General features: G+C 40.7%; 2 protein-coding genes, 2 pseudogenes and 3 gene segments (V, D, J or C); 2 read left to right on the top strand and 5 right to left on the bottom strand.

Moving 5' to 3' along the window:
• Window positions 1-2,041: 2,041 nt before the first annotated feature.
• LOC147303285 (uncharacterized) lies at window positions 2,042-11,725 on the bottom strand. Its single transcript, XM_086280662.1, has 6 exons — window positions 11,463-11,725; window positions 9,861-9,983; window positions 7,749-7,919; window positions 7,341-7,507; window positions 6,945-7,060; window positions 2,042-3,564 (listed from the first exon to the last, which is right to left on the bottom strand). The coding sequence occupies exons 1-6, from the start codon at window positions 11,569-11,571 to the stop codon at window positions 3,384-3,386; spliced, it is 867 nt and encodes a 288-aa protein (XP_086136788.1). The 5' UTR covers window positions 11,572-11,725; the 3' UTR covers window positions 2,042-3,383.
• A 5,238-nt stretch (window positions 11,726-16,963) lies between these two features.
• LOC147303284 (E3 ubiquitin-protein ligase TRIM21-like) lies at window positions 16,964-21,228 on the bottom strand. Its single transcript, XM_086280550.1, has 2 exons — window positions 21,112-21,228; window positions 16,964-19,542 (listed from the first exon to the last, which is right to left on the bottom strand). Exon 2 carries the CDS (start codon window positions 19,531-19,533, stop codon window positions 17,896-17,898), a length of 1,638 nt encoding a protein of 545 aa, XP_086136676.1. The 5' UTR covers window positions 19,534-19,542; window positions 21,112-21,228; the 3' UTR covers window positions 16,964-17,895.
• An 8,812-nt stretch (window positions 21,229-30,040) lies between these two features.
• On the top strand, window positions 30,041-31,098 carry LOC147303283 (Ig kappa-b4 chain C region-like). The segment is given in 2 exon segments: window positions 30,041-30,066; window positions 30,689-31,098. A coding segment is annotated over 1 exon segment (255 nt).
• A 9,334-nt stretch (window positions 31,099-40,432) lies between these two features.
• On the top strand, window positions 40,433-40,876 carry LOC147303282 (Ig kappa-b4 chain C region pseudogene; annotated as a pseudogene).
• A 10,913-nt stretch (window positions 40,877-51,789) lies between these two features.
• LOC147303281 (immunoglobulin kappa variable 2-30 pseudogene) lies at window positions 51,790-52,336 on the bottom strand (annotated as a pseudogene).
• A 4,006-nt stretch (window positions 52,337-56,342) lies between these two features.
• Window positions 56,343-56,821, bottom strand: LOC147303280 (immunoglobulin kappa variable 6D-21-like). The segment is given in 2 exon segments: window positions 56,343-56,653; window positions 56,770-56,821. Coding segments are annotated over 2 exon segments (363 nt in total).
• Window positions 56,822-59,275: 2,454 nt separating this feature from the next.
• Window positions 59,276-59,854, bottom strand: LOC147303279 (immunoglobulin kappa variable 2-29-like). The segment is given in 2 exon segments: window positions 59,276-59,616; window positions 59,803-59,854. Coding segments are annotated over 2 exon segments (360 nt in total).
• Window positions 59,855-60,948: the final 1,094 nt, after the last annotated feature.

Genomic DNA, 60,948 nt, shown 5'->3' with positions numbered 1-60,948 from the left:
GTTTAAACACTTGGAAACTGTTTACAACTCTGCTCTGCAAATGTAGTCCAGTTACTTCACTCCAAGTTGCAACTCACATCCTATTGGTTAAATATCCAGGTAATCCATCCTCTATGGTCATAGGTGCGTGCTGAAATCAACAATGACGTTCGACGGCCTCCTCTAATGAGGACTTCTAGCTTAAGCTTCACCTCGGGCGGTGTCCTGTTTTAAGCAGTTGATGCAACAGGTTTAGGATCTGGTCTGATGATGTCACACAGCAACATCAGTGTTATGCAGCAGTGCTTGTTTTTTCTTAACAAGTCAAACAAAGTTTTAATGGCCTTTGTGAACCAACTATCAACACTAGGTGTCCTTAAGAAAGACAGGAAAGCCTTTCAGGAACAATATAATCAAGTATATTATATGCAATATGAAGAATACACTCGGCACTTAAGAAAATGTTTTTGTAAACTTTTTCAGATCTCTTTTAAATCCATTTAGACGTGACGCCTGAGACAAATCTACAGGGATGTGCTCACAGCTGGAGGTGAATTTGTAAATTGATTTGTAAATCTCCTTTTGTTCTTTCTCTGCCTGTGTAGAAAATAAAGTGTCAGTGTCTGATTTTTAATTCTCAGTTCTGAAGCCTGAATGTCATCACACTGACCATCTTATTTTGAGTCAAAACTACAAAATAATGCAGGGCTCAGTTATCAGAGGACATCAACATAGACGGTGCAGGTGCATTGCACAGAAACCTGCTAATTAGTGCAACATAACATAAAAATAACATTAAAATGAAATCTACAAATACAATAATCCATAAAAAATCCATAATATCTGTGAGCTCCTGAAGGCACCAACACCAGGGGTCCAGTCTAGTGAGTGGAAATAGGCCACACCCCCTAATAATGCAAACTTCCACACTCAACGAGTGAGTTATTAAAGAGGTAAATATAAAAAGTACAGTTGTTATGAATGGTGTGAGTAGTCATAGAGATGAAACAGACTGTAAATATGTTGATTCGTGCCACTGAGTGTCGTGCAGTGAACTTGTGCTGAAAATATGTGTGGTGTTTGAAATTATACAACTTGTATATTTTTTTATATTAAATATTATCTAACTGAAATCTGTTCCCTTCATTATAAAGCAAACCACGAGCTAGAATAAAACCCCACCAAAAACACCTCTTGTTAATCTGTCATGTGATCTGTTTATGCTCCAACATACTCGCCACATTGTGACCTCAAAACGAGCTCTCAGCTGTAAAGTGGACGACAGCCATGACGCACCGTTACCTACTTATATAACCTTACTTCCTGAAAAATAAAAAATCTGACTTATACTAACTTATACTAATACGTTCATAAACAGAAAAATTATGACTGTCATAGTGTTCAGTTTGGATGACTGTAGATGCTATTTGAGCTCTTTGTATAATAATTTTCATCAGTGATCTCTTGAAATCTTCCTGGTGTGATTTGCTGGTTGAACATTATTATAACAGTGTCAGTAAGGAGTCAGCGTGTTCCTCCAACCCAAGCTAATGAACCATGACAGAAAAGGGCTAATTGACTTCCTGAAAACTCCATGTGGTAACAAGCTCAGGAGCTGGAGTACAAGCGCAGGGCTCAGCAAACACTCTTCATTCAGGGCCACTTTAACAGGAAGCAGACGAGATGAGGGAATGTGGGTCTTTCAGCTCGGCAAGGATGGAATGAGGCGTTTGAGGCTTGTTTTTTGTACATGTAAATAATAATGATAATAATAATAATAATAATAAAAGAGCTGATATAGTGAAGAAGAAGTGAAATAAAAATGAATTAGAATAGATAACTAGATTTCTTTTTCATCATGATCTTATATATCTAAATTATATTTATACTCATTTTGTTGACCAGATAGAAAATAATAAATCACAATGAATTACTTTTCCCTCAGGGAACGACTCTAAAACTGATTTAATCTAAAAACACAATTTAAAACATTCAAACTGTTTTTAATTTCAGCAACTTTACAGGAAATTATTTCCTAGCAGGAAGAAATTACACACATAAGTTATTTTAAGTGACTTATTTTAATTTATTGTAATTTTAGTCCACAGACCCTTCTGTTGTTAACATCTTGACAGGCTGATTGTGGTAGCAGCGCCACCTGCAGGGCAACAACAGCAGTGCAGGGAGGAGACGTTACAAACAAGCCATCATGTTTCATGAAGAGAACAGATAGATTCATCGTTAACAGACTGCTCATGTCTGCTGCTGGATAGGTGCACGTTTTGTATTCACATGGCAGATATGAGTGACAGCAACAGCTTACACCCATGGAGAAAATACAGTCGTTATTTACGCCACGGGACAACAAACATTTTTACTTCTCAAAGCACATCTTCAAAGAGGGGAATGTTACACATGTGGCTACATCACGTATGGATCAAACATGACGTGTATTTTATGTACAGTATATACACACAGACATCTGACACATAACATATCTGATTCCAAATATAAAACAGACATTTAAAAGCATTTATCTTGATTCAACTTGAATCCCTGATTTAAGTCTGAAAGTGAATCATATAAAAATATATAAAAATATTTCTGCAGTTTAAGGCACAGAAACACTGAATAGAAGCTAGCGACAGGTCCAGAGGAGGGCGGCTGTTATTCCTGTTAATGCCACTGAGCACAGAGAGCCCAGTGTACGCTACTCCACTATGCTTTGAATAAAACACATTTTTTTAACTTCATACAGTTTCTTTAGTTTTTGTTATTATTTACTGCAGATGTTAAAATAAAAGTCCAGGGATTTTTAATGCTGTGATGTTATAAAGCTTACATTTAGAGTGAGATACATGCAACTAATCAATAATCAGCAATTTTTTTATGTATATAGTTCTACATAATGATTGTTTTAATTTAAGTATAAATGAATGCTGAAGGTTTTGTATTATTACCAAAGTAGAGTTATAATGTTTTAGTTTCTCGCACCACTTTTCAAAACCTAAACCAAAACCAAAACTATTTCATACATGATTAAGCTTTTGCAGAGACCCAGTTTCCTTGTGTTACCGTCTGTATGAGGGCACAGAGATACGCACGAGTCTGAAAGATCAGGGCCTCATCTGGACATGAACCTGGTTGTCAGTCCCTACTGCAGTCCTGACTGCTACACGGTACTTCAGGGACTTGACAGCACTGTAAATGTATTTTGACACTCCATCTCTGTTGCGTTCATGCTTGTGGACAGAGCAAACTATCCACACACACGTCACAAATAATGAGCAGTGAGCACAAATGGCACATGTTAATTAAATGCAAAAAGGTAAATAAGTGTTGATGACCTGACTACACTGTGACAGATAACCCAAGCAGCCAGTACAAAATACTAACTGGTTTTCTTAGTGTGGTATGGCAGTACTCGCGCCGGGGCCCATCTCTTTCTCACAGATGAAGGGTAAGTACATGCTGCAGGGGGCGTCGTACCAGCTCCGGATCGCCACGCGCTCCATCACACGTGTTTTCACGATGTAGCCGCAGTCTTCATCGATGTGGTTGTTGGGCTCACCCTCCTCCCAGAAACTACAGTACGGAGAGAGAAAGGGAGCGAAACACATCGACATGTATAAAAACCTTTAACATACATTCATGTTCACCCTGGATCTGATGGTTCACGTTAAACATGTCAAGAAGAAGAGCTAGGGCAGTTTTATTCCTATAGTGCAGTGTACTTTACAAAACCACCACTTCTAACTATAATCCTAAGATTATTTTTCAAACTGGACAGTTTGCTTTCAGCATCCACTGACAGCTTCTGCTCATCTCTTAGATTTGAGCAACTTTGGTCTAAATTCATGTTTAGTCTATTTTTACATTTTCCTCCCTCCTATTTTTGTTTCCCTGAACATGATCATCACACACGTGGAATTAAAATGCCACATTTTGAAGCTGGAGGTATCATCGTGCTGCTTACCCCAGAGATTATAGTTTGAGTCCTTCAGGAAACTTTTTTTTCTTCATGGGCTCATAATTGTAATATTGTTAATTAAAAAGAAAGAAAGACTTGTTGGACCCTTTGTCCTGGTGTAGCAGAGCAGCTGTGTTGAATCAAGGACACATCTAAGACCTGCAGGACACCGTGCTTCCTGTAACTACATTTAGCGCTATCTCTAGCAATTAAAAGGCGTGCTCTTTTGAGATCAGCTGACTGACTTGGCCATTGTAGAACGTCCCATTTCTTAGCCTCGAGAAGCTCTTGGGTCACTTTTGGCACATGCTTTGGGTCCTTTGTCTGAACCTGAGCAGAGACTGCAGCCCTGTACACTTTCATCCTACTATCAGCAGTCACGCCTCAATAATTACTAGAATTTGGTTCCAGTGGCAGCCATCTGTGGTCATGCAATAATGCTACTTCCACCATGTTTGACAGATGATGTGACATCATGAGTCGTTTCTCTTCTTATCCATACTTTTGTCCTTAAATCTTTCTGGTGCAAGCTCATCTTGGTTTCATCTGTCCAAAGATGTTTGTCCTTCTTCGCCTGCATGTCTGCACTTTAATTTAATTCAAAAAAATTTTATTCATACACCACCAAATCTCAATAATAGTTGTCTCGATGTGCTAATTGTTCAATCAATTGTTTTATTTTTAAACACTGTGGTAGTGTATAGTCATACTATACTACTAAAAGTGTGTCTTTGTGCAACAGAGTGTGGACCTAACTGCAGATTATTTTTCTTTGCATCTGTACTGAAATACAGTCTGGACAGTTTAAGGCAGAAACAATAAAACAAAACGTCAAATTATACAAAAATATCTTACATGAGTCAAAACGTCTACAGAAATAAAACCTAAAAAAATTTACCCTAAAGAGGAAGAAAAGGACAAAACAGGAATGTCAACAGGTTTGTCATCTACAAATAGAGGAAGAGAAATCAGGTGGCTCTTAGAAAATCTGTTGAGTTTGCACAAGTTGGGAAAATTTTACAGTGAGTCTGTGATGTGAAGCAGAAGTAACATCCAGAGCAAATGAAGCAACTCAGAGATATAATGCAACATTTTGCAATAACCAGGAGATGAAGAAAACCACACTTTGCATTTTCATGAAAAACAACCTTTGCTGCAAATCGGGCAGCCCTGACCTGCTCTCCCTCCAGCTGTTATCTGACATGTGGCGCTGCAGCACAACATTTAACTCTTTAGTGAGTCTGTCGCGCTTTTTGTTTCTCTATTGAACATCTTTACTTTCAATAAGCCAAAGGAACTCAGTCTAGAAAAGGGTCATGTCTAGTGACTTTGAGCACGAAGGCAAGACGAGGACAGCAGCAGTGCGTCACAGTGTGTCCAGTGTTCAGTGCATGCAGCGTTAGACTTGACCACTGGGATGTTGCTGGTCAGACTGGTAACCTCTGTCATATCAATGATAGAAATGATTCTGTCATTGTGCCCTTTAGTTTTCTTCTGTGGTCTTTCTGTGTTGCTGAGCCGACCACTACATTCATTCTTTTTAAGAATGTACCAGATTGTTGATTTGGCCACTCAGTCGTCAAATTAATCTTCAGTCTCTGAAATGTTAATGCTTTCGTTAAACCCTTAAAACTGAAACTGAAAGGCTGCATTTCCTGAAGTGTGATAAAACGAATCAAGTGAATATAAATTTGGTAAAAAGCAAAACATGAAAAATCAAAGACAGAAAAGTTCTTAAGATTCCACCTGAATAGGGCCAAATTTTCACACTGATTCATGCAATAGTTTAGGGTTCATAAGACCACAAATCGCTAACTCTGAATATCATTTTGTCCATGTCCCTGTTTTTATCTGCTGCCTGCACCAAATTTCTTCATTTGTCTTTTAGTTTAAATAAGCTTGGGAGCCACCACTGTGCAGAGTAAAAATCATGCGTGTGTTAAAGGTCAGTGTTCAGCTGCATGTTTGTTTTTTAAGTACACACTGTCTATTTACTCTACAAGATAATCAGTCACTCTTTACAAACAAAGAGCTCCAGGTTTTTCTCCTATTGAAGTCGACATACAGAAAACTAGACGCATATTTCAGAGCATCAGTGTCAAATAAATCTGTTGGCCTTGAATGATTGAATACCAGTTGTTCTTAGACTGCGGGGGCAGAGACAATAATAATAATAATAATAATAATAATAATAATAATAATAATAATAATAATAATAATAATAATAATAATAATAATAATAATATATGTAAGTATAACCTTTTGTTAATGATTAATTAGTCACTAATTAATCATAAATCAGCATTCAAAATCAATCAATCACAAGTGAGGTTACAGGTAAAATCATATTTGGATTTAACCTATAATGTGATATTTAGACTCCCCACATCCTAAATGGTGCCAATACAAACAAAGACAGTGAGTTTTAAAGATAAAAGATATAAAAGTTTTATCTGAAGATGAGTTCAGAAGTCCTGATATAAGTAGCCTGATATTCAGAAGCCTTATACGGTGTATCATTGCCTTTAGGAGGTCAGAGGTGTGGCATGATATTTTAAATCTTTATATGGGATTGTGCGTATGTTGGCAATACACACGGCACTTGTAAGAATTATAGTTTCTAAGTTAGAAGACTTCTTTTTAATTTTTGACCGATGGATCATTGAGTTAACCTCTTGAAGACACGCCTGCAAAGTTTTATCAGAATGCATTCAAAACTTTTACACACTGTTGTGTTTATTGTCGCTATAGTTGCGTTATTGTCCAAAGCAGGACCAAAAAAAAGAAACTGAACCAAAGGAAAAATGAATCTGCCGAACTGCTTTGCAATATTGCCCAATAAGTGAAGCAACTCATTTGGCACCAAACTTGTTTTGCATTCACTGTTCTGTTAGGACATTGCATCGTGTTGTAAGGCAATGCTAACATGACCACGTGTTAAGTTTTAGTCCTGAACAGGTTGGGAAGAAGGTAAGCAGAGAAACAAACGACCTACCCTCCGATCAGCGGAGTGCCGTCGACCCATTTCCACTCATCTTCTGTTTTTTCATCAGTTATTCCAAACCAGTAGGAGTTCCAGTGTCCTCTGGGAAGAAGATTCCAAAGAAATGTCTGAAAGGAAACATACAGAGGAAGCATTCACATTCAAGAAAGCATTAATCAGTAATGACTTTATACAGTAAAGGGCGTTTATAGAGTCAGCTCTTTCCTTGCTCTGTTTACAGGAACTTTACATAAGAAAATTCCACAAAAGCCCAAATGAGGCAGAAGTAATGTTTTCTTGTTGTCAAAGAAAAAAAGCCAGAAATCAGTGTATCCCTCCTTGGCACCACATGCATACAGCATGACTGCATCTTTAGTGGAAAACACAATGAAATTTATCAAACTGTACCTGCTCCTCAGGTGTGTGGATGATGGCCAGGTGAGCGCCTTTGCTCTCACAGAATGACTTGCTCTCTGGCCAATCCCGCGAGTTCCTGGAGATTAAGTAACAGCTGTTGTTAAAGAGGTGCCAGTCGTTGGGGCAGACGATAGGAGCCGACGTCACCACAGCAGGAGCTGATGAGACAAGAAAGAAGGAAATTGGTGCAACCAAAGATATTTACTTAACGGCTGGTAAATAGCTGATTCACTATGCTTGTTAGATGGGTTACAAAAAATGTAATCTTAAATTAAATCAGACTAAAGTCTTATTGATAGGATCCAGGCTGTATTTGACAGCTCATAGAGGAGACGATTCATTCTTGTGGCTTCACAAAGATGCATGAACGAAAACGATAAAGAAAAATGAGGAGTCTACCTTTAGTAGCCATCTTTGCAGCGAGCTTGGCCTGCAGCTCGTCCTTGTCTTTCTGCAGCTGTTGTTTCTCCTGCTGCAGCTTGGCGATGGACGCTGTCAGAGCTGACACATTTGCCTCCTGCGTCTGCTTCCCTAAGGATGCCTCACCACCACCCTGAGGTTTGTTTTTATCTGTTAGCAGTATGAAAGTAAGTTACATACAGTACTGTATGCTGAAGGATTACAATATACTGCCAAAAGTATTTGCTCATCTTCCTTTACACATGTATGAACTTGAGTGACATACCATTCTTAATCCATAGAGTTTAATATAACATGGGCCCAGAAAGCTTTCCACAAGGTTTAGGAGTGTTTATGGGAATTTTTGACCATTTTTCCAGAAGCACGTTTGTGAACTGAAGTTGGAGGCTTGGCTCCAGTGTCAGTGACTGACCATCCGTAAATGAATTAGAGACCCCGCTCTTACTCGTTGCAAAGTGTTCTATCGTGTTGAGGTCAAGACTCTCTGCAGGCCATTCATGTCTCATTCATGACTTTGTGGACCTTGTTTTGTGTTTAGTGTGCAGTGATGTTGGAACAGGAAGGAGCCATGGCCAAGCTGCTCCCCCAAAGTTGGGAGCATGTAATTGTCCTTAATGTTTTGGTATGCTGAAACATTAAGAGTTCACTTCACTGGAACTAAGGGGCCCGGCCAAATTCCTGAGAAACAACCCCACACCATAATCCCCACTGCTCTCAAATCCCAAACCCGAAATCTGTAGCTTCTGACTCTGCACCTCAGCATCCACTGATCGTGGCTGTAATCCACAATCACTTTCACTTTGTTGTAATAACACTAACAGCTGACTGTGAAATATTTAGTAGTGAATAAATTTCACAGCTGGACTTGTTGGTTCGGATCTGATCACAGTTTTAAGTCAGATAAATTTTCAGATCAGCAAAAAAAGAAAAGAAGACAAGAAAAATGTAACTCGTCATTTATTTATCTATGTATTTTTTTGGCCATTAAAAAACATTCAACTCAAGACTCATAAAAAACAAATTAAGGTGCAATATAGGGCAGTACGGGGCTTTGTATCTACCACTCCGCTGTGATATAATCAGCAGTAATTGTCACATAGCTTTATGTTGCCCTGCAGGTCCACCCATCTGTAGTTGGGCAACAGAAGATGCCTGGGACAGTTCAGCCATAACTTTGGACTTTTCCTACACATACATGCTCGGAACGATGTTGTCACTGAAGTGGACGCACGACAGGATTATGATAGCGTGGCTAAGCATGTTCATCATATGTTTAAACCCCTTGTTTTGCACAACGGAATACGGCCTTATGTCTGTAGCTAAACACCCCAAAAGCTTTTCTAACAGCTTTCACGGATCAACAGTGAGTCATTGCACCACTAATGCATCCTATGGTACGATGGAGGAGCTCCTGAGAGCGACCCATTCTTTCACAAATGTTGGCCAAGGAAGTGATCCAAATGATTCAATAGTTTGGATGGCTGAGTGAATACTTATACACCATATAGTGAATTTTCAGCCAACATACTGGAAAAATACCTGTTTGTGAGGCTGTACTACCAGCAATGCTAACATGGTTACAATGACATTATTAGCTTGGCGGTATAACGGATTCCATGTTCACCATGTAGAGTCTCAGCACGCTAGAATGTTGTGATTAGAAATAAAAACTCTTCCTGGAGTTATTTCTTTCACAGGAACTTAACAAAACACAATTTTGACCTGATGATTCCAGTAACTTAAAAATCAGTCGACCAAATCAGCCATGAGTCTGCATTCTTCCCACTGGCCAGCAGGGGATGACTCCTCCAGTTTCCAAAAATAAATTGGATGCATAAAAATCTAGAATAAAAAGCTACGTCTTTTTTGGTCTGTGACTTCAGAGCACAAACTCTACAATTTATGGTTTTAACCACGAGTTTCTACATGTGGTCAGAGGTTTACAAACACTCATCACAGGCATTCATTTTTCATTTTTTCATCGAATTTCTTTGAATGGTTGTTTTTCCAGTGATTGTACAACATACATCTTTAACGACTTAAAAAACAAGAATTGCGTGCAAAGGTTTTTCAGTATAGTTGTGTACTCACATTGTGCAGTGACAGCTATGATGGCGATCACGAGGACGGCGCACAGCGTTGCCAGGCAGATGGTGGCGAGGCGGTACAGCCTGGGACCACTCGGCCTGGGGAACATTTGCATCACAGGATGACCTGCAGGTGATGGGAAGAGAAAGACGGTTTATTAAAACCCCGCTTTAGCACAATTTAGAGAAGTTATTTTCACATATATGGATGATAGTTTCAGTTGATTCTGCAAGATTTAAAATAATCTTTAAACAGGAATTTATAGTAAGAACCTTTAAGAAAAAAAAAATATTTTTGTTCTGCAACACTGACAACAGTGACCTTTTTTTTAACCTGACATATAAAAGTATTCACACTTTTTGATGACTAAGTAGTGCGTGCAGTGGAGCGCTTTGTCCACAGAGGACTCTGCTCAGACTTGTAAATGTCAAACATGCTGGAACGCAATCCCGGCGATGCATTTGACATTTTTAATTATCTAACAAAGCATGATGCAGGTAGGAATTTATTATTTGTTTTTGAGTAAGTGAAAGACTTACAACTAATGTATATTCATCTATCTGAAAATTATAAATGTTAGTAAATAATAGATTTTAAACGTTCTACTTCATTATTTATCAATGATCACTTTTATATTAAAAATAAAAGCATTATGTCACCAGACAAAAAACACCATGTCCATAATATAAAAACACAAAAGCAAACAAAACCATCACAAAGGGCCTTAATATGCACACAAAAACATGAAAGCAAGCTATTCTAGTAGTTACCAAAAACCAAACTACAAGGAACACGTTACAAGAATAAAAGCTCATCTGAAAAAAGGAAATCCACAAACTGAATTGAAAACAAACAAATAAACATGAGAGCTTTGATTGGGCCCTTTGACACACAGTCTGCTAGTGACTGAGCTTAGCCTGCTGCTGCCATGGCTGCATTTTGAACTCATAATCAGTTTCTGCATGTTATTTTAATTAATTAAATTAATAAATAAAACTATATTTTGACTTCATAGTTTTAGTCTTTTATTCTTATTGCAGACTGACTCCAGTGTGTATAAAAGTTGGATTTAGTATCTAAAAGCTCAGGGCTGGTTCAAAGAAAACCACTAATGTTCCCACGGAAGGAGGAAGGAGGAGGCTCCGAGTATAAAACCCTATACTTGAGTACGTAAACCTTAAAGATTGAATTCACGTTTACACCATCATGTCTGTCTGTTATGTAACACAGAGTTTGGGACTTTGTAAAGCACTTTGATAATATATCTAAAAAATTTTCTGTTGATAAATGTTTTTTTCCTTTATCTTTTTATTATCCTTATAACATGATGCAAACAATTACCAGTGAAAGCCTGCAGAACTATGAAAATTAAATGACTGATACGAGAAAAACATCACTTTCATGTGAGAAGCTGCAAAGTGAATCCTGAAGATAAACATGTACAAAAGTTAAGGTAACAAATCTCAGTTTGACATTTTGCTGTCTCCATAGTGATAACACACCGTGTCTACAGGACAAAGTCAGTTATTTTAAAGCAAAGATAAACGAAACCGTCTGCATTCCTCCACAGAGGCACATCTGCAGGGTTAAAGTTTAACTGCTTACCACGGTGTTCCACATCTGGCCTGTGGGGTAAGTCGTCATGACAGGACTCGTCGTCTATTAGTTGGGAGTACATCCCCTCACAGTTCAGGGAGCTCCCGGTGGTCGACATTTCACCGCTGGAAGACAAATAGAATTAAAGAAAACTAAAGTTCTTGGTGGAGGGTGAGGCTCTGAGTCAAAGCTCCACCACAGCTGTGATTATAAACAGCTGGGATTAAACCAATGACTGTAGAAATGACTGCTTTCTACAATCATCGGGGGGGGGGGGGGATTCCGGTTATAACTTTCAAAATAAGACTTTTCGGTAACTCGAGTGATTACTGCTATGAAAATCCTTAAAAAGACGACAAAGAGACACCCTAACCCCCACAAAACAAAAAAATAACAATTCTTATAACTACAAAAACCAAAAATCACAGAGGAACTAAAAAAAAAACCCTGCTCAAATAACCAGCAAACAGACTGATAATAAAGCAACAATATGTACACAAAGGCTACGTTCACACCGCAGGTCTTAATGCTCAATTCCGATTTTTTGATCAAATCCGATTTTTTTGTCTGCTCGTTCACACTACAAATAAAATGCGACAGCAAACGCGCTCTAGTGTGAACGCTCTATTGTTTGACTGATGGCCCTTAATATAAAGACTTCGGACTTCACGTTTCCCAATTTTTGCTTTAAGTTATTTTGTTATTTCCATAATAATGTAGATAACCTAATAATTATCCTTATTGCTGTTTTAGAGAAGAGCGGTGCTTGCTGGCTACGTTCACACTGCAGGCAAAAGCGCATGAAATCCGATTTTTTTGACCCTATGCGACCCATATCCGATCATGCTATGACAGTGTGAACGGAACAAATCCGATATTTTCAAATCCGATCTGGGTCACTTTCGTATGTGGTACTGAATCCAATACATATCCGATGTTTCAGAAAGCGACTGCTGTTTGAACGCTCATGTCGCATTAAATCCGTCTTTTACGTCACTGACACAAGACAGACGCCAATTATCAGCGCCAGAGAAGCGCCCGATAAGACATCGCGAACGCTTGCTGGCTATCCAGTGAAACTGCTGGGAAGACAACGTTGGAGAAACGTTAACATTTTATTTGTACTGCATAATCTGCAGATTCTGACAGAAATCTGCAATGGCCAGTCAGAGGTTAAATTCGACCTCAAAAACATGTAAACAAACAATTAAGTCCACGAAACAAGAAGTGAAATAACTGAGAAAGACTAAAAAACAAATGTTCTTTAAATGAACCAAATAAACACTCTAAAGTCAAGAATAGAGTCACGACTACATTGCAGGACATTTGAGTGTCACCCACCCGGTTGTTCACCAAACCCTATTATGGCCTTCACACTCTTATTTTATAGCATTAAATTTGCTGACTTTTCTTAAAGTGGCCTAAATACAGACTCAAAAAGGGCATCTGGCATAAATCCAAACCAAATGTGCTGGAAGCTAAGACGACCTTTCAAAATAGTCTTTTGTCTTCACAATACTGTTTTATAAAAAAGAAAAAGAAAAAAGGAGCACATCTATATATATTTTCAAACTAAAAGAACCAAAAACATTTTTAATTCAAAGCCTAAACTTCACTTTCCATTAAAATGCAGTCTTTTTATTTAAAACGAAACATATTATTCTTCCCGTGTTCCCACAGTTTACATTTTCTCTGGTGTAAAAATAATATAATTCTAACAATATTTGAGGATTTTTTTTAAGGAACCATTTGCATGCTATAGCGGATCTTTACGTGACAGAGGGAGAGAGAAAGAGAGCCAGAGGCAACAATCAGAGACAACATCATCACATTAGAAAGGTATAGTAATCATCCACAACTATTTTCAGTTGCGGATGATAAAGGATTCATAAAGTTTATCCATGTAGTGAATCCTATGTATACAATTCCCAGCAGGAAAACACTCTCCCAAATAATCATCCCAGGCCCATATGACAGAGAATGTGCATCCTCTTTTTGTTTTGCATATTTTAATTTATATTTTATTTTGTTGTGGTTTGCATTGTTTTGTGTTGTTTCACTTTAAATTTCTTTAAAAGGAAAAAGCTGAAAATTCAAATAGTTAAAAGTTGAAATATAAATAGTTGGTTTTTGTATTTTATAATTTATTTATAACATTTTATGTGGAGTGAATAAATAAAGCATATTCACGTGGCCCCTAAAACACAATAGAAGTGCTCCAGGATCCTAGTGGCTACAAGCCAGGAAGTATAACAGGATTTGGTGTGTGGTAGTAACAGGTAAATGAACATATTTTTAAATTTATTTGAATATATATGAGTGTTTGTGTATAAAAATGCAAACAATACACATATGCTTTCAATTGTGTCATGTAAGTAATCTAGGTAACTGTCACGGTCCGGGGCAGCGGCCGTGTGGAAAGTGGAAGGAGGACCCAAAATGCAGCACTTATTCAGATGTGAGGGTGATTTATTGTTAATAACAAACACAAAGTGGAGATGGCAAACAGAACTAAGGACGAAACTAAACTGGGATAACTACACAGAGGAGTGGCAAACCTGAACATGAAGGGAGAACAGCAGGGAGAACACGCAGAGGATTACACCAGGTAGGAACACAGACGACGCGACGAGGAGCAGAGGAAATCACACGCTATAAATACACAAAGAGACACTGGGAAATCACACACAGATGGGGGAAACAGCTGGACCTGATTAACCTGACGAGACAGGGGAACACTAACACCAGGGACCACCAGAGGGAGCACAAACCCAGAACCCAGTGTCTAAAATCCCAAACACAAACCATCCCAAAACAGCCATGAATAATAATGAAAGTAATAACAATAAGTACATAAACATAAAGTCACTGAGTCATGGTCGCAGGACCATGACAGTAGCTCTGTACGTGCTTTGGAGTTTGTACTTGTTTCGGAGTTTGTATGTGCTTTGTCTCTAGGGGCCACCGTAGATATTTTTGTATAAACATTTATAAATAAAACCACTTTTGTTTACATTAGTAATTCCTTTTGTGCATAATTTTATATTGTTGTTGATAATAAATTAATTAAAGTGACAAAACAACCTGAAGAGCCGGTTGGGAGCTGAAAGAGCCGGTTCTCTTGTGTCAGAAGCATGTGGTGACGCGGGAAGAGTTTGGCTGCAGACGAATGGCAGAGTTTTCTGTTACAAATTTTACCTTTATGATTTATTTCCCTTGGAGATTTTTTTCTTGATCTTGTTCCACAATTTGAATCTATCAACATACATATTTACTCCTTATAGGATGACTGCAACTAAAATACCCTTAATTAAATTCGTTTAGTCTGTAATTTGATGACTTTTCCAAAAAGTGGCCCAAAATACACATGACAAAAATGTTTACAATTTTACATGGGTGCACAGACCTTTGTACACTGAGGCTGTTCCTGGTCTAGTTGGACTTGTATCAATAGAGATGGACTTTAGATCCACTGGTGTGGGTCAGATAAAACAGTATGGTGATTATAGGGATTCTTGAGACTGTAAACTAACTGGAAACTGTCTGTTTGTATATTTTATGGAACAATGTTAATGTTCAAAGCTGACCTTGACACTGTCACAAGAACTGTCACAAGAACAGAGACAGAAACCTGCTGGTCTTTGAAGGATCATGGTGGAATCTCCAAACAATGCGATAGTAAAACAGCACAGGGGTGATCATATCTGATGCACATAAAGGATAGTGACCATGTGAAGATGAAGGAGAGGATGCCTTGGCACAGACATGAAGCCTGACATGTGGTGGCATGGTGGACTGACAGCATGAAGCTTCCTGGTTCCTTTATAGGTGGAGTTTGCAAATGTACCACGTTACATTTCTCTTGCTTCCTCCCACAGTGCAAAGACATACACGTTAGGTTAATTTAATTCTAGAAAGGATGTGGATGTGAGGTAGATAAAGTGCTTTAGGTGCATAGGGTAAAGTCCTGTATTAATTTATCGCCTGTAAAAAATATAAAGTGTGACTTTGAGTGGTCAGTAAGAATAAAACATAAAAGTGAGTTTATTATATTACAGGTGGCAAAGGCCCAGCTCTAAACAGCACAGACAGATCCAGTCCTTAAATGCAACGCAGTAGTTTTAGAATAGAACAGAATTTAACTTTATTGTCATTGCACATGTCACAAGTACAAGGCAACAAAATGCAGTTTGCATCCATCCAGAAGTGCTTTAGCCATAATATAGATATATTACAAAATATATATTAGCAATAATATAGATATACAGCTATATTACATAACAGTATGTTATGGGTATGTTATAATGTAAACGGTATGAAGGTATGTTATGAATATGCTATAACTATAAGTATGTACAGGCTGTAGTGGGTGTACAAGCTATGTACAGGCTATGAACAGGATATAAGTAGGAAAACTACAGAGAAATATGAACTACACAAGTTATAAACAGTTGTAGAATGGTATATCGTATTGTTTTGCAGAAGCACTTCATTGAAACACAATTCTAATGCACTTTTACTTAAGTATTTGTACATTTTACTGTGTTATGCTTTGTTCTATATACTAATATATGAACCTGTCTCCATAGCCATGACCACACCCAGGTCATGGCTGCGTGTGTCAAAGTCATCTGGTCTTTCAGGTGATAGAGTTAACTGAGAGGAAGACAGCTGAGTATGGGAAGTTTGCAGGGGACCGTCTAAGCAGGAGCAGCTATTGCTACCCCACTGAGGTCCTGCTAAGGTTTTGCCGGGCAGACACTTCACACTTCAAGCTGTTGTGATTCAGGGGACTGCACAATAAGAAGTCCCCTAAATCAGGCGCATCAATATTGCAAAGAGGGCATCAAGTCTGCTGTGGATTAAAAGAGGCAACCCATGGATCACATAAGCTACCAAGACATGAGTTAAATATTCATCACTCAGGCTGGGGCATCTATGGCTTTATTTCCCATCAAATTGCAGCCACATTGAAAAAATTCTCTAATCATGGGCGAAGATATTACTGGACCAGAAGATGTCACCATTACACAGTTTACTCAACTTTCAAACCACCAAGTTTCTAATATGAGGCACTGCATGATATCAGGAGCTAGCCCAGATTGTAGCATCAGCATTCTTGGTGGTCAGACGTCATGACCTGCTGTGGTTATTTGAAGGTGATGAGATGACCTGCCACATCTGTTTGAGGTGATGTCACAGCCTGTGGAGCAGAGGTATAATGCCCTGTTTAGTTTTATCTCCATTGTACGGCTAAAAAAGGCAGCAAGTTTAAGCAGGTAACACTTTTTTAAAAATGTATTTTATTTTTGTTTAATTTGCTTTGACTTATTAAAAAGTTTAATAGTATCTTATGTTAGATTTTTCTAATCTAGACATGTACAAAATCATCCATCAATATATTTATGATACCATATGGTCAGTTTTCAAATGTATTAAATTAAAAAAAGCTAATACACACAAAAAAAGTATAAAATAGAGAGGGTCTAACTTGCATCATAGAGCAGAAAACTTATTTATTCATAGATAAAATGGTCAAATCTGAGTAGACAATCACAAATGAATGGGAAAATTACTATACACAGCTGTAAGCACTGAAAGAATATCAATCAATATGTACCAGCGAGATTAAGTGACAGTCTTTTTAATAAAATGCATTAAAAAATTACACATGCAAAAGTTTCTGGTTTGCAGAAAACAAATAAAAATTACATTTTCAACCACTCTTTGATATGGTGTACTGATTAGCTATTAAATCATTACCTCTAGCATCACTTTTAAACTCTATTAGACAATTTAAAATAAAATCTTGAAATTGGAAATTTCTAAACATCTCCTTCCATAATACATTTGAATAATAAGTGTTCTTGTCATGTTTGTACAACACATGATGGCGCTGTTTACTCACAGAAGAAAGATTTCTGCATTGAAACGAACTGAGTTGTTATAGTGATGGAGACTGTGCCATAAATAAGCAGTAGTTTTGTGCAGTATTTGTCACTATTATTTATATACAACAGTTATCTTTTCTTTACAAGAGGTTAAGAAAATATTAAACAGTAACAAATCAACACACAGTGTAAAGATATCTGACTTTCAGTGTTTGAAACAGTCCAGGCTCAAATATCAATTTCAAAAGACCAAAAAGTGTAATGTTTCATTTTGTTAACAGTTACAAGGTCACTGTTCATTTATTCTTAAATGAAGCTTTCTGAGATTCATTCTCTGATATTTTATAATCACTTAGTGGGAAAATTTCCTGATTCATTTTTTTTGCTTCTGTTTCCTTCAAATCCCACGAGAGTCAAACAAAAGCATAAATCAGAGGCCACAATATTCAGATTCTATAGAAAACATGGAAACTGTAGAGTATTTACACTAAACATGTTCATTGGTTCCCTTCAATAAAAATCAATCAGATCATCAAATAAAATCTGTTGATTTACTCGATTTGATTGACAGGACAGTTGATTAGAGGTGCTGAGTTTTCACCACCATCATTGAGACAGGGACTGAAGTATGGGTGGAGTTTCTGAATGAAGGAGCAGCTAGTAAAGGAGTAGATAAGAGTTGCAGTATCCACATCATAAAAAGAGACCAGACCCTCCTCATAATCCACAAACACCCCCACCTTCTCAGGACCAGACTGAAGACAGAGACGGACTGAAGGGCTAGCAAAAGCTCTGTACTCATTTCTATTCCTCAAGCCTAAACTCCAGAAACCATCCTGAGGAGTCAGCGTGATTTTTCCCTTCCTGTTGACCAACTCGCTGGCCACTCCTAAATCCCAGGCAGTCTTTCCTTTAACCTGAACCTCGAAATAAAATCTGCCTGATGATAAACTCTGCTTTCCTAAAACATTAGGACATGGAGAGAATCTCTGTGGGGTGTCTGGAAGATTCTTCCTCACATCACCACAATGCACCTGTTTTCCATCATCAGATAGGATGAGTCTCGAACTTGCTGTATCAGGATCAAGAGTCACATCCACTGCATACTGCTGGACCCTCTCCAGCTCAGCCTCAAGCAGCTTCTTCTTCATGCATTTCCTGAGTTTCTCCTCCAGCTGAGCCACAGCTCTAACCACAGTTCCCTCATATGAAGGTGGATGAACTCTGATCTCTGTCCAGTCCTTTGTGGGTAGAACAGTTTTCAGGGATGAGAAGCTTTGGAGGACGTGTAGGTGGTCTTCAGAGTGTGAGAGCTGCTCCATCTGAAAGCTTGTCTTCTTCAGCTCAGAGATTTCTTGTTCCAGGTCCTTGATGAAACCTTCAGCCTGTTTCTCTGTTGTCTTCTGTTTGCCTTCGATCTCCTTCGTGAGCTTCTTCATTCCTCTCTCAGCAGACTCCTGCAGAGCAGTGAACACCTGAAAACCTTCTGCTTTCTCTCTGTCTGCAGAATCTTTACTCATCTTTACTGACTTTTTGATCTCCTGAATCTTCAGTTGTCTCTTCTGGATCATCAGCTGAATTTTAGCCTCTGTCTTCCACAGCTCTGCCTTCTTTCCCTCATATTCTTCTCTCAGAGGAACAAACTCATGAGTCTTGTGTTTGAAAACAGAGCAGAGCGTGCAGACACATGTCTGGTCAGTCTTACAGAACAGCTCCAGAGGTTTATCGTGCTTCATACACATCCTGCCTTCCAGGTTCTCCAAGGGCTCTACCAGATGATGTCTTCTCAGACGTGAAGCTGTCAGATGAGGCTCCAGGTGCGCCTCACAATAGGAGGTCAGACACACCATGCAGGACTTCAGGGCCTTCAGTTTGCTTCCAGTGCAGACGTCACAGGGAACCTCTCCTGGTACGGCGGCTTGTTGCTCTGAGCTGGCAGACAAACTCTGCAGCAGATCATTCCTGCAGATTCTTTCTAAAACCTTCCTGGTCACCTCCACAGCTCCAGGAAGAGTGTAGGTGTGCACCATCAGGTCCACGGTGTCCCGTCTTTTTGCCGTCTGCAGTCGGCTCTTTTTGATAGTTGGTCGACTGGCAAGGACTTCTCCCTGCTGCAGGCGCCACTTAAAGCCTTCAAACTCATCGTCTGTTAAATCTTCCAGGGTGTTTAGGAGCTCCTCTGGTCTCATTATGGCTTTCTGATGAAGTCAGAAGAATATTTTAGCAAATATACATTTGGGAATATCTCCCGTACACGTTAACAACAAATATACTTTTTTTCTTTTTTCTGTGGGTCTTTTACATCGAATGAATTAAATAGTGTAATTTAAACTCTTTACTCAAAATGTGTTTGATGAAAAGCAAGGCAAGAAATGAAACCAGACTTCTTCCTGGTGAGTCACTTTTTCTGGCAGAGACACAAAGGTTGATGATTCAAATCCTGTGTTTTCATGACCTCACTGAGATCAACAAATGCAAATAGCTGCATATCCCCTGATGATGCTTGCAGATATACTTGAGTTTTGATTTGTTCTGTCCCTGTGTCACGGTCCCGGGTTTGGATCCACAGTTTTCAATTACAAACTTTAAATTCTTGTCTTTATTTAACATTCTGGTTCTCAGTCTCATTGTTCATTAATCTTTGAGTATTTGTTTCAGTGTTTGGCTGCTTTCAGCAGGTTCAACTTTTATTTTGTAGTGTCTTGTTGTTTCCTTATTCTTCTGTGTGTCCGGTCTGTCAGTTTTGTATCTTTGAGTCTTTTGTCTCCAATAGTTACTTCCTGTTTTATTTTGATAGTCGTTTGTCACTGTGCTTTATTTTGTGTTCTACTTCTCTTGTCTCATCATCCCTGATTTGTTCCTGCTCCACCTGTTTCCTCTTACCTCTCTACCTTTTGTGTTTATTGTCTCAGTTTCCCATCATTCCTTGTTGGGCATGTGTTTCCTGGTGTTTTCTCTCCCTAAGTTCCAATAGTATTATTCCTTAAAGCTCCTGGTTTTGGGTTTTGTTTCTTGTGTTTTTTGGACTGTTTTTTTTTTTTTTGAACTAAACAGTAGTCAGCCCTGCGACAGACTGGCGACTTGTCCAGGGTAGCGCTGTACCTTGCACTATTTTATCAACTGATTCACACTATAACCAGGGTTTGCCTCTTATCTGTATTTTAATTTTATTACAGTACAGTACTCAGTTTTTGGTAACCATTGTCCTTCATGTAAATATGTAAAAATTGTGTATGTTTCTGCTCTGTGTCTTGTGTACTGTTTGTTTGTATATGTGTCTTTCTCGCTGCTGTTACACCCAAATTTCCCCTTGTGGGACAATTAAAGGATTATTCTATTCAATTCTACCCTGCCTCCCGCCCTGAGACAGCTGGGATAGGCTCCAGCGCCCCCCCCCCCCCCCCCCCCCCCGAAAAGGATAAGCCTAAGCAAATAGATGGATGGACTAAACAGTATTAAAGACTCGCTTTATGTTCACCTCCATCTCTTGCATTCTGTATTTGCATCAGCAGACTACAAACTTCATTCAACAGACACCTGATCGTGACAACTTTATGTATTTATTGCCACATTTGGCAGATTTTACAGACTCAGCTAGCGAAAAGAAAACGACTTTAGGCTATAAAAACTGTAGTTTGTGACACTGACTTTCGCTACAAATAACAATAAAATGAATAAGCATAAATGAATGAAACTTCCTGTTTGATGAAAGCTGGAAGTTTTCTGTTAATTCTGGTTAAAACACATTAAATATCAGGTGTACTCACCAATAATCAGATTCAGGTCAGATGCTGGGAAATAAAATATGAACTCAGTTGGATTTTCTTCAGAGAGAAGCACAGAGATGTGTCTCGACTGCAGCTCTGTCATCCACAAACTTTAAGGTGAATCTCGTCTGTCTCGTCTCGCTCCGCCTCTTACTGCACCTCTGTTTTCAGGTTTGTTTCCTTCTGCAGGTTCAGACATGATCACAGATACATACATGTGAAACAAGCAGAGTTTAAAATGTTCTCATTTAATTTGAATTTTTTTGCAGCATAAAAGAGCCAGTGTTGGTGAAAGCACTTTGGAAGCATGAACCTGTTGAACTGCAAAACTCCTCAAGTAAGAAAATGTAGCGAAAAAGAAACATTTGACATTTTTCTCCATGTACATTTTTATATTTGTGTTCTATATGATCACTTGGGGAGTAACTTTACAGCAACACTGCAGAAATGAGTGACCAGAGAAAAAAAACCTGAACAGTCTAACTCTGCATTAGATTCCAGATGTTTTTTGATCTTCAGTTTTTCACTTTGAGCACTTAGTGACTGTTAATAAAGTGACTGCTCATTATTGCCAGATTTTCTATCATTAAAATGAACTGAAATCCCAGACTTGAGGGTTGAAATAAAAGGAAATAAGTCACAATGAAACACTGGAAGTGAGGTGACTGATTAAAATCTTTAGCGCTGATTCATTTATTGTAAAGAGACGTGAAATTCTCAGTTTTCCTTCCCTGCTCTGTAACATTGTGAGACCTACACTGATGTTGAAATAGCTGTCGTCTCAGTGTTCAGCACTAACCTGTCATAATCTAAATTGCATTTACGTAGCAGAAGTAGTAACAGTACAACACATTTAACAACAGGAGGCGTCATCGTGACAACAACCTGAGACAACAGCAATAATGGAAAAGACAAATTCTTGGAGAAGTCAGAGAGTTAATTTTCTGCTAATTTCTCGTGTAATTGTAAGTAAGATTTGACAAAACAAGTGTTTAAGATTACTAAAATTAAAATGCATTGTGGTAATATAAAGAACCAAAATTAGACCAAGGTTGTCCAAATATTTATGGAACTAACTGTAGTTCCAGCTTTATGTAAATATTTCCACCTGCAAATAACTCCACTCGCAAAGCTTCAATGATTATGTGTTTTTAAAATTGTGTTCTTTAAATTAGTCTTAATGTTGGCCAACAAAATGGACAAACAGTGAATTTGTTTTTAAATTGAGACTGTGTGTTTATTGATTCTGTCTTCAGAGTAAAATCTTTGTCTCACTGGAAATAAAAAATGTAGAACTTAAAAAAGGTTTATATTTGTTACATTTTCATAAAGGTTTTTTTTTCTCCAAAGTTTTCAGCCCCCCTCCGTCCCAGTCATTCACCTCTGACTCTTAGTCTTGCCCCATGGCCTGGCCTGCCTCCTAATAAACCAGTAGAGTTAACTTTGTGGTAATGTTACCCAATTTTCCTGAAAGTTCGTTCGCTTATGGAAGCTAATTAGGCATTATTATCTTACTAATAAGGAGTAATGTAGTTGTTAAAACTATTCCAATATACACGTGACAATGATATTTTCTCAGCAGCATTTAGAAGAAATAAATAGTTAGCATGTTTTAGGTTAATCTTAACTCAGTGAGAGGATAATGAACATCTGAACTGTTAGCAACTGTTAGCACGTAACTAACTCTTTTTGTTGCTGTTGATGGGTTCAATAAACCCCCACCCCAACTTTGCTTTCCTAAAAATTTTTTTTTTGTTAATAGTTTCTTTTTTTTAGATAGATCAGCTTAGAAGACCTTTTTAAAAGTTTGTTCTGGTTATATAAGTGTATTTCACAGTTAATCTGGCAGTAATATAAGAACAGTAGCTCATTTTGGTGAGCTTGTTTGCTTCAGAGTCAGAGAACCGTGTCTGTGGAGGGAGGTTTTTGTACGATTGTTTTTTACTGTGTGAATGAATACTGACTGTTAATGTTGTGTCTGCCCTTACAGTAATAAACTGCTGCATCTTCAGCCTGGACTCCACTGATGGTCAGAGTGAAGTCTTTGTCTGATCCACTGCCCGTAAAACGACTTGAAATACCTGATGCTCGCCGGTTTGAATAGTAAATGAGTAGTTTAGGAGGTTCCCCTTGTTTATGTTGATACCATTCAACAGAGTCAGAATTAATGACAGTATGACTGATTTTACAATCCATGTTCACAGATCCTCCCACAGCAGAGCTCACTGCTCCAGGCTGAGTCACTGTGATCTGTCCTCTGGACTCTGAGGATACAGAGACAAAAACATAAAGCAGCTTCATGGTTTTGTGGGCTTCATTTCAGAGGGACAGATGTTGATAGAGGAGAGGAGTTTGATTCTCTGGACTTTACCTGTGAAGCAGCAGCAGAGGAGAGTCCAGATGAGGACGCAGATCAAAGTCATGTTTTTGATGAGGAGGATTTCTGTGGCTTCTGTTGTGATGAAGGACAGCTGCCAGTCATCCAGTGTTCAACTCTCAGGACTATAAACTCTCCCAGAGCACTGGAGTATGGTGCTGCTGATGCAAAGTGCCTCTATGGAAATCATCTGACTGACTGATACAGTGAGTTGGGTGGATCTGATGATGTTGTTTTCCAACATATTTGGAGTTTTAGTGGATCAAAATCTTGTCTCTGGCATTGATACACAGATAACAGATTAAAAAACCTAACCCTAAGATGCAGTATAAGGATCTATTTTTTAGCTGTGGGGAGCTTTATTTCTTCACTGGTTTAGGAGCTGTAGAAATAATAGATTGTTTATTAGGTATTGAGGTCATAGGGAATGTAGTTTATTAGTGGGTGTCGTAGTAGGATTTTGTTGTTGATAGGATGTAGGAATACAAAATAGGAAATAGTCCTGGAAGGGAAACAAAGAACTGGGGTGCAGGGCAGTGGGGCATTTAACCCCCATCCCCAGGACAGTAGCAAGAGTTACTGAGGGTGAGGGGCAGACAATGGTCAATGGACATTACCTTAAAAGGAGATGGGGGTCAGGGTGTCAGCACACCTGGCCACTGATAAGATAAGATAAGATAAGATAAGATAAGATAAGATAAGATAAGATAGAACTTTATTAAGCCCTCGGGTGGGTTCCTCTGGGAAATTCGGTTTCCAAAAGCACAGCACCGACAGAAGTTACAGTTACAGAATGTTATACATATATATATACATACACACACACATATATAAATACAGAGACAAATATAAATAAAAATAAAATATACGAAGGGGATAAATAGAATAAATAGGAATAAAAAATAAAAATACAAGTGAATTGCACATTTCAAGTATTGAGGTCTATTTGCACCATTGACTATTTACAAAAGTATTACACAAAGGTATTGCACAGTGAGGTGAAGAGGCACTACAGCTCAGTTGCTGCTGTACCAGTGTTTTACAATGCAATACAATGCAACTTTATTTGTATAGCACGTTTAAAAGACCAGCGGTACACCAAACTGCTTTACAATAAAAACAGGAAAATTAAGACATGATTAAATAAAAGACTGTTAACAAAGTACCACATATGTCATCAGGTTAAGGGCACTAATTATACAGCAATAAAAGGGGATATAAGAACAAAGTTACTAAGAACAGATATAGCTAAAAGATAAAGTACATAAATAAGAAATTGAACCAAATATAAAACAGGGACGCTAACGAGATGGAAAAGCTATGTTGAATAAATGAGTTTTTAAACGGGATTTAAAAGATAAAACGGAGTCTGACGCACGGGTAGCGATAGGAAGGTTGTTCCACAGATTCGGTGCAACCAGGGCAAAAGCACGGTCACCCCTAGATTTAAGTCTAGATATAGGCTGGAGGAGTAATTGGGCTGAAGACCCGAGGGCTCGTCCAGGGACATCTAGACTAAGAAGATCGACAAGATAACGAGGGGCTAAATTATTTATAATTTTAAAGGTGAGCAACAATATTTTAAATTCAATGCGATATTTTATGGGTAACCAATGCAACTCAATAAGAACTGGGGTGATAGAGGCATGCTTTCTAGTGCCAGTCAGGAGGCGAGCCACAGCATTCTGGACAAGCTGAAGTCTGTGAAGGAGAGCGGAGTGAAGACCAAAGTAGAGGGAGTTACAGTAATCCAATCTAGAAGTCACAAAAGCATGAGTGAGCTTTACAAGATCTTTATGAGGGACATAGTGGTTAGCCTTAGCAATAAGGTGCAGTTGGTAAAAGCTAGATTTGATTACTGAAGACACTTGTTTGTTGAATTTGAAAGAGCTATCCAGCAGGACACCTAGGTCACTAACTGAGTCAGAGAAAGAAGTGGCAAAGGAACCAAAGGCATGAGCTGATAGGCCCCAAGGGATATGGTTGCCAAGCACCACAATCTCCGTTTTCTTTTCATTCAGGATAAGGGAATTGTCACGAGAGGGGCGTGGCCATGATTTTTGTTTGAGGCACCATGTTTCTGGGCCAAACAAAGCGCTAACGAAAGAGGAGCGAAAGCACTCGGATAACACCAGCTATGGTTTCATTCTTTCCCCACCTGGAAGCAACATGAGGCAGCTCATGTATCGGATGTTACCAAAAGAAGGCGTCTAGTCTGGATAGCAGCTGTGAGATGAGCTGATATGCAGTTCTCTTCCATCTCCAAATATCTGTAGGTGTGCTCCAGACATTTTCATTCCGGTAAGTTCTAAATATGTTCATATTGTTTTTCTTGTGACATTACCAATAAATTTGATGTGTCACATGGCCCTCTTCCTATTGAAAAAACAAAAGTTGTATCCAAGATGGCCGACTTCTAAATGGCCACCATGGTCACCACCCATCTTGAGGAGTTTGCCCCCTCACATATACTAATGTGCCACAAACAGGACTTTAATATCACCAACCATTCCCGTGTTATTACGGTGTATCCATATAAATGGCCCACCCTCTACTTTATCATAAATGTAACAAAGTGTTTAGAAAGTTAGCACATACATGTAATTTTTCTTTTTTTTATGTGTACATCTATAGAACGCTGCATGTTATATTCTAAATCTGCCTGTTCTCTTTCAGAAACCCATCCATCCATCCATCCATCTTCATCCGCTTTATCCGGGGCCGGGTCGCGGGGGCAGCAGCCTAAGCAAAGAGGCCCAGACCTCCCTCTCCCCCAGCCACCTCCTCCAGCTTATCCGGGGGAACACCAAGGCGTTCCCAGGCCAGCCGAGAGACATAATCTCTCCAGCGTGTCCTGGGTCTGCCCCGGGGCCTCCTCCCGGTGGGACATGCCTGGAACACCTCACCCAGGAGGCGCCCAGGGGGCATCCTTGTCAGATTCCCGAACCACCTCAGCTGGCTCCTTTCGATGTGGGGCAGCAGCTGCTCTACTCTGAGCCCCTCCCGGATGGCCGAACTTCTCACCCTATCTCTAAGGGAGAGGCCAGCCACCCTTCGGAGGAAGCTCATTTCTGCCGCTTGTATCCGCGATCTCGTTCTTTCGGTCACTACCCACAGCTCGTGGCCATAGGTGAGGGTAGGGATGTAGATCGACCAGTAAATTGAGAGCTTCGCTTTTACACTCAGCTCCCTCTTCACCACGATGGACCGCTGCAGGCGGGTTTTCAGAAACCCGCCTGCAGAACATGAACCTAAAGCATGTAATGCAAGGATGTAATCACTTTCAAGATGGAGAAAGCATAAAGTTTGACTTTAAGTGACAATTATGGACACCTAATATGATAAGGAGATTCTGCAGGTCATTAATCAATGTATAAAACTATAATAAAATCTATTTTTAGTGACACAGGACTCAAACACGGAAGCAAGATGTATAATTAGAATTATTTATAATAAATATGAATAAATCATTGGAATTTCTTTAACCATAAAGAATAAACAAATCCTTCAGGACAATGTCTATCAATGCACTGAACTCACTATGTTATCAATCTAACAGCCTCCACATGTTCTCACTTTAATTTCCCCCTCATGAATGAATTTATGCTTGCACTAATTCGAATGTTTGGGGGAAAATCAAATGCATTTTACTCGCAGTACTCGAGCTGACTTACCTTTGAATGACGACATACTCACAAATCTTGTACCCAATCTTTGGTGATTTAGATGTGTCCTTCCAGAGATTTATAATTGCGAAACTGGTTCACCTTGTACACGCTGACGCCACAGACAAGGTACGAAAATATATCAAGCTACGTCAATAGCGATTGGTCTTCAGGGTTTCTACTCCACGGCCGTATTTCATACTGCTCCACATTTCCAATGCACGCTATTTTCTGCAAGTACCGTCTCTTTGCATCTGTAAAATACGTAAAAAAGACGTAAAATACGTCCCCACATGACTCTGTTTACGCTGAGCAATTATTGTGAGTGCGCACGCACTGCGACACATATGACTATGAAAGTCGGAAGAGAAAGTAGTTTCTTGCAAGTTAGACATCCAAATGATATAGTTTCTTTTTCCTGTTAATGATAAACTATCAATTTTCCACAAATTACTAAAATATCAATATTTTAATATGTGAATCTATTCTAGAACATAAATAACTGGTATCAGAGGAATGGATATTTCAATTGCACAGTCTGACCTTTCTTTCAGAACGTTTCTGGGAGGTCTGCTACTGGAAAGTCTTGAATGTTTTCACTCAGAAACACAACTTCTGATATTTTACTTGTTAGATTATGTTAAGAAACACCGCAATGATCCAGATCATCAGACAACCCAAACTTCTGTGTTTATTGAGCTGCTCACACTTGCTGGTGATACAAAATGCATTTGAATAAAAGCATTTGGCAGCTACTTACTTTCTCAATTCCTTTAGAAGTGTCACGATCGGGGGAAACGCGCGAATTAAACACAGTAATTCGGCGTGCCCGTGTGGCGTGCTGGCTAGACCGAAACGCGGTGAAGGCTAGCGATGTGTTGGAACAGGCACGCAGTTACTCTAGTAACGATCAGTGCACGAAGCGCAGCTTCGGAACCGACGTTACAGATGGAGAGCGAGCGGAGCCGGGATGAGAAAAAGAGTCAAGAGGGAAAGCACTCACAGTGGCTGAAGCAGGCGGAGACTGACGTTGGCAAGGATTCGGAGCTCCTGACATGAAGAGAACAATGTCTGAGCGGCAAACAAGTGGGTGGTGTCTCTCTTTGAAAACCGCCTTGATCAGCTGATCACTTCCTGACAAGAAGCAGTAATTGTATACATAATGTTTAACAAACTGATGCTGGTTTAATTTGTGTTAAGAAATAATGACAAAATGTCACTGTTAGCTTACAGTATTTTTCAGGCTATAAGGTGCACTTAAAATCCTTTAATTTTCTCAAAAATCGACAGTGCGCCTTATAATCTGGTGCACATTATGTATGAATTCTGGTTGTGCTTATTTACACGGCGCTCAAAAATGTTTTACTATGACTTTGGTAAGCTATGAAGCCGCACTGCTTGATGGATTGTTGGAGCATTACGGCTACTGTAGTCAGGAGCCATGTCGAGTAATCTGGTTACAAACTCTGGCTACAAATGAACACTGCGGCATCAGTGAGAGTTTAAACTGTCTAAATTCTTTCATCTTCAATAAAATGGTCAACTTTGCTGCTTTACCAGATGTAACAACTAATTTTAACATAACATAAACACAGTGAAGCTGAAGGATGAACGCTAACTTTTTTCCCACTGGATAAAAGTTAACACGAGGGTTCCTGAAGGTTAGGGACAAATACAATTGCATGGCAGGATGCTGTAAATGGACCCAACTTCAGAACAACTGAGATAATCCATCCACAATACGAGGTTAGTCCTTAATATACTGCAACAACATGGGAATAGAGCGGCTGCGAGAGAATTCAGCATTAATGAGTCAATGGTACGGATGTGTAGGAAGCAAGAAGAATGAGGTGAGTAAAGTTTAACTTATCTGACTGTTTTATTTCGCTTAATGCGCCTTATAATCCGGTGCACCTTATGGTCCGAAAAGTAGGGTAATTCAATATCTAATTTAAGACCAATTTAATTTTTATGTACTGATACATGAAAATTTGCAACTGCAAGACATAATACTTTTTTTGTTGTGACTGTCTGTGCATGAAGTGTGTTGGACAACAGTGAATTATTTTGTTGAGTTTGTTTGTTTCAGAGTCACAGAGCCGTGTCTCTCTACAGTCAGAGGTTTTTGTACGGCGCCTCAATGAGTTTGTATCACTGTGGTTCACGTTCGGTGGAGGAACCAGACTGGATGTTGGAAGTAAGTTAAAAATAAAGCTGATTTATTCATTTTTTCTTTTAATTTTTATTCCTTAATTGAAAATGTTGAATGTTAATGTTTAGCTTTCTTACTAATATTTTTGCTCCAAAAGTCATATTTGGAAATTTATATGTGAAAGGTTATTACAGTGAATAATTGAGAGTGGGGTAGTTCACAGTATGAATGATTATTTCTAGTTTCCATGTAAAGTTTTATTTTGAGGGCTTGTAGGTTTAGTTCAGTCTAACAGAGTCAGAGAGCCGTGTCTCTCTACAGTCAGAGGTTTTTGTACGGCGCCTCAATGAGTTTGTATCACTGTGGTACACGTTCGGTGGAGGAACCAGACTGGATGTTGGAAGTAAGTTAAAAATAAAGCTGATTTATTCATTTTTTCTTTTAATTTTTATTCCTTAATTGAAAATGTTGAATGTTAATGTTTAGCTTTCTTACTAATATTTTTGCTCCAAAAGTCATATTTGGAAATTTATATGTGAAAGGTTATTACAGTGAATAATTGAGAGTGGGGTAGTTCACAGTATGAATGATGATTTCTAGTTTCCATGTAAAGTTTTATTTTGAGGGCTTGTAGGTTTAGTTCAGTCTAACAGAGTCAGAGAGCCGTGTCTCTCTACAGTCAGAGGTTTTTGTACGGCGGCTCAATGAGTTTGTATCACTGTGGTACACGTTCGGTGGAGGAACCAGACTGGAATTTGGAAGTAAGTTAATTAAACTGCTTTTATTATGAAATTTGAAAAAGGTGGATCTTAAAATTAGTCTTAGAGAGCTTGAAAGATTAATTTTTAATTTTTTATGACAATTTTAACATTTGTTATTCTGCTGTTATATGATGGAAGGTGACTCAGAGCAGATGGTTTTTTTGTCTACATTTCTGTCACAGAGAAATGAAATTTTTATCTGGAACCAATATTAAACTTCATTATCCATCGATTAGTTTCTAAACTTTCCAAATAATAACTCTTATTTGAAAAGGGGATTAGAAAATGTGTAAAATCCAAAGTGTTATTGTGTCAGATGGGCCTTTGAATCGAAAATGCTTAATGATTGATATCTAATCGTCTATGATTCAGACTTTACATGGTTTTAAAGAAAAACTTGTTTCCACATCTGCTTTTATTTCCAGTGTAGTTTGAACATATTTCAGCTCAAACTGTGTGATGATTCTCTCTGTGCTGATATGCATGAGAGGTTTCTTAAAGGGAAGTGAAACAATGTGTGAGTGAGTAACGGGTGGAGCAGAAAAAAACACCTGACAGAAACTTCTTAACGGAGACAAACAACTTGTGGTTCCTGTCCTCTAATCTGATTGGTGTTTCCTAGATGACACCCGCCCCGCCCTGAAGGTGCTGGGTCCCTCCAGTGAGGAGCTGAAACAGGGGAAGGCTACAGTCATGTGTCTGGCCAACAAGGGCTTCCCCTCAGACTGGACTCTGTCCTGGAAGGTGGATGGAAGAAGCAGCAGTGACGGGGAGGAGAGCAGGAGCCCTGGTGTGCTGCAGAATGACGGCCTCTACAGCTGGAGCAGCACCCTGAGGCTCCCTGCAGACCGCTGGATGAAGGTGGGATCTGTGACCTGTGAGGCCACCAAGGACTCCCAACCTCTGGTCTCAAAGATACTGAGCAGAGATCAGTGTTCACATTTGTGACCTGACTCACTGAGACTCTGCTGCTGCCCTCAGTCTGTTCTCTCTCTGTCTCTGTTTCACTCTGATTTCAAATCTCATGTTTTACTGCTTGTAGTATTGTAATGATTTAAAAAAAACAAACAATAAAAAATCTTCAAATGGTGATTTTCATGTGTTTCAATTTAACTGTTGTTCTGTCTGAAAACCATCCTGAGGTTTTAGTAAGGATGTTTCCGCAGATCAGCACATCTGTCTCTGACACACATTTATGACACTCACATGTGCTCTTTCACTTTACATCAAATTCTTGTTAATTCGGTTATTTATAAAAAGTGACGAATAACAGAGAACAATGAATTGCATCCACCAGCTTCACCCAGGTATGAGTAGTTTCTTTGTTGTAGTTTCCATCATGTATGACTGTGACGGCTTCATCTGTTGGGTTTAACAGAAACAGTAAAAGATCAGAATGAGTTTCTGTAACCTGTATTTGACTAGTGATGACACACTTCCTCGCTTTCTTCAGTCAAATAAAGACTTTGGAAAAGATGAAATAAAACAGGAGATATAAACAGACTCTCACTAACTTACAGAGTCACCAGTGAGTGGCTCTGAAAGGCCTGGACAGCCACTGATCAACACTGGCCTCTTAACAGCTGTGAGCAGAGAGGCAGGACACATATGCAAACACACAGAGTCAGTCAGCTGCAGCTGTTTACAGCTCAGAGCTGAGAACATCACAATATTTACATTATTTACAACTTGATATTTTGATTAGATTAACCAATGAGCTCAAGGATTAAGATGAGAGATAAAGAAAAAATCGACTAATTCATCTAATTGTATTTTTTATGTGATTGACCTTTGACCTTTGAATTTGTGTATTTATTTTAAACAATGTCAAACGTGAAGTCAGTGTTTGTGTTTTTATCTTTAGTACTGAAACCTTCTGTTGCCATGGTTCAGCAGTGATGCCTGTCTGTTGCCATAGTTACTGAGCTCAGAGTGGGAAATGAAAGATCAGCAGAGTTGAAACTTCTACTGAAATCCACAGCTGGCAGTCCTTCTCTGAGCAGTGGTTGGAGCTGCAGCAGGTGAAGGTCATGCTCGTGTCTGACCAACAAGGTCTTCTCCTCAGACTGGAGTCTGTCCTGGAAGATAGCCGTAGCATCAATGCTAACTTCTAAAGTGTTTCTGTTTGAGTGCAGCTGTTGGTCAGAGTGAAGTCAGTCTCACACTGATGCCCACTGAAATGATCAGAAACTCCAGACTGTTGGTTTGATACATGAAGAGATTGATATATTAATAATTAAAAAACTACTTCCACTGTAACCTCGTGTGGTCTAAGTCATCACTGAAGAGTAAAGCTAACCCTAACTCTTCATCTTAACCCTAACACTTTTTCAGAATCTGTGATTTTTAGCAGTCAGTGAACAAAAAAAAAAAAAATGGTAAATGGCCTGCATTTGTATAGCGCTTTTCTAGTCCCTAAGAACCCCAAAGCGCTTCACACTACATTCAGTCATTCACCCATTCGCACACACATTCACACACTGGCGATGGCAGCTACATTGTAGCCACAGCTGCCCTGGGGCGCACTGAAAAGAATGAACACAAATGACAAACATTAAAATATAGTCCTGAGACCATCAAACATCAACTCACATCTATAAATCATTTATATAATGGTTATGAACAGAATTGGTGAAAAGGTTCAGCCTATCAGGAATGAGTCTGCACCTTAGAACACACATGCATCAACACTACAATGAGCGGGTGGAGGGAGGTTTGGAGTCTTCTCTCACCCCCATTCTCTGCGGCCTGCTGGAGCGGGGGGGCTAGGAGGAGGAGTTGGCCGTCCGACTGCGGTCTGGAGTGTGGGGCCTCCCTGCTGCTGCGGAGTCGGGGCGGTCTGCCTCTCCCCACCGCAGGGAAAAGGGTAACACCACCTGGGTCTGGGTGCAGTTCCCCCTCCAGGGGCAAGGGTACCTAGACCCGGTTTGTAGAGTACACTTGGGGAGTGTGATCGTGTGTACAGCGTGTCTTTATGTCTGTCTCCACGTTGGTTGAGTGTGGAGTAAGTGCATATGAGAGCATGAGGGTGGGAATGGATGTTTGTATATGTGTGTGCCTGTATGTCTGTGTCTATATGTCAGGTTGGGTGTCAGGCGCCACCTCTCTGGGGACATCTTAGGCCCTCCAAGGTTTGGAGGCCTATCTCCCCCCACCACCACTTCCCTTGCCAGTGGCGGACTCCCTCAGACATCAGTGCGTTGGTGGTTTTTTGTGTCCGGGGGTGGGCGTCCAGGTACACACCGGCTCACTCCTTGGCGGCCGCTTATCGGGGCCTGGAGCCTGGGGCTCGCTCGGGCCACTTCGGAGGTGGGGTGCCCCCGGCCTCTCGGCCTGGGGCTCGGTCACTCAGCCACAGCTGGCTGCCGGCGGAGCTCACGGGCGCGTCACTGCAACTCCCCCTGGCTTCTGCTCCGCGGCTGCTGAGTGAGCCCTCATCTGGGACTCTCCTCAGCTCTTGCTGGGACAGTGGCGCGGCTGCCCCTCTGTTGGTCTTCCTTGGTCTCTTGTGTTCTGGGGGCCTCTGGATGTCTGGAGTTTTGATCTCCTCCATACCTGCTTCATGCCCTGGAGGACGGGGCTGTGGCCCCCCCACACCCTCTAGCAGATCATTACATGAAGGAACCTTTTAAAAAAACAAGCGCGTCCATGCTCACAGGTGTACACACGGGTGATCACACCCACAAACTACACCCTTTTTGGCTCCTACCTCAAAGCACACTGTGTTCTGTTGATCTTATGTGCTGCACAATAATGTTTAACATTTAGTATTTACTGTCATATTCCCATATATCATTGTGATGTTGTTTATTCTATTACTCTTGTTCTCTTCTGCTTGTTTTCTTTTTTCTTTCTCAGCAGGTGATTGATATATGCATTTTTTTTTTTTGTTGCTCATTCTGTTGGTTTTTGTTTTTTGCCCTTCTCCTCCGTCCCTCTTCTCAGCTGTTTCTCTTTCCCTCTTTCTTTCTCCCCTTCTTTCACCCAGTCAAGTCTGTCCCGTATTCAGCAAGTGAAAATAAAATAAACAATAAAAGGTGAATCAAATGGACCATTACGGCAAGGCTGGGATGGTCAGTTTGGTAAAGTAAATCCGTTGGGCATCTTTCTTTGCCTTTAGACAACAATTCTGATGCAAAAGAGCCAAACGGGACAGGCAAAAAAAAAAAAAAAAAAAAAAAGGAATGAGTCTGCAGTAATGTGAGGAAAACTCTGAACAGCCCATCAACAGGTCTGATAGCTCATACTTCCAGCTTCTTCCCCACAGGACACTCCAGGGGACGCAGTCAAATATCTGCAAGTCCACTGAACTGAACTGCTGGGCAAACTCTCCATTCAACCTCGAGTGTCTTCAAAAGTGTAAAGAGCTGATCCTGTGATCCACAAACAGGACTAAGCACCTGTTCTTCCTCATGGATCCAAACTTTGAGTAACTTTGTGAGAACCCTGCTGTAGATGTTTCTAGAGAGACTGAAGAGTGTGACCACCTTAAAAGATCCTTTGTCTGTATTTATTTGTTTTTATATTTTATTAAAGGAGAAATATGACTGATCCTAAGAAATTCTATTAATGAAGTCAAAATTACTAATGAACAGATGTTAGTAGTTTAATTTAAACCGTGTGTGTGTGTGTGTGTGTGTGTGTGTGTGTGTGTGTGTGTGTGTGTGTCCTCAGTGAACTGTATCAGTCTCTGCAGTATCTTCCAGCTGCAGCAGTCACTTCAGTTTCTGTTCAGTCTGACTGAGGGAGGTTTTTGTACGACTGTTTTTCACTGTGTGGACACAGCTTGACTGTTGATAGCATGAAAACTCTGACAGTAATAAACTGCTGCATCTTCAGCCTGGACTCCACTGATTGTCAAAATGAAATCAGAGTTTGATCCACTGCCTGTAAAACGATCTGGAATCCCTGATTCTAGTGTGTCAGCATCATAAATGAGCAGTTTAGGAACTCCTCCATCTTTCTGTTGGTACCAGGCTAAACGGTTGGAGTTATAAACATCCTGACTGGTCGTACACTTGATGCTCACAGATCCTCCCACAGCAGAGCTCACTGCTCCAGGCTGAGTCACTGTGATCTGTCCTCTGGACTCTGAGGACACAGAGACAAAAACATAAAGCAGCTTCATGGTTTTGTGGGCTTCATTTCAGAGGGACAGATGTTGATAGAGGAGAGGAGTTTGATTCTCTGGACTTTACCTGTGAAGCAGCAGCAGAGGAGAGTCCAGATGAGGACTGTTATGGTTCAAAAATATTGGAGATGGACACCAGAGGAAAAACCCACAATAACAACACTGGTCCGGTCGGGTTGAGTCAAACGATGATTTAATGATCACACACGTGGGAGATGGACACTGTATGCAGACAGTCTCAGATCTCATCTCAAAAAACACATTTCCATAGTTTTATGAAATCAGGGTATTAGAACGCCCCCTCATGCGTAGTGACAGGTGTAATACAATCAATGTTGACAATTTTATTTAACACAAAGAATAACATTGTCTCCTTCCCGAGGGCAGACGCTAACTGCCCCCCTTCTCCTGGAACCGTCTGTACCCTGCTGAGACACAACATGGCAACTACAAGGACTCTTTCATTTATTAAGACCATCAGTGTGTATTGCTCTAAATCAAGTATATAATATTAAATGAATATTGCTGGATCAGCTACTTCTACTTAAAACATATTAAAACATGACTAAGCACAAAATCACCAAGAATGACATCTTATAAGTACTGTGTAAGCGCGTGCGGCCTTCCAAGCTCAAAGCCTTTGCCCTCCATAGATCAGCCAGACTCGCGCTGGCTGTAGCTTTTAACCTTTAATTACCTTGAGCACAACTCTAAAATGAGCAACAAACTGCAATGTGTATGGAATGATCATGGTTACATCTGCAATGGAAAATCATGTTATTATTCTGGTACCTGTAAGAAAGATCAAATTAAAGTTATCACCATCACTGTAATGCAAAGAATAATATAAGATCAAAAACTTCAATTTATGCTTAATGCAAAGCTGGTTATATACTTCTAAGGAACTAATAATGACATATTAAAATATTAAATGATAATGAGAAAAACATCCCCTCCTTATTCTACAGGACGCAGATCAAAGTCATGTTTTTGATGAGGAGGATTTCTGTGGCTTCTGTTGTGATGAAGGACAGCTGTCAGTCATCCAGTGTTCAACTCTCAGGACTATAAACTCTCCCAGAGCACTGGAGCATGGTGCTGCTGATGCAAAGTGCCTCTCTATGGAAATCATCTGACTGACTGATACAGAGACTTGGATCAGTCTGATGATTTCTATCAGTGGATCACCTCATGATAATATTGACCAACCTTTTCACAGTCAGAGGCATTTCAGAGAGTGACAAGTTTTCTCGTCATTTTTACATCAGGGACATGAGCTCCATGTCAGGAACCAGTCACACGCAGATGACAGGGACAGAGAAGAATTTGATGTTTCAGACATGATCACCTGCACAAAGCCTGCACAACCTGATCCTTAGGCTACGTCCACACTAGCCCGGATAGATTTGAAAACGGCCTTTTCTTCTGAAAATGCTCCGCGTCCACACTAGCGTTTTCGGTCGTTTTCACAGAGTTGTGCGTCCACATTGAAAACGTTCCAGTCCTGCGCAAAAACGAGTGAGAATTAAAGAATTTGAAGAAAAGCTATCTGGAGCATGTACAAACTGATATTAATCTGTTTTAGTGCTGTCAAAATTGAGAGCAATCAAAACAACTGCTGCATAATGCCCTCTGCTATCTTTGTTTAATTGGTCACATGACTGCATCACATGACTAAAATGCATCATCGTTTTAGAAAGTCCACGTTTTAGAGTGTCCACACTGCGACGGGACAGCTCCGTTTTGAAATGTATGCGTTTTCGAGAGCGTTCTCCAAACTCTCAAAGCCGAAGTTTATAATAGTGCAGAAGCGAATGTGTGTTGTCGTTTCAACAATAACGGTTCACAACTTTTCCTTGGTTGCATAACAGTGTACAAGGGGGGCTTATTTTCCACTGTGCCAAAGTTTATTCAAATCAGTCAACAAGTGTGACCCAGCCTTTGTCAGTGTAGGCTTTAGAAATTTAGGGAAAAGGCTATCTTCAGGTTCTCAGGACATGCAAAAAGTCAGTTACATATCCATGCCATTAACATCTTTGCTCAAAAAGAGAATACTGTTGTCACAAACAAGGATGCAGTGGACTCGAGAGCAGACTCAATTGACAAATCAAGCTCAGAGAAAGATAATCAAACATTCGAGGATCATTTCTCTAACATGGAGAACAGATGGAAGAAGGTCAGTGCTGCTGGTTTCAGAGTTTCTCCATCATAGCAGAACATCATTGTGGTGAACCTGGCTGCATGCTGAAGCAAAGTTTTCACAGAGAGTCTCACCCTGAACAAGGAGCCCCAGGGTGGCCAGCAGTAGAGTCAGTGACATCATCATTGTGCTGCTGGTGTGTGAGTGGCTCTGAAAGGCCTGGACAGCCACTGATCAACACTGGCCTCTTAACAGCTGTGAGCAGAGAGGCAGGACACATATGCAAACACACAGAGTCAGTCATCTTTTCCTCATCATGTCATCCTGTTCGTCCTTTAGTTAGTGCAGTGCTTCTTTGTTTTACTTTGTATTTTTATTTATTCAATTTGCATTCACTAATTAAAGATATTTCAGCACACAGGAACATGTATATTTACTTAAGTATCCAAATCTCCACAATGTTTTATCATTTTACGTTTAAAAGGTTAAACTTGACCAATTTTTCTTTTCCAATTTCTTCCATCATTTACTTTCAGAGAGTGTGTGATGACTCATGCTGTGGTAGTCATGAATATAAATAATTATATATTATTATACATATACATAAATGCATTAATTGTTACCTTTCTTGAACATGTATCAGCCCTGATACTACAATCCCACACACCACTGCCAATCCATAACTAGTAAAGACGTAGTGTCGATCTGCAGGACCAGCACCCCAATACAGCAAGTCTGGATCAGCTCTCTGTTTAAAAAGTTCTCATCTCTGATCCTATCCTGACGTTTAACAAAACTAAATAGAAAAAGGTTATTTTGTCTGTTTTGCTCTTTTAAAGATGACTCTTTCTTTAGTTAATCGAGTTTTTGTGAGCCAAAGATTTCCCAGCTGTTGAATATTAAAAAGCTTTCTCATGCTGTCAGTGTCATATCAATGAATATAAAAAAGCCAAGATTTTACTGAAGAATGCAGAGGAAGATGTAGATCCTTTTCATAAATGAAGACTTAAACAACATCTATTATATTTGTTCTGAGTGATCACTAGTGTCATTAAACTTTTCAATCTTGAGTTGAGTGAGCTTTTCCAAGATGACAGGAGGAACTATGTGTCACGGCTGAGCAGCCGGTGTGTTTGTGGAGTGGACCCAAGTGCACCACAGAAGAAGAGAGAAGTTTAAACAAAAGGCGAGCCCTTTATTTGGCTGGAAAAAACCCCACAGGAATAAAAAACAAGGCAAAGCATACAGGGGGAGTAAACTAAAACTACAAGCTAAACTGGGAAAAGCTAGACTATGTCAGCTATGACAAAGTGATATGAGTATGATTAGTAGGAGCATGCAAGAAACTATGATGAGAAAACATGAACATGGCCTGAACAGAATGATGAAATACGTACTTTTAACCTGACGTGATGTGGGGGACGGAAAACAGACCTAATACCCACAGGAGGTGATCAGGGAAAGTGGAAACACTTGGGAAAACAGCTGACTGGAATACACATAATGATGCCACAGGGAAACAAAACACCATGAACATGGGAATACTCAACTCTTCAAAGTAAAACAGGAAACTTGGAGAGACATAGACATGATAACATATGATAGACTAACACAGAAGACAGGAAAAGACTCACAAACAAGGAGACTTAGGTGGTAACACAACTAGGCTAAACTTCAATTAAACCCTAACTAAGCATAACACCACAAGAACGTAACATATTTTAATATAACCTAAGAAACCAAAAATACTAAATAAACTCAAAACACAGGGTCACAGACTCAGCCCCTGACACTAGGGATCAGTTAATGCTTTAATGAGGATGGAAATTATGTGAAATTATGTGTTTTACAATCATTAGAGCTTAATCTAAATGTCAAGGAGATTTTGGGCCGATGTGTTAGACAGAGCTCTCTGTCTGCATGATTTGGGAGAAAGGGCCTCATCCCTCCAGTAGAGTTCAAAGTCTTTGACAATCAGTGCCAAGGAGCACTGAAGATGTTCCTTTCAGTGCCAACTAGACACTAGTTTTAAAATGTATATATATATTCAGTTTATTGGAGGCAAATATGTCTTTATGTATTTTTCAGTATTTATGGATTTATCACAATTAACCTACACTGTATATCATGTGAAAAATGAAAACAAAAGATATTTGAGAGAATCAAAAAGGTCTCAGTTTATACTGACACATATTAAATAAAGTTTTAAATTCCATTTTAAATTGATGATTTCATTATTGATTGATTTGATATCATCAGAGGAAGAAGTCCCATTTTCAAAACTCATATATTCAAAATAAAAATATATCTTCTTTAAATGTTTAGCACTGCAATAATTTCATTTTTTAGATCAGTTGGTAAAACTGAAAAGGAAGGAGTGAATGATTTTGTTGAGTTTGTTTGTTTCAGAGTCAGAGAGCCGTGTCTCTCTACAGTCAGAGGTTTTTGTACGGCGCCTCAATGAGTTTGTATCACTGTGGTGGACTTTTGGTGGAGGAACCAGACTGGAATTTGGAAGTAAGTTAATTAACTGTGTTTATTATTAAATATTGTATCATTTTATTTAATAATTATTTGTTAGACTGCTTAGATGAGACAAAAGTATTTTTTTATTTAAAATAATTGAGTTTTTGATGTTTGTCCTTTTTACTGGACTAATTCAGATGAGCTCTGCGAGTTTCTCTTGTTTAATCTACATTTCTGTCACAGTAAAATGTAGACAAGAGTAAACTTCATCATCTTATGATTAGTTTGTAAATTTCCACCACATCAGCTGCTGTTTGGATGAGTTAAAGTTTGCTTTCTGATGTTTTTATCGTGTCAGATGTTTCAGATTTAGTTTGAAATCATGTGAGCTGTTCAATAACATTTCAAATCTACATGAATGAGTAGCTGCTCTGTGCTTGTGTCCACTCATTTCTTCAGTCGTCCATGATTTAGACTTCTAATCATTTTAAAGCCAAACTTCTGCTGTAAATGTTTCCACATCTGCTTCTTTTATTTCCAGTGTAGTTTGAACATATTTCAGCTCAAACTGTGTGATGATTCTCTCTGTGCTGATATGCATGAGAGGTTTCTTAAAGGGAAGTGAAACAATGTGTGAGTGAATGACTGGTGGAGCAGGAAAAAACACCTGACAGAAACTTCTTAACGGAGAAATTCAAATTGTGGTTCCTGTTCTCTAAGCTGATTGGTGTTTCCTAGGTGATACCCGCCCCGCCCTGAAGGTGCTGGGTCCCTCCAACAAGGAGCTGGAGCAGGGGAAGGCCACGCTCATGTGTGTGGCCAACAAGGGCTTCCCCTCAGACTGGAGTCTGTCCTGGAAGACGAGCGACAGCAGTGGCAGCAGCAGCATCAGAGGGGAGGAGAGCAGGACTCCTGGAGTGCTGCAGAATGACGGCCTCTACAGCTGGAGCAGCACCCTGACGCTCACTGCAGACCAGTGGGGGAAGGTGGGCTCTGTGACCTGTGAGGCCACCCAGGGCTCCCAGACTCCGGTCTCAGAGATACTGAGGAGAGACCAGTGTTCCCAGTCCTGATGTCAATCACTGAGTCTTTCATGCTGTTTTTCTTCTGTCTCTTTGTTTCTTTGTGTTTCCAGATTTAAAAAATAAACTCATCAAACAGTCATATTTCCATCTCATAATGACAACAATCAGAGCAACAATCTCCTCTAGTTTCATCCTTTTGTGTCTGTTGTAAAGCTGATATTTCAAACTCTTAAAAGAATAAAAACGTACCGAGAAAACATGTTCTTTGACTCTGTGAGTTTAATAAATGCACATTAAAAAATTAAGATTTTGTAATATTTGTAAAACAGACCAAAATAAAAATGTAAACAGAACACAGCGAGTGTAATGTGCAGTGAAAATATTTAAACATGTTTTTAAACCCACATTTTCTTATAAGATGTTGAGGTCATGTCAACCATAGATTATTTGTGTGCTCTTCATAATTTCTAGTCTCAAAGCTGTTTTATGATCTACATTTTAATCTGATCTAAAACCTAATAAGTAAAATTAAAGAGCAGGATGTCATCTGTATGTTTAAACAGAGATCATTTAAATCAAGTTCAAGTGAAGATTTACTGAAGTTTGATTAATGAACTATTTGGCAGTGAAACTGTGACGAGGCAACAAAGCAGAGGTGAGTCTAGAAGCTGGTGGTGGCAGAGGTGAAGCAGGTGGAGACTTAGCTGAGGATCTCTAATTGTCAGGATGAGGTGGAGATCAGGAGTCTGAGAGTTAAAGCACACAAAACAGAGGCTGAGTAACTCACAGAAGGCAGCGAGACAACAACTGGACTCAAATAATGACGACAGAATTGAGCTCGACAGTGGACACGATGTTAAGAACAGACTAACAGAGCAAACACAGGAATGCAGGCAGATGAGAGACTACAGGTCTGCTTTAATCAACTTACATAGAAGTTAATCTCTTCTAGTGTTCACAGCAAAATGAGAGAAACTCACTTCACTAAACCTCTTAACACAAGAAAAAGACCACGGTCTGTCAGGATGATCACATCTTATTTTCAGTGGTTTCAGATTTTTGTACGACTTTATATTACAGTTTTTTACAGACGCTAGGACACATTTCCCAATACTTAGGTCACGTTTGCAAAAGTCCTCACACAGTGAGCACAACAGAAGTCTATGTGGGCCAAACTGAGGACCAGTTATCATTGTTTTGGCACAAAATGCATTCAATGACTACATCGCTCAAATTTCATGAATCATCTTCTCACTCAGACACAACAACTGCCAAAAACCTTTGTACGTACAGGACATTTTGCATGTGCTTACATACTGTTTTCAAAACTGTTAAACTTATGGCCAAAACAATAACACAATGCAAAACTTGAAAAGACAGCAAAATGCAACAGCAATATTTTATTGAAACATATTTCCAATCTAAACATGCAGTTTAACCAGCCACAGCTGATTCTCATTGTAGATGAACATCTACACAGGTGTTACTCCTTCAATCTTTCAACTCCTTCAATTCTGGCAGCCAGAAGATTCTTTCCTAGGTGTATTACCCTAGATGACATAAGATGTGATGTGGATGAGAACCTGTGGCCAAATGGAGGAGACCGAGTAGATTAGCATTACTATTGTATGTGTATCAGTGGATGGTGTGTATACAAATTCTTGTATTTTGGGATTACTTAGTGCAAAAAGATAAAAATACAGAAACAAATATTAACGAATTCTGCATGATGTCTGATTCATTCCAGTAACATATATTGAAATTATAAACAGAGATGTGTCCTTGTTTTACACAAGAAAACACTGTGTCATGCTACATGTTGTTAGTGTTTTTTAGGTCATTGTTTTGTGGGTGACAAAGTGTGTTTGTCGGCTGTCAACCTTTGCTAGTGTTCTGGAAGAATGAGTTTATTTGAGACCTGAATGAAGTGTTTTGGTAGTTGTAGTGCATTTTGAATGTGAAATGAACTGCTTTGCCAAGCTGAGGGTCAGTTAGGAGGATTGTGTGAAGTGTTTTGCAAAAGTGACCTAAGTATTGAGACGTGTGTCCTAGCGTCTGTAAAAAACTGTAAACATCTGGAGCCAGTGTTGTGTCTGTATTCTGTGACTCATTGAACATTTATCTTTTTATTCGGGGACACCACTTCATTTCTTTTTCATGTTACTAACAACGTATTCAATAAGTTTATGAATGTTAAACTGTGAGTGCACACAAATGAACTTCCACAGTAAATATTAAAGTAATCGTTCCTCCCAGTCTTGTAGTTTGTTCTGCAGCTGTTGCTTCAGATCAGTTCCTCTTCAGCTGAGAGGTTTTTGTACGACAGATTTTCACTGTGTAAACAGAGTGTTTGTTTTTGAGCCTCAAATTTATGTTTAGATTATTTAAATTAAACTTTATTTTTTATGTTGAGCTGATTTTATTTTCATATATTTTAACATAAAGGTCTTATTTTACTGATAACTGTTAAAATTTAACAAATCATAGATGATATTATGGTGGTTCTAGTATGGAATGGAGGTCAAAGGTCACAATGAGTTTTCTCTATAACTATTCAACTTGTTGAACATGTTGACTGATTTTTACTTAATTTTTAGGGAAAAGAGAAAAAGAAACTATTTTTAGATTGGAAGCAAGTGTGTGTGTGTGTGTGTGTGTGTGTGTGTGTGTGTGTGTGTGTGTGTGTGTGTCCTCAGTGAACTGTATCAGTCTCTGCAGTATCTTCCAGCTGCAGCAGTCACTTCAGTTTCTGTTCAGTCTGACTGAGGGAGGTTTTTGTACGACTGTTTTTCACTGTGTGAACACATACTGACTGTTAGGATAGTGAAGACTCTGACAGTAATAAACTGCTGCATCTTCAGCCTGGACCCCACTGATGGTCAGAGTGAAGTCAGAGTTTGATCCACTGCCTGTAAAACGAGCTGGAATCCCTGATTGTCGAGTGCTAATATAGTAAATGAGCAGTTTAGGAACTCCTCCATCTTTCTGTTGGTACCAGGCTAAATAGTAATTTGGCCAGCTATAATAAACATCCTGACTGGTCGTACACTTGATGCTCACAGTTCCTCCCACAGCAGAGCTCACTGCTCCAGGCTGAGTCACTGTGATCTGTCCTCTGGACTCTGAGGACACAGAGACAAAAACATAAAGCAGCTTCATGGTTTTGTGGGCTTCATTTCAGAGGGACAGATGTTGATAGAGGAGAGGAGTTTGATTCTCTGGACTTTACCTGTGAAGCAGCAGCAGAGGAGAGTCCAGATGAGGACGCAGATCAAAGTCATGTTTTTGATGAGGAGGATTTCTGTGGCTTCTGTTGTGATGAAGGACAGCTGTCAGTCATCCAGTGTTCAACTCTCAGGACTATAAACTCTCCCAGAGCACTGGAGCATGGTGCTGCTGATGCAAAGTGCCTCTCTATGGAAATCATCTGACTCTTTTGTTGTGAGTCAATTTGCTGCATTGACTTGGAACCAGTTGTCCTCTTAGAGTGAAGGGTCACTGAAAATGTATTAAAGTTGCTCTAGTTTTGAACTCCAGCTGTTTGAGTTACACCTGAATTCTGCTGCGCCTTTGCTGTGTGCCCTCATATATCGCCCTCCCAAGCTTAACAAGGATTTTATCAAAGAGTTTTAAGGTTTTATGGCTGGAATCGTTCTTAAATTTGACAGTTTTTTAATCCTTGGTGATTTTAGCATCCATGTCTGCTGTGACTCTAAACTGTTGGTCAAGGACTTTTTAAATAGTCCTTTTTCTGCTGCCTTTATGGACTCTGGAATAATGAACTCCAACTGTAAAAGTGTTGAGGACCTTTCGGACATTCTTCATTCTACCTGCACTGATATCTTGGACTCTATTGCTCCGCTCAGGACTGCGCGCTAAGCATTTATCAGAGCCGTGGTTGAATGAACATACGCGCTCCCTCAGACGTGACTACAGACACGCTGAAAGGAGATGGAAAAAGGACAGATTGTATGTTTCCCTACAGATTTTAAGGACTCGTCTTTCTGCTTACCAAGAAGCTGTAAAAACTGCAAAGACACAGTTTGTCTCAAACTTAGTGTCAGTAAACAGTCACAGGCCTCAGGTACTTTTTAACGTTCTTAATCGCTTTCTTAGTTTATGTGATAATTCTGGAGTCACTTCTTCACCAAGTATGTGCGATGATTTTTTAGCATTTTTTAATGACAAGATCCTATCGATCAGGGCCCTTGTCTCGTTGTCTGCTGCCTCAGATCAGAGTCCTTCTCCTGTGTGCTCAGCTGTCTTAGAGCAGTTTGATCCCGTCTCCCTTAAGGACTTGACCGCAGTAGTTAGTAACCTAAGATCATCACACTGCCCCTCTGATTGTCTCCCCCCGAGCTTGCTTAAAAGCACTTTTAATACTGTTGGGCCTTTCATCCTGAGATTAATTAATCCGTCCCTTGCTGCAGGCTGCGTCCCATCATGCTTTAAACAAGCTGTAGTTCAGCCTCTTCTTAAAAAACAAAACCTGGACCGAACTGTTCTGTCCAACTACAGGCCTATCTCAAAGCTTCCTTTCCTATCTAAAGTCTTGGAGAAAGTGGTCTACCTACAGTTGCAGGCACACCTTGATTTTAATATGATCTCTGAAAAATTTCAATCTGGTTTTAAATCACTACATAGCACTGAGACGGCACTTTTAAGGATTTTTAATGATATTCTTTTAACTCTGGACTCTGGCAGCCCTGCTGCCCTTTTATTGTTGGACTTGTCAGCAGCTTTTGACACGGTCGACCATGACATCCTGTTATCACGGCTAGAATTTCATGCTGGCCTAAAAGGATCTGCCCTACAGTGGTTTCGGTCCTATTATTTAACCTATTTAACCTATTTAACCTAGTTAACCAAGATGGCACCGCGGATGGTCGCCCTGGTGCTTCAGTGCGTTACTTTTGTTTTGTTTTTGTGCATTTCTTCTGTGTCTGGGCACTCCTCTGGATATTCGTACACCAGAGAAGAGCTCCTTAACTACAGGACTACAACGCCTGTGGATTTATTTCCAATATTTGTCGCATCTGCGGCAGATTTACTGCTGACTCTGACCAGGAAAGCGAGACGCCGAAAGAGAGGGAAGCGAGCCGGCGCACTCGTGCGTTTGAGGAGACGCGGACTGCGAACCGCTCTTCCTGGGATCTTCCTTTCTAATGTACGCTCACTCGGGAATAAGATTGACGAACTGGCCCTGATGAGAAGCATGAACAGAGACTTTGCCTCCTCCTGTGTCTTATGTTTCACGGAGTCGTGGCTCAGTGAGAACATCCCAGACTGCGCGCTCAAACTGGAGGGCTTCCATCTGCTGCGTGCGGACCGGCAGGCCGCTCTCTCCGGTAAGTCCAAAGGTGGAGGTCTCTGCTTCTACATCAATAGTGGCTGGTGCACAGATGTGACAGTGATTGCTCAGCACTGCTCTTCCTCTCTGGAATATCTTTTTATCCACTGCAAACCGTTTTATTCTCCGCGGCAGTTTGCTTCATTCATCCTGGCCGCTGTTTACATCCCGCCAGACGCAGATGCGCAGGCAGCTCAGTGCGCACTCGCGGAGCAGATTCTCCACACGGAGCGGACATTCCCGGACTCTCTCATCATTGCTCTTGGGGACTTTAACAAAGCCAATCTGAGCCATGAGCTTCCAAAATACAAGCAGTATATTAAATGCCCGACCAGAGAGGAGAGGACATTGGACCACTGTTACAGCACGATCAGCGGGGCCTATCACGCGGTGCCCCGCGCTTCACTCGGACTTTCTGACCACGTCATGATCCACCTAATCCCCGCGTACAGACAGAGGCTGAAGCTCTCCAAACCTGTCGTGAGGACTAAAAAACTGTGGAGCAACGAGGCTGTGGAGGAGCTTCGCACGTGTTTGGAGACCACAGACTGGGACACAATGAAGGCTGCTTCTAACAGCTTGGACGAGTTTACAGACACTGTCACCTCCTATATCCACTTCTGTGAGGACAGCATTGTGCCATCACGCACCAGGGTGAGTTATAACAATGACAAACCCTGGTTTACTCCTAAACTCAAAAAGCTGTGGCTGGAAAAGAGAAAGGCGTTCAGAAGCGGAGACAGGGACTGGTACAGAGAGGCCAAGTACAGGTTCACTAAAGAAGTGGACATTGCTAAACATCAGCACTCTGAGAAGATGCAGCAGCAGATCTCAGAGAATGACTCGGCCTCTGTGTGGAAAGGTTTTAGGAATATCACAAACTACAAGCCTAAAACCCCCCACTCCACTGATGACTTGCTCTTGGCCAACACCCTCAACGACTTCTACTGTCGTTTTGACGAGCCATCAGGCAGCCTTCACACCTCCAACGGCCCCAACAATAGAGACACTTTGGACACTAATTCCCCCACCTCTCCCCCCTCCATAGAGCCATCACCACCTTCAAACCGTTCACCTACAACACCCCCCTCCTCACCCCACACAAAAGAGGATTTCACACCACCTCCTCCCACCACAACTCTTCATATTCATGAAGCAGATGTGAGGAAGCAGTTTAAGAATCTGAATGCTCGGAAAGCTCCCGGCCCAGACGGTGTGTCTCCTGCCACCCTCAGACACTGTGCAAACGAGCTGGCCCCAGTGTTTTCTGGCATTTTCAACTCCTCACTGCAGGCATGTCATGTGCCTGCCTGCTTCAAGTCCTCCACCATAATCCCTGTCCCCAAGAAACCTAGGATCACTGGACTAAATGACTACAGACCCGTGGCTCTGACATCTGTGGTCATGAAGTCCTTTGAGCGCCTAGTTCTCTCCCATCTCAAGACCCTCACGGCCCCCCTCCTGGACCCCCTGCAGTTTGCATATAGAGCCAACAGGTCTGTAGACGACGCCATCAACATGGCCCTACACTTCATCCTGCAGCATCTGGACTCCCCAGGAACCTACGCCAGGATCCTGTTTGTGGACTTCAGCTCTGCCTTCAACACCATCCTTCCAGACCATCTCCGAGACAAGCTTTCCCAGATGAATGTGCCTGATCCCATCTGCCGGTGGATCACTGACTTCCTGACGGACAGGAAGCAGCATGTGAGGCTGGGAAAGAATGTCTCGGACTCCCGGACCATCAGCACCGGCTCCCCTCAGGGCTGTGTTCTTTCTCCTCTGCTCTTCTCCCTGTACACCAACTGCTGCACCTCCACCCACCAGTCTGTCAAGCTAATCAAGTTTGCAGATGACACCACCGTTATTGGACTCATCTCGGACGGGGACGAGTCTGCCTACAGGAGGGAGGTTGAACGTCTGGTGTCCTGGTGCAGCCACAACAACCTGGTGCTAAATGCCCAGAAGACAGTGGAGATTATTGTGGACTTCAGGAAGCACACAGCCCCACTCCCCCCCATCATCCTGACTGACACCCCCATCACCTCTGTGGACTCATTCCGCTTCCTGGGTACCACCATCACCCAGGACCTGAAGTGGGAGCCCACCATCACCTCCGTCATCAAGAAAGCCCAGCAGAGGATGTACTTCCTGAGGCAGCTGAAGAAATTCAACCTGCCAACACGGACGATGATGCAGTTCTACACTGCAATCATCGAGTCCATCCTCACCTCCTCCATCACCGTGTGGTACGCTGGAGCCACTATCAGGGACAAACAGAGACTGCAGCGTGTTGTGCGCTCTGCTGAGAAGGTGATTGGCTGCAGACTCCCATCTCTGCAGGACCTGTACACCTCCAGGACATTGCGGCGTGCAGCTCGGATCTCAGCTGACCCTTCTCACCCTGGACACAGTCTGTTTGACCTGCTCCCCTCAGGCAGGAGGCTCCGGTCCATCCGCACCAGAACCTCTCGCCATAAGAACAGTTTCTTCCCCTCTGCTGTTGGACACATGAACAATAACCATATGACTGTCCCCGCCACTAACACATGACCCTACGCTGTGTCACTGCATCATTCCATGTTTGGCACTGATCACCACCTGCACTCATGTATATATCTTTCAACGTAGCACTCTTAATTCTTACTCTCATGTATATATCTCATGTATATCTCATGCACATATCTTTCCACGTAGCACTTTTAATTCTTATCCCTACTTTTATTTTTTCCATGTCTATTTAAGTGTTATTTATGACACCATGTTTGCACTGAAGCACCGCAGCAATTTCCTAATGTTGTAAACCTGCTCAACATTTGGCAATAAACCCCTTTCTGATTCTGATTCTGATTCTGATTTGTCAGAAAGGTTTTTTCATGTCAATATGGGCCCCCACAACTCCAAAATAGCCCCTCTTAAATACGGTGTACTTCAAGGCTCTATTTTGGGTCCTGCCCTGTTCGCACTCTATTTGTTGCCATTGGGCTCCATCTTCTCGCGGTGCAGCATTTCATTTCATTGTTTTGCTGATGATTTGCAGATTTATCTACCTTTAAAAGCAGGGTCAGACCATCCGCAGCTCTTATTACGCTGCCTTGACGATGACAAACAGTGGTTGTCATTACATTTTTTAAAGCTAAATGAAAATAAAACTGAGGTTGTTATTTTTGGCAACTTTAATCATATCGACAGCACTCTGGGCACCCTTTCCTCGTATTGTAAAACACATGTAAAAAACCTCAGTGTCTACATTGATGGTTCTTTTAAATTGAATAAGCAGGTGAGTGCAGTAGTTCAGTCCTGTTTTTTCCGTTAAGACAGCTAGCCAAGGTAAAGCCATATCTTCCCGCTAACGTCTTTGAGCGTGTTATTCACCTTTTTCTTACTTGCAGATTGGACTACTGCAATTCATTGTATTATGGTCTAGATCATGCCACCATCCATCGTCTTCAGATGGTTCAAAATGCTGCTGCTCGCCTGCTAACTGGTACCAAACGGAGAGAGCATATAACCCCAGTTTTAGCTTCTTTACACTGGCTTCGTGTCTCCTACAGGATCCAATTTAAACTTCTACTTTTTGTTTTGAAGTCACTTAATGCCCGAGCCCCTCCTTACCTGTCTGAGCTCCTCTCTGCCTATGCTCCAGGAAAAACCACGAGGTCTAGCTCAAAACTAATGTTGTCCATCCCACGGACTAACCTCAAATCCCGTGGTGATAGATCCTTCTCTGTGGCAGGTCCCAGACTTTGGAATAGTCTCCCCTTAAATATTAGATCTGCACAAACACTTGAGCAATTTAAATCTTTACTAAAGACACATTTCTATGCCCTGGCTTTTAACACACTATGACCCAAGCATTTTGGTCTTATTTGAATTAGTTTACTTATTGTTTAAATTCTTTTACTGTCCTTTTATTGTTTTTTACTGTTATTATTGTATTACATTGTTGCTTTTTAATACCATTTTTATATTGTTAAGCACTTTGTGCAGCATCGGCTGTTTGAAATGTGCTATATAAATAAATTTGACCTTGACCTTGACCCCAGCCCGCCGCCTCTCACCAGGGGCAACTCCAGACTGAGACAGAGTCCAGCCCCTCTCCAGGAGACTGGTTCCAGAGCTCAAGCCATGCGTAGAGGTGAGCCCGACTATATCTAGCCAGTACCTCTCAACCTCACGCACTAACTCAGGCTCCTTCCCCACCAGAGAGGTGACATTCCATGTCCCTATTGCCAGTCTTGGCAGCCGGGGGTCAGTCCGCCAGGGCCTCCGCTCCTGGCCGCCACCCGGCACACAATGCACCCGTCCCCTATGGCACCTCCTGAGGGTGGTGGGCCTGCGGGAGGATGGGCCCATGTCTCTTCTTCGGGCTGTGCCCGGCCGGGCCCCATGGACTAAGGCCCGGCCACCAGACGCTCGCCCTCGGGCACCCTCCCCGGGCCTGGCTCCAGGGCGGGGCCCCGGTAACCCTGATTTCCTGCAAAAATCCATGTCACAAGTTATAACACAGCCCAGGGTGCCGCCGGTGTGTCGAGCCGCCTGTGGGGCTCTTCAACCGGTGGGGGAGATTGTCACACCTTGCAGGAGCTTTCCTCCCCTCAGCCAAAATGATCACAAAATTTAAAAAAGTATAAAATATGCTTTAAAATGTGAACATCTGTTGATCCTGTTACAGTCCCTAAATTTATGGCTCAAAGAATGAGAGGATGAGATGAGATGCCACAAGGCTGCTGCTGGTCTTTTAATAAAGCTTTTAATAAAGGTGATGTAGCTCCTCCCAAAAGGACAGACGGAAGCAAAAGGAGGAAGAAAACCATGAAACGTTCCAACAGGGCCAACAGGTTCCAACAACATAAATACTCTCAAATCAGCTGTGTTAATGGAAATATTTATAACTGTCAGTATGTACTGATAAATTAAATTCAAATGTAGTAAAAATATAATATAGAGCAGGGGTGCCCAATCCCGGTCCTCGAGAGCTACCGTCCTGCAGCTTTTAGATGCATCCTTGTTCCCACACACCTGAATCAAATGAATGGCTTGTTATCAGGCATTTGCCAAACATGATGGCATGCTGAAGAGATCAAACCATTTGATTCAGCTGTGTTGGAGTAGGGATGCATCTAAAAGCTGCAGGACGGTAGCTCTCGAGGACCGGGATTGGGCACCCCTGATATAGAGCATGTACCTAAAACACTTCAGAGACACGTTGCCTGAAGTTTTTGCTTTAAAGATGATTAAATGATAATCATAAATATTTGTGTTTCTGTAGAACTTAAAGCAGGATGAATTAGTCATTAGTCTTTTGAGTTTCTAGCTTTCATAATTCAAAGATCAAATATTTAAATGATTGTTTTCAATCGTTGCTCGTATCGATATTCTCTGTTTTACAGATAATTAATTGCAGCAATAACATTTTATTTTGAGCATGAGGAACTGATGAGATTAACATTTATAAAATGTTATTATAACAAAATTTAAAAACTATTTTTAAAATTATCAAAATATTTTATCAATGTAAAATAATGTGTGTTTCTGAGCAGCTGTCAGTTCAGATGATCTTTTTTCTCAGTTCCTCTCCAGCTGTGTGAGGTTTTTGCACGGCGTTGTATCACTGTGTGAACGGGAAGCTGTTACACTGCTGACAGTAATAAACTCCTGCATCTTCAGCCTGAACTCTGCTGATAGTCAGGGTGTAGTCAGTCCCAGATCCACTTCCACTGAAACGATCAGAAACTCCAGACTGACGGTTTGTAGCAGAATAAATCAAGAGTTTGGGAGATTCTCCATCCTTTTGAAGGTACCAGTTGAGGCATGAGCCGACACTTGAACTGGCTTTACATCTGACAGAGACAGTCTGTCCAAGAACAACAGACTGAGCTGTAGGAGTCTGAGTCAGGACTTTTTCTCCTGATGAACCTGAAAACATGAAAAAGTGGAGAAAAGTTATTGAGATGATGAACATCCAAACATTCAAGGATCATTTCTCTAACATGGAGAACAGATGGAAGAAGGTCAGTGCTGCTGGTTTCAGAGTTTCTCCATCATAGCAGAACATCATTGTGGTGAACCTGGCTGCATGCTGAAGCAAAGTTTTCACAGAGAGTCTCACCCTGAACAAGGAGCCCCAGGGTGGCCAGCAGTAGAGTCAGTGACATCATCATTGTGCTGCTGGTGTGTGAGTGGCTCTGAAAGGCCTGGACAGCCACTGATCAACACTGGCCTCTTAACAGCTGTGAGCAGAGAGGCAGGACACATATGCAAACACACAGAGTCAGTCAGCTGCAGCTGTCCTGAGCTGAATAATTAAATCATTCATGACATCTAGTGGAGAGATAAATTTGAATTAAAAAAAAAATCAAATGGAAAATGTGAAATAATTCAAATATGAATTCTAATACAAATAAATATAGACATGCATGGATTTAAGACGGGCCTTAAGATTGAACAAAGACAGAGACTCAACAATGTTAAATCAAAAGCTGTAAGATGGACTGGAAGAGTTCATGGAGTCAGGGGCAATCTTTTGGGACAGACTCAGGTTTCTGAACATTTTGCCTTGAACATCCTGTTTTGCTGGTTAAAATTTCTGCAACAAAAAGGCAGTTTGCTTGTGTTTGAGATTTAGATCCTACCACATTTCTTTGCCATGTTTATGTCTCTTCAGGTTGAATCCTTTCCCTCCCATTGCTATTTTCTATCAATGATTGCAACTTCTTCTGTTTAACAGTCATATATTTAAATCATGTACTCCAATGAGCGCGGCCTGTGTGCCAAAATAAATACTATGCTTTTCAGTTCTTCAACGGGGCTTACCACTTTTACCACGTTTGGCTGGACTCCAAACGTGAATTTAAAGTAAAAAATGGGAGTGATCTGTTTACTGTTCATGTTCTGTCACAGCACATAGAAGATTCATTTCTTGCCATTTCACACCTGTCCAGAGTATGGCCTGGAAGTCCTGAGGTCAAAATGGGAGACGCCCCCAAGGGTGGTGGAGAATGACCAAGCTAAGATCCTGTGGGACTTCCAGATACAGATGGACTTGCTGATGGTTAACCAACCGGACATAGTGGTGGTAGACAAACAGGAGAAGACGGCCGTAGTGATCGATGTAGTGGTTCCCAATGACAGCAACATCAAAAAGAAGAAACATGAGAAGCTCGAGACGTACCAAGGGCTCAGAGAAGAGTTTGGGAAGTTGAGGAGAGTGAAGGTAACAGTGGTCCCAGTGGTAATCGGAGCACTAGGTGCAGTGACTCCTAAACTAGGCGAGTGGCTCCAGCAGATCCCAGGAACAACATTAGAGATCTCTGTCCACAAGAGCGCAGTCCTGGGAACAGCTAAGATACTGTGCAGGACCCTCAAGCTGCCAGGCATCTGGTAGAGGACCCGAGCTTGAAGGATAAACCGCCCGCAGGGGCGTGCTGGGTGTTTTTTTTTTTTATATATGTATGTATAAAAATTCCCCTCTCGCCCCTGCGGCCGGTTTATCCTTCAAGCTCAGGTCCTCTACCAGAGGTCGGGGAGCTTGAGGGTCATGCGCAGTATCTTAGCTGTTCCCAGGACTGCGCTCTTCTGGACAGAGATCTCCGATGTTGTTCCCGGGATCTGCTGGAGCCACTCGCCTAGCTAGGGAGTCACTGCACCTAGTGCTCCGATTACCACGGGGACCACCGTTACCTTCACCCTCCACATCCTCTCGAGCTCTTCTCTGAGCCCTTGGTATTTCTCCAGCTTCTCGTGTTCCTTCTTCCTGATATTGCTGTCATTCGGAACCGCTACATCGATCACTACGGCCGTCTTCTTCTGTTTGTCTACCACCACTATGTCCGGTTGGTTAGCCACCACCATTTTGTCCGTCTGTATCTGGAAGTCCCACAGGATCTTAGCTCGGTCATTCTCCACTACCCTTGGGGGCATCTCCCATTTTGACCTCGGGACTTCCAGGTTATACTCGGCACAGATGTTCCTGTACACTATGCCGGCCACTTGGTTATGGCGTTCCATGTATGCCTTGCCTGCTAGCATCTTGCACCCTGCTGTTATGTGCTGGATTGTCTCTGGGGCATCTTTACACAGCCTGCACCTGGGGTCTTGCCTGGTGTGATAGACCCCAGCTTCTATGGATCTTGTACTCAGAGCTTGTTCTTGTGCTGCCATGATTAGTGCCTCTGTGCTGTCTTTCAGTCCAGCTTTGTCCAGCCACTGGTAGGATTTCTGGATATCAGCCACCTCCTCTATCTGCCGGTGGTACATACCGTGCAGGGGCCTGTCCTTCCATGATGGTTCCTCGTCTTCCTCCTCTTTCTTGGGTTTCTGCTGCCTGAGGTATTCACTGAGCACTCGGTCAGTTGGGGCCATCTTCCCAATGTATTCTTGGATGTTCGTTGTCTCATCCTGGACTGTGGTGCTGACACTCACCAGTCCCCGGCCCCCTTCCTTCCGCTTAGCGTACAGCCTCAGGGTGCTGGACTTGGGGTGAAACCCTCCATGCATGGTAAGGAGCTTTCTTGTCTTTATGTCAGTGGCTTCTATCTCCTCCTTTGGCCAGCCTATTACCCCAGCAGGGTATCTGATCACGGGCAGGGCGTACGTGTTGATGGCCCGGATCTTGTTCTTGCCATTCAGCTGACTCCTCAGGACCTGCCTGACCCTCTGCAGGTACTTGGTGGTTGCAGCTTTTCTAGCGGCCTCTTCATGGTTCCCATTCGCATGCAGGATCCCCAGGTACTTGTAACTGTCCTCTATGTCTGCAATGTTGCCTTCTGGTAGTTCAATCCCCTCAGTTCTGACTACCTTCCCTCTCTTTGTTACGATCCGACTACACTTCTCCAGTCCGAACGACATATATATATATATATATATATATATATATATATATATGTGTGTGTGTGTGTGTGTGTGTGTGTGTGTATGTATGTATGTATAAAAATGGTTCAGAAACCTATATCCATGAACAAAGCAAGACAAACAGTGATCGTTCGGTTTTAACTTGCGCAAGGGAAGCCCCGGTCGGTATCTCAGAAAAGTACTGTGAATCCAACCTCAGATGACTCTGACCCCAGCCTCCTCTTGCCGCCTTTAATTGAAAACAGTTACAGTTCACACAAGCACCGCCCATTGTAACCCACCTATGGTTACAAAAGATAAGGCACTGTGTGTATGTGTGTGTGAGTGTGTGTGTGTGTGTGCACGTGTAAGCACGTGTGTGTGCACGTGAGTGAGTGTGTGTCTCTGTGTGCGTGACTTCCTGATTACAACTGTTTTAACAACATCCTTGGTCATAAAAAAGGTCACCTCCCCCCACCCTATATATGGCTCAATTCCTGTAATGTTTCACCATACACAAACACAGGTGATGCCATAATGGCAGGAAGTTTACTAAACAAGAACACAGAACCTTCACATATGATGTGCCTGCAGGTAAACACTATAACTAATTGCCTCCCTAACATCTTACATGTATAGGGGAGGAACAGAAGAATGCCTTTGATCATACAGTTTAAGGCAAGGTTTACAAATTTAAGTACAACAATGGCAACATTTAACAATTCACTCTAACAGCAGAGAAATTTGAATTTGTATGTACAGTATATAATAACTGATTGTTTCATATGTTAAAGTGGGTCCATATTCTGTCATTCATGAAACACACCTGATTTTGTTTGGAAACACAAATTAACACCTTTCTTTAGAATTGTACTCATTAAATATGAAGCGTTCACCATGGATCTCGTAATAGTTTATCTCCACATACTGCTTTGGATCAGGTTTTTCTAAAACTCATGAATCTTCACTGAGGGTCAAAAACAGCTCCAGACTGACTCGCAGTAAAACTGTTAGAAACTCCAGAATGATGATTTGTAACAGATTAAACAAAGTGTTTAGTTACATCTGCAGTTTTCTGAACATAGGGACAATCTATTCTGGAAATTTGTCCATAATCAGAGAACAGTTACACTTTTATTTGGTGACACTACTGGTGGTGAATTATTTCAAAATGTTAAAGACGTCTTATTTCATTAAATGTTTTTACTGTTGATGTGTACTCATTATCTCAAACTGTAAAACAGGATTAATGATTCATCTCAGTGCTTTACTTTTCTGCAGCTGTTTCAGATCAGTTCCTCTTCAGCTGAGAGGTTTTTGTACGATGGTTTTTCACTGTGTGAACGGGAAGCTGTAACCACTTTGTCCACAATAATAAACTCCTGCATCTTCAGCCTGAACTCCACTGATGGTCAGAGTGAAGTCAGTTCCTGACTGACTTCCACTGAAGCGATCAGGAATTCCAGACTGACGACTGGTTGCATATGAAACAAGCAGTTTAGGAGATTCTGCAGGTTTCTGAAGATACCAGTGCAGGTAGCTACCCATACTTGAACTGGCTTTACATCTGATAGAGACAGTCTGTCCTGGAACAACAGACTGAGCTGTAGGAGTCTGAGTCAGGATGATTTCTGCTGATGAACCTGAAAATATTAATGAGATGAGAAGAGTTATTGAGAAAAATCCATCTTGGAGAAAATTTACTTGAATTTGAAGTGTGGAGTTGGCTGCATGCTGAGGTTTTCACAGAGAGTCTCACCCTGAACAAGGAGCCCCAGGGTGGCCAGCAGTAGAGTCAGTGACATCATCATTGTGCTGCTGGTGTGTGAGTGGCTCTGAAAGGCCTGGACAGCCACTGATCAACACTGGCCTCTTAACAGCTGTGAGCAGAGAGGCAGGACACATATGCAAACACACAGAGTCAGTCAGCTGCAGCTGTTTCCTTCTCAGTGCTGAAGCCATTTCCACTTTACATTATTACATATTGAGGACATCGAATGTTCTGACAGTTAATTGTAGATTATAAAAAAATGCTTTGCAGTTTTCTACTCTGGTCTTTTCACAAGTCATTAGTAACAACAATATGGTTTTTCCAGTTTGACACAGGTGTTTACAATGTGGAGATGTGAATAGAGAAACATACCACATGAAGTGATGCTGAGATCAAAATAGATGATAAACTCCAACCATCAGTCTTGGACATTTGCAAAAGCTGTAAACATGGAAGCCGTGTGAGTTTCTCCCAAACAAAAACCTTTGTGAGCTCAGATTTCCTCTGGTTTTTATTGTGATGACTGTAACTGTAAGTTTTTAGTATTTCTCAGCGATAGATGTGTCTCCACCTGTGAGTAAGATCAGGTGTTGTGAATGAAAACTCCACCTCAGCTCTTAGTGGTGAGAATCAGAATCAGATTGTTCCATCTGTAATCTCAGTTTGATCAAATCAAGTCTTTAACTGACTTTTGAGCAGAATCTGATCCGAAGAAGCTGGAGAAGTTTCATGAAGATTATTGTTTTTGATTCAAGTCTTCACATTTGAAAGATACAGTTGTAAATGATATTTTCCAGAGTGAACCTGAGGTCAAAGTTCACTAAGCATTTTCTCATTCTCTGTCTGACGGCTCCTTTCAAGTTTTGGCAAATCAGATAAAAGGTGAGAAAGTAACAGACTGTGAACAGCAGTCAGTGCAGTTTCTGTTCAGTCTGTTCTGTTTTTCACTGTGTGAACACCCACTGACTGTTAGAACAGTGAAGACAGTAATAAACTGCTGCATCTTCAGCCTGGAATCCACTGATGGTCAGAGTGAAGTCAGAGTTTGATCCACTGCCTGTAAAACGAGCTGGAATCCCTGATTCTAGAGTGTCAGCATAGTTAATGAGACGTTTAGGAACTCCTCCATCTTTTTGTTGGTGTCAGAACTGGTCATGGTCTGCTCTTTGATGAACTCTAATGGGTTTTAGAGGCAGAGGATATTTAGCCTTTTAATGATTTGATTTAAATGTCAAGAAATAGAAGAAAACAAAATCCAATCCCACCTGGATTGTGACACTTTTACTGGTGGAGTGAATTAAATAATACTATTCACAATTAAACCTGGACATATTGGAAAAAAGCAATTAAAAAAAGAATGATTGGAATCTATGTGAAGGACTGATGGAGACTTCTTCTCTTTACCTGTTTCCAAGTAATACAAACTTGATGATTTGATGCATGAGAGGGAAGTGAAACAAAGTGAGAGCGAGTGACTGTCAGAGCAGATCAAAATATTTAAAAAACACCTGACAGAAACTTCTGGAGTCCCAGTGTGCTGCACAAAGACAGTTCATTGAATTCAATGCAAACCTGTGGATGAAGGTGGGCTCTGTGAGGTCATCCAAGGCCTCCTCACACTAGAGTGATTGAGGAGAGACCAGTGTTCCCAGTTGAAGTACTGTTTTACACTCCTGCTTTCAGTCTGCAGTTTCTAACACTGTCACGCTCCAGATTCATCCATAATGTCGATGTAGATGGCTGCTGTAAGACTTTGAAATAATAAATATCTTTCATATGTGCAAAACGTTTGACTTTGTGTACAATAGTAACAGTGGTTAAATTATTAGTTCTAAAGGAAAAATTCAGTCATCACAGGTCATTTTTTATGTTTTAAGGACTGTTTACAAACTTCTCACGTCCACTTTTATTTTATATTCATTCAGATTATTTCCTCATGTTTCTCTCTGAATATTTGAATTTAAAAAAGTCCAAACAATAAAGATACTTCAGTCTTGGTATCAAAGAGCAGGGCATCGCCTTTATAAAGGGATTTAGAAAAACAGCTGCTGTTAATATTTAATAAATCAACTGTGGTCGTGCATATTTCGTTTGAACTCATAATTTTAGTCATGTGTTTTGACATAAAATGTAAACTAGAAATATTTAATTAAAGGCCAGTGATGATTCATTTGTCTTTAAAAATGCTTTATATTTGACTCTGTACTGAATTATTAAATATCGAATACACTGATGAAAACTTAAAAAATGTAAAAAAATAATCCCTTTTTTCTCAAAACAGAGCAGGGAAGAGCTGGAAAGTTTTTTTTAAAAAGTATTTGATAAAAATGTTTGAAAAGAGATAAAATTCGATTCAGCAAATATTCAAAATCTAAACTGAAATTATTTCAGTGTTATTTTTGGTAACTTATCTGTTCACATTGTAATATTTCCACAATTAAAAAATGTATATTTTATGGTGTATTGTGTAACTACAGCTGTTGATCAGTTCCTCTTCAGCTGTTTGAGGTTTTTGTACGGCGTTGTATCACTGTGTGAACGGGCGGCTGTTATGCTGCTGACAGTAATAAACTCCTGCATCTTCAGTTTGAACTCCACTGATGATCAGAGTGAAGTCAGTCTGAACTGCTGTTGCCCGAAAACGATCTGGAACTCCAGACTGACGCTCTGTAGTATCATAGATCAGGAGTTTAGGAGCTTTTCCAGATTTCTGAAGGTACCAGTCAATGTCATCACCTATAGATGTACTGGATTTACATCTGATAGAGACAGTCTGTCCTGGAACAACAGACTGAGCTTTGGGAGTCTGAGTCAGGACGATTTCTGCTGATGAACCTGAAAACATGAAAAGAGGTGAAGTTTAGAGAAAGATGATCAAACATTAGAGGATCATTTCTCTAACATGGAGAACAGATGGAAGAAGGTCAGTGCTGCTGATTTCAGAGTTTCTCCATCAGAGCAGAACATCATTGTGGTGAACCTGGCTGCATGCTGAAGCAAAGTTTTCACAGAGAGTCTCACCCTGAACAAGGAGCCCCAGGGTGGCCAGCAGTAGAGTCAGTGACATCATCATTGTGCTGCTGGTGTGTGAGTGGCTCTGAAAGGCCTGGACAGCCACTGATCAACACTGGCCTCTTAACAGCTGTGAGCAGAGAGGCAGGACACATATGCAAACACACAGAGTCAGTCATCTTTCCTCGTCATGTGACACATTCGTCCTTTAGTTAGTGCAGTGCTTCTTTGTTTTAACTTGCATTTTTATTTATTCAATTTGCATTCACTAATTAAAGATATTTCAGCACACAGGAACATGTATATTTACTTAAGTATCCAAATCTCCACAATGTTTTATCAATTTGCGTTTAAAAGGTTAAACTTGACCAATTTTCCTTTTCCAATTTCTTCCATCATTTACTTTCAGAGAGTGTGTGATGACTCATGCTTTGGTAGTCATGAATATAAATAATTATTGAAACATATCATCATCATCATCATCATCATCGTTTATTTGTATAGCACTTTAAGAACACACCAGGCAGACCAAAGTGCTGAACAACACAGATCATATACATAAATGCATTAATTGTTACCTTTCTTGAAAATGTATCAGCCCTGATACTACAATCCCACACACCACTGCCAATCCATAACCTAGTAAAGACGTAGTGTCGATCTGCAGGACCAGCACCCCAATACAGCAAGTCTGGATCAGCTCTCTGTTTAAAAAGTTCTCATCTCTGATCCTATCCTGACGTTTAACAAAACTAAATAGAAAAAGGTTCTTTTGTCTGTTTTGCTCTTTTAAAGAAGACTCTTTCTTTAGTTAATCGATTTTGTGAGCCAAAGATTTCCCAGCTGTTGAATATTAAAAAGCTTTCTCATGCTGTCAGTGTCATATCAATGAATATAAAAAAGCCAAGATTTTACTGAAGAATGCAGAGGAAGATGTAGATGCTTTTCATAAATGAAGACTTAAACGACATCTATTATATTTGTTCTGAGTGATCACTACTGTCATTAAACTTTTCAATCTTGAGTTGAGTGAGCTTTTCCAAGATGACAGGAGGAACTATGTGTCACGGCTGAGCAGCCGGTGTGTTTGTGGAGTGGACCCAAGTGCAACCACAGAAGAAGAGAGAAGTTTAAACAAAAGGCGAGCCCTTTATT

Source organism: Aulonocara sp. 'chitande type north' Nkhata Bay, linkage group LG22 (assembly GCF_057382095.1).
Source record: "Aulonocara sp. 'chitande type north' Nkhata Bay isolate Kocher_YH1m ecotype deep benthic linkage group LG22, A_spYH_male_GT1.1, whole genome shotgun sequence".
NCBI lineage: Eukaryota > Metazoa > Chordata > Actinopteri > Cichliformes > Cichlidae > Aulonocara > Aulonocara sp. 'chitande type north' Nkhata Bay.
Note: the sequence above shows the minus strand (reverse complement) of the source record. Positions and strands in the feature narration are given on the sequence as shown.

Coding starts and splice junctions, on each gene's coding strand:
- LOC147303285 (XM_086280662.1), bottom strand. CDS start 11,571: ATGTCGACCACCGGGAGCTCCCTGAACTGTGAGGGGATGTACTCCCAA. Junction 9,984..11,462: donor GCCAGATGTGGAACACCGTG/GTAAGCAGTTAA, acceptor CATCACCTGCAG/GTCATCCTGTGATGCAAATG. Junction 7,920..9,860: donor CATAGCTGTCACTGCACAAT/GTGAGTACACAA, acceptor TACTGCTAACAG/ATAAAAACAAACCTCAGGGT.
- LOC147303284 (XM_086280550.1), bottom strand. CDS start 19,533: ATGAGACCAGAGGAGCTCCTAAACACCCTGGAAGATTTAACAGACGAT.